This window comes from Salvelinus alpinus, chromosome 11 (assembly GCF_045679555.1).
Source record: "Salvelinus alpinus chromosome 11, SLU_Salpinus.1, whole genome shotgun sequence".
NCBI classification, from domain to species: domain Eukaryota; kingdom Metazoa; phylum Chordata; class Actinopteri; order Salmoniformes; family Salmonidae; genus Salvelinus; species Salvelinus alpinus.
In genome coordinates this window covers 49,813,503-49,885,591 of record NC_092096.1, presented here as the reverse complement: position 1 = coordinate 49,885,591, position 72,089 = coordinate 49,813,503, and the positions used below count along the sequence as shown (strand labels likewise).

At 43.7% G+C, this 72,089-nt stretch overlaps 1 protein-coding gene and 1 long non-coding RNA gene across 4 annotated transcripts in view; one reads left to right on the top strand and one right to left on the bottom strand.

The window, feature by feature from the left end:
- LOC139534305 (uncharacterized) overlaps positions 1-11,568 on the bottom strand; it is a 20,534-nt gene extending 8,966 nt beyond the window's left edge. For both annotated transcript variants that reach the window (XR_011666933.1, XR_011666934.1), the window contains exon 1: positions 11,305-11,568. This is a non-coding gene — a long non-coding RNA (uncharacterized lncRNA). The remainder of the gene's footprint in view (positions 1-11,304) is intronic.
- Positions 11,569-26,832: 15,264 nt separating this feature from the next.
- On the top strand, positions 26,833-66,317 carry LOC139534302 (acetylcholinesterase-like). 2 transcript variants are annotated; one of them, XM_071333349.1, is made up of 11 exons: positions 26,833-27,192; positions 44,832-45,266; positions 49,638-49,742; positions 50,063-50,276; positions 50,367-50,630; positions 50,859-51,041; positions 51,262-51,360; positions 51,721-51,916; positions 52,197-52,389; positions 52,560-52,738; positions 62,651-66,317. In XM_071333349.1, exons 2-11 carry the CDS (start codon positions 44,929-44,931, stop codon positions 62,770-62,772), a joined length of 1,893 nt encoding a protein of 630 aa, XP_071189450.1. In that variant the 5' UTR covers positions 26,833-27,192; positions 44,832-44,928; the 3' UTR covers positions 62,773-66,317. The 2 variants fall into 2 exon arrangements, with proteins under 2 accessions (XP_071189450.1, XP_071189451.1); XM_071333350.1 differs by lacking the exon at positions 26,833-27,192 and adding an exon at positions 27,261-27,446.
- Positions 66,318-72,089: the final 5,772 nt, after the last annotated feature.

The window sequence follows — 72,089 nt, the reverse complement described above, 5'->3', positions numbered from 1 at the left end:
GTTAGAATCACCTTTGGTCTTTCTGGGTAAGTCTCTAAGAGCTTTGCACACCTGGATTGTACAATATTTGCCCATTATTCTTTTACAAATTCTTTAAGCACTGTCAAATTGGTTGTTGATCATTGCTAGATAACCATTTTCAAGTCTTTCCATATATTTTCAAGTAGATTTAAGTAAAAACTGGAACTCTGCCACTCAGGATCATTCACAATCTTCTTGGAAGCAACTCCAGTGTAGATTTGGCCTTGTGTTTTAGGTTATTGTCCTGCTGAAAGGTAAATGTCAGTGTCTGGTGGAAAGCAGACTGAATAAGAGTTTCCTGTAGCATTTAGCCTGTGCTTAGCTCCATTCCATTTTCTTTTTTTAATCCTGAAAAAAATGTCCCAGTCCTTAACGATTACAAGCATACCCATAAAATGATGCGTCCACCACTATGCTTGAAAATATGGAGAGTGGTACTCAGTAATGTGTTGTATTGGATTTTCCCTAAACATAACACTTTGTATTCAGGACAAGAATTTATTATGCTTTGCCACATTTTTTGCAGTATTTCTTTAGTGCCTTGTTGCAAACAGGATGCATGTTTTGGAATATTTTCATTCTGTATAGGCTTCCTTCTTTTCACTCTGTCAATTAGGTTAGTGTTGTGGAGTAACTACAATGTTGTTGATCCATCCTCTGTTTTCTCCTATCACAGCAATTAAACTCTGTAACTGTTTTAAAAAGTCACCTGTGGCCTTATTGTGAAATCTTTAAAACTGTTTCCTTCCTCTCCGGCAACTCAGTTAAGAAGGACAGCTGTATTGATACACCATCCAAAGTGTAATTAATAACCTCACCATGCTCAAAGGGATATTCAATGTCTGCTTTTTTTGTACCCATCTACCAATAGGTGCCCTTCTTTGCATGGCATTGGAAAACCTGCCTGGTCTTTGTGGTTGAATCTGTGTTTTAAATTCACTGCTCGACTGAGGGACCTTACAGATAATTGTATGTGTGGGGTACAGAGATGGGTTATTAATTTTAAAAAATCATGTTATACACTATTATTGCACACAGGGTGAGTCCATGCAACTTATTATGTGACTTGTTAAGCAAATTTTGACTCTTGAACTTATTTAGGCTTGCCATACCAAAGGGGTTGAATACTGTACTTATTGACTCAAGATATTTCAGATTTAAATTTTAAATTATTAATTTGTAAACATTTTAAAAATCATAATTAAACTTTGACATGATGGGTTATTGTCTGTAGGCCAGTGACAAAAAATCTCAATTAAATAAATTTTAAATTCAGGCTGTAACACAACAAAATGTGGAACATGTCAAGGGGTGTGAATATTTTCTAAAGGCACTGTACATATTTAGCTTCTAGTCAATGTATTTATACCAAGTTGAGAGTCTCATCTTTCAGATACAATTACAAATGAGTTGGTTAGTTAATAGACCAATAAGAAAGAGAGTTCCAAATAGCAAATTTTCCCCTACCCACTCAGACCAACTCCCAGGCAGTCCTAGCAAAATTCTTGCTTGAGAAATTGCTCTTTGCAAAGAAGCTATTTTTGTTTCTTTTTCACCATTCTAATTGGGGGGGAAAACACAGTAATGTACTTAACTGTTACCCAAAAACGTCTGTATTGGACTTTTAAGCTCAAAATATGTTTGCACTTTTTGGGTTAAATGTCATTTAAAATCCCACGAAGCATAGAAAAGGTAAAGCATTTTCCATTCAAATGCATTCAGTATGGGATCTTACCTATAAAAGCCATCAATAGTAGAAAACACCATAGTATATCCATAGCATGGGTTCCCTTGAGACCCATGATTGCTCAGGGGCAACCGCTGTGTTAAAATGACATTCAACAAGAGCTGAGATGCATATTATGCTGTATATACAAGGACTTAGAAGTGACTAAAGGGAGGTGGTCTGTGTCAAACGAGCTGTTAAGTTGGTTCAATATATAACCGTCACCTCTCTTTGAGCTCTAAATAGGATTTATTATAACCTTGGTGTGAGGACAGGAGGGCACCGGAAGTGATGCGAAGGCACGGCAAGGCAAGAAATAAGAGATATGTAGCTCCAATGGAGCTGCCATTGTAGAAGATAACAAAGGGTTGTAAATTATAAAGCTTGTCATTTCACATGCGGCAATAAATATTCTTCATACTTTCTTAATTCTCTTTAACCAACCAACCAACACTCTAGATGCAAGGACTGACAATCCATGACAACCACATGATCGTTTTAACCATGCTTTGAAGCTATACCTTGTTTGTTTACACTGGAATGGATGGACAAACGTATTAATGAATGCGTGGATGAATGAATGAATGAACGGACGAATGTGTCTTGTTTTGGATTCAAGGTTTCCAGCGAGACAATGAACCCCAAGCACTAATCAAAATCCACCAAAAAAATTGTTAATTGACCACATAATCAACATTTTGCAATGGCCATCTCAGTTTCCAGGCTTGAAACCCATTGCAAACCTGTGGTTTGAATTGAAGAGGGCAGTCCATAAGGAATGGTGTAAGATCCATCCCAATGGGTTCTCCAATCTCATAAAACATTTGAAGAAAAGGCTCAGTGTTGTTATCCTCGCAAGGGGAGGTTGCTAGCGTATTGAACATTTTGACCCCTATCTTCCTGAGGCATTTTTTTTATTACTTGTTAAACATCTCTTTCTCTGAGCAATTGTATTAGTATAATTAGCATAGAATATAGCTCAGTATTTGTATTCTTTATTTTTATCAAGAGTGCCAATAAGTATGGACCTGACTGTATATGACTCTGCAACACTACAGAACAAGAGGGTTCCAATGCAATCCAACACATTTATACTCCCTTATAAATTAACTTAATTTTTATCAACGGTTTCCCAGTAATTGAGTGGAATCAGCTGTGAATTTGTTTAGTGTCCATGAGAAAGTTCACTGTGACTTCTGTTGATCCTGCAGTTACTGCAAGCCGTCCTTTGCCAGATCCATCTACATACACAGATCGGCTACATATTGTAGCTAGCTACACATCCATAGGCATACAGTTATTTTTATCCTCCACTACACAATACGCAAGTAACGTTAAGTTAAATAGTTAGCTAGCTATGTTACTTCAGCTGCATTGCACAGCAAGCTTACACAATTGTACATTCAATTTGCAGTAAATGCTTTAGCTAGCTAGATTCTTTACATCCACTGTTTCCCAGACGACAGCCTGATTTGCTGTTTTTTTTCAGGAGTCCCTAAAACATTAAACAACATGAATTACAATGTCATACTGTACTCATGTCAGCTAGTCAGTTAACTTGCTAAATCGCGATTTTCGTAAATTAACTTTATGACAAAAAAATACACAAACGTTTGTCTCTACATTAACTAACATATTCCTCTCAACTGTACATTTTTAGTTTGACTCGTTATGACGTTATAATTACTTATATTTGCTTCCCCCGTAATGTTTTGTCAGCCATCTTTGCTGAGGAAAGTCACCATGGACGGGTGGCTCACGTCAAATTCGTCATTGGAACCACTCGATTTGATTGGTCATATAAAAACCTTGGGACCCAAATGCATAATGAGTGCTCTAACTCCCCGTTGTGGTGGTCTAGAGCAATGAAGCCGTGACACTGGGTACCTCTAAGTCCTGTGATGTAAGCTCGCAACTTTTAAAGGAGGAACCACTGTACCTGCGAGATCAGGTGCACATGTGGTCTCAATTAAATAGTAGGCTATAGCCTATCCATGGGCGGAGAAGCACGGGGCAGTAATCTTTCCCAGGAAATGTACTTCCTAAATCGGCCTATGATTAGGCTATAGTTTCCTACATTGCCTAGAAATGGGCCTAAATCAGTGGTTCTTAACTTCTACTTGGTCACCATCCCGGATCCGGGAGCATCCTCATCAGTAAAAAAGCTGACTAGCATAGCCTAGCATAGCGCCACAAGTAAATACTAGCATATAAATATCATGAAATCACAAGTCCAAGACACCAAATGAAAGATACACATCTTGTGAATCCTGCCATCATTTCCGATTTTTTTAATGTTTTACAGCGAAAACACAATATGTATTTCTATTAGCTAACCACAATAGCAAAAGACTCAACCGCATATTTTCAAAAAAAAATTAACGCATAGGTAGCTATCACAAAACCGACCAAATAGAGATATAATTAGTCACTAACCAAGAAACAACTTCATCAGATGACAGTCTTATAACATGTTATACAATAAATCTATGTTTTGTTCGAAAATGTGCATAGTTGAGGTATAAATCATAGTTTTACATTGCAGCTACCATAAAAAAATATCAATAATTACAGAGAGCAACGTGAAATACCTAAATACTCATCATAAAACATTTTTGAAAAATACATGGTGTACAGCAAATGAAAGATAAACATCTTGTGAATCCAGCCAATATTTCAGATTTTTTAAGTGTTTTACAGCGAAAACACAATATAGCATTATATTAGCTTACCACAATAGCCAACCACACAACCGCATTCATTCACCGCAAAGGTAGCGATCGCAAAAAAACAGCAAAAGATATAAAATTATTCACTAACCTTGACAAACTTCATCAGATGACAGTCCTATAACATCATGTTACACAATACATATATGTTTTGTTCGAAAATGTGCATATTTAGCAGTACAAATCGTGGTTTTACAATGTGAATACGTAGTCAAAATGCACAAAATTGTCCGGAGATATTGTCACGTTCCTGACCTGTTTTCTGTTGTTTTTGTATGTGTTTAGTTGGTCAGGGCGTGAGTTGGGGTGGGCATTCTATGTTTTGTGTTTCTATGTTGGGTTTAAGGTGTTGCCTGATATGGTTCTCAATTAGAGGCAGGTGTTTGACGTTTCCTCTGATTGAGAACCATATTAAGGTAGGCTGTTCTCACTGTTTGTTTGTGGGTGATTGTTCCTGTGTCAGTGTTGGTGCTACACAGGACTGTGACGGTTAGTTTGTTTTATCCTTTTGTATAGTGTCTTGTTTTGTTTGATTAAATTCATTATGTCTAATTACCACGCTGCACATTGGTCCTCTGATCCTTCTCGCCTCTCCTCGTCTGAGGAGGAGGACGACGTAGACTGCCGTTACAGATATCTTGGACAGTCACCTAATCTAATCAAATAACTCATCATAAACTTTACAAAAAAAAAAATTTGTACAGCAAATGAAAGATACACTAGTTCTTAATGCAGCCGCTGTGTTAGATTTTTAAAAATAACTTTGGTACAACATACAGCTTACGTTATAGCGAGACAGCGCCCAAAATAAGGGCGGAAAATATGACTAAACATTTTCCACAGAAATACGAAATAACATCATAAATGGTTCCTACTTTTGCTGAGCTTCCATCAGAATCTTGTACAAGGAGTCCTTTGTCCAGAATAATCGTTGTTTGGTTTTAAAATGTCCTCTTCTCCTGTCGAATTAGCAATAGCTAGTGGCCAACTTCACATGATGTAAAGAAAATAAAATTCCAAAACTCGCAATAAACGTTCAATAAACTGATATAACTCGGTTTAAAAAAACTACTTTATGATGTTTTTAACACATATATCAAATAAAATCAGAGCCGGAGATATCTAACGTGTATACCGAAAGCTTTTCAGAACGCAATCTGGGGTTCCTTCTCGTGCCTTCCAAGACAATGAAATTTCCAGACACGTCATTCCAAAAGCTCTTGTTTGGCCTCAGATCAAGCTAGACACCCCATTCCACCTCTCACTGCCTGTTGACATCTAGTGGAAGGTGTATGCAGTGCATGTATATCCATAGGAAGGCCCTGGAACAGAGCCTCGATTTCAGATTTTTCACTTCCTGTTAGGAAGTTTGCTGCAAAATGAGTTCAGTTTTACTCACAGATATAATTCAAACGGTTTTAGAAACTAGAGAGTGTTTTCTATCCAATAGTAATAATAATATGCATATTGTACGAGCAAGAATTGAGTACGAGGCAGTTTAATTTGGGCACGATTTTTTACAAAGTGAAAACAGCGCCCCCCTATTGACAAAAGGTTAACCTTGTTGGAGGTACTGAACCCCACCAGTTTCATATGCGCATTCACCGAACCCTTCTTAATTGGAAAAATAAAATATGATTTTTTCAAATTCAAAACATAGGTATATATTTTACTGGTGCACAAAATGAACCGTGCATAAACATCAACACTGTGTGTTCAAAGAACAAAATCATCAAAACATGATTTTCACACAAAAACAAAAACATAATAATGAATATTTACTGCAAATCAGTGTGACTTCTGCTGTTGCCTTTCAGAGACCAGTTCAGAAATGCGCGGCTTCACCTTGGCAAGTGCCACTCTCATGTAATTTTCGCAACAAAGTCTGTTCCTTTTTTTTGTTTTTATGTCCAGCATCCTCAAAAAGGATTGCTCGCAAAGATATGTTGTAACAAACGGTATGAAAATCTCCAGAGCTTTCTTAGCAATAACAGGGTACGTTACCATTTGTTGACACCAAAACGTTGAAAGCGTTGTTGTTCTGAAGAGTTGCTGTTGAGCCTGGCTCTGCTGAATTTCAATGATTTCATCGAGGTATTCATCATTGACATCTGTTGTCTCAACACTAAACGTGAACGGCTGTCTCACCCATGCTGGATATGACTCTCTTGTAGGGAAGTATCCGTCGAGAAACTTTGCAAGCTCATCTAAGTGCGTGGCAATTGCTTGCTTCAGTTCCGCGGGTACAGAAATGTCTCCGATTCCAGATACATCTTCGATCTTACTTACACAGTCGTCCAGCAGGGGAAAGTTTGCGAAGTTATCGTTCTCTGTTCGTCGTTTCCATAACGGTAGCTTTTTTTGAAAAGCCTTCAGGTTTTCCTCCGCTTCGATGATGTTGACTCCACCGCCCTGCATCTTTTGATTGAGATGATTGAGAGCTGCGAAGGTACGCTAAAATGAGAATGAACTCAGAATTTTTGAAGCAATCTGCATGACAATGTTGGTGCTCTTGCAAAAACAGGGCTAATTCCACACGCACGGTAAAAACACGATTCAGCACCTGTCCCCGGGATAACCACCGAACATTAGAATGGTACAGAAGTACCTCAAATTCATTCTTTACACAGCTCACTGAAGATGCAGTGCCTCAGAGCACTAGTTCGCACATAGTTCACTCATTCCACTACAATTTTTAATACTTCTGCCAGTTTTGGAGGCAAGGTTTTTGTTGCCAACGCATGCCTGTGCAGAATACAATGCGTAACAATGATGTGTGGTGCATCGGCTTTCACTAGCGCACCAAAACAAGACTTTCTTCCCAGCATGACTGGAGCTCCGTCCGAACAAACTGCAGAAACCATATCCCACGAAAGATTGTTGTATTTGAAGAAGTCATCCACAAGTTTCTTCACATCGGCTGCCTTAGTTGTTGTTGTAAGAGGCTTACAAAATAAAAAATCTTCCTTTATCACGTCGTCTTTCACATAGCGCACGAATACAGCAAGCTGGCTTAGATTGGAAACATCTGTGGTCTCGTCGAGTTGAAGGCTGAATTTTGCCGGGCTTGAAATCAGATCTGCAACTACTTGAGCCAAGATGTCTTTGCTCATGTCCTCTATTCTGTCGCTGATGGTGTCATTTGGGATAACTTAACTTCAGCCTCTTTTCCCAGCATGATATTCGCCATCTTCAACACAGCTGGTTTTATGAGTGTTTCACCAATGGTGTGTGGTTTGCCCTGCTTTGCGATCAGGTAAGCAACTTCGTACGATGCTGTGAGGATCGGTTTGTTAATGGGTACAAAGCCGAGAACAGGCAGAGTAGCCTTTTCATCGAATCTGGCTCTCTTCACCTTGAATTCAGCGAGCGTTGTGTTCTTGTATTTTCCATCTCCATGCAGCTTAAGGAAGTGTTCTCTTAGTTTTGCCGGTGCTAGACTAGAATTGCTCAACTTGGCATTGCAAATCATGCAGTTAGGACGCTGACTCCCATCACGTTCCGTTATACATGTGAATCCATATTGTACATATTCGTCCGACCACTTTCTTTTTTTGCTCGACATAGTAAGTATGAAGGGATTAAAATATTAAGAAAGAAATCACAAGACGTACCATCACGACAGTCACAAGTCGACAACTGAGCGCACCAAATTCCCTGCAGCACAGATAGGCCATGCGATGTAGCGTGATCACCTGCAGCCAATGATGGCCAAGCGGGGCGTGTCATCACGAATCATATGAGTCGGATGTGTGTCTTGATCTCCGCCGAACCCCTGAGACTGACTCACCGAACCCCTGGGGTTCGATCGAACCCAGGTTAAGAACCACTGGCCTAAATATTGATCACCCATAATTCTCCGTCTGAAAATCTATAATCTATAAACTTAGATTTAGAGAAAGTGCAAGTCTCTCCAACTTTGCTCTCTTCAAACTACATCTAGCAAAATTGTTGGGACCATGGCTGGCAAGTGGGCTGCATCACACACGCCTACAATGACATTGCGGGACTGCAGTTGGGTTTGGGACCAGTTCTTGCTGTAGCAGGTAGGAGTCAAACAGAAAGCCAGCGGGTGTGACAGGAGCAGGATGAAGAAATCGGTCCTGTGCAGACCTCTACTATGCACCATGACAGTGAAACCTGTAAGGTTAGAGCTGTTTATTACTGTGTCTGTGAAAAGTAGGGAATTAGCTTGGGAAAGTGACAGATCGATAACTTTACATTGTCATATTGACTAATATAACTCAAATTGCACTGAGAAAACGTCAGAATAACAATCTTCAATGGTTTGGCTGATGGTTTCATCGTTTCATTCAGGTCTAGTGTGATTGAGGCAAAAAGAATAGCTAACGTTGCCTCCCGAGTGGCACAGCGTTCTGAGGCACTGCATCTCGTCACTACAGATCTGGGTTCGATGCTGTGTTGCAGCCGTCCGCTACTGGGGGACCCGTGAGGCAGCGCACAATTGTCCCAGCGTCGTCCGGCTTAGGGGAGAGTTTGGCCGGCTGGGATGTCCTTGTCCCATCACGCTCCAGTGGTTCCTTGTGGCGGCCGGGCGCCAGCTTCCTCCGACACATTGGTGCGGCTGGCTTCCGGGTTAAGCAAGCATGGGAGTTGCAGCGATGGGACGAGACTGTAACTACCAGTTGGATATCTACAAAATCGGGAGGTTAAAAGTTAGGTGAAAAAAATATGAAATGCCCTGGCGTTGATGACTTTTTGCAAATCTAATGAGTTTCCCACGTTGATTCAGCGTCATCACATAGATGTTTTGGTGGAAACCATGTTGATTCAACCAGTTTTTGCCCAGTGTGTACCGCCTTGCACACTTTTGACTGCATCTAGCTGATCTGGGGTGTAATCATTAGTACAAAAACTAGAGTTTTTATTGGACAAATTCAGGTAGGTACATCCCCGTTTGGTTCCGTTTGCTTCTGTTTAAGAAACGTTTTGCAACAGAATCGGCAGGATGAATACACCCCTGATCACCCTCACACAAAGTTCACTTTCATAGCAAACACATACACCATCATCACTGTGCTCGTTCCTTTTCTCATCTATATTCAGACCCCTTGACTTTTTCCACATTTTGTTAGGTTACAGCCAGCCTTATTCTAAAATTGATTAAATATTTATTTTTTCCCCTCATTAATCTACACACAATAACCCATAATAACGAAGCAAAAACAGGTAAAAATATTTTTTTGCAATTTTATTTCAAATAAAAACTGAAATATCACATTAAATTAATATTCAGACCCTTACTCAGTACTTAGTTGAACCTTTGGCAGCGATTACAGCCTCGAGTCTTGTTGGGTCTCTCCAGAGATGTTCGATTGGGTTCAAGTCCGGGCTCTGGCTGGGCCACTTAAGGACATTCAGAGACTTGTCCCAAAGCCACTCCTGCATTGTTTTGGCTATGTGCTCAGGGTCATTGTCCTGTTTGAAGGTGAACCTTCGCCCCAGTCTGAGGTCCTGAGCGTTCTGGAGCAGGTTTTCATCAAGGATCTCTCTACTTTGCGCCGGTCATCTTTGAATCGATCCTGACTAGTCTCCCAGTCCCTGCTGCTGAAAAACATCCCCACAGCATGATGCTGGCACCACCATGCTTCACTGTAGGGATATTGCCAGGTTTCCTCCAGACGTGACGCTTGGCATTCAGGCCAACAAGTTCAATCTTGGTTTCATCAGACCAGAGAATCTTGTTTCTCATGGTCTGAGAGTCTTTAAGTGCTTTTTGGCAAACTCCAAGGGGAATGTCATGTGCCTTTTACTGAGGAGTGGCTTCTGTCTGGCCACTCTATCATAAAGGCCTGATTAGTGGAGTGCTGCAGAGATGGTTGTCCTTCTGGAGGGTTCTCCCATCACCACAGAGGAACTCTAGAGCTCTGTCAGAGTGATCATCGGGTTCATGGTCACCTCCCTGATTGCTGATTTTGGCCGGGCGGCCAGCTCTAGGAAAAGTTTTGGTGGTTCCAAATTTCTTCCATTTAAGAATGATGAATGCCACTGTGTTCTTGGGGACCTTCAATGCTGCAGACATTTTTTGGTACCCTTACCCAGGTCTGTGCCTCGACACAATCCTGTCTCAGAGCTCTACTGACAATTCCTTCAACCTCATGGCTTGGTTTTTGCTCTGACATGCACTGTAAACTGTGGGACCTTATATAGACAGGTGTGTGCCTTTCCAAATCATGTCAAATCAATTGAATTTACCACAGGTGGACTCCAGTCAAGTTGTAGAATCATCTCAAGGATGATCAATGGAAACAGGATGTACCTGAGCTCAATTTCGGGTCTCATAGCAAAGGGTCTGAATACTTATGTAAATAAGGTATTTCTGTTAGAAATGGTTTATACATTTGCAAAAATGTCTAAAAACCTGTTTTTGATTTGTCATTATGGGGTATTGTGTGTAGATTGCTGAGGATTTTTTATTTATTTAATAAATTTTATAATAAGGCTGTAACGTAACAAATGTGGAAAAAGTAAAGGGGTCTGAATACTTTCCGAAGGCACTGTATGTGCTCTCCTCCTCTCATCTTTTCTCTCCGCTTGTGGACTTCAGTACACAACACAACAGCTGTCTGTGACCATGCGGAAAAAAAACTCTCAGAGCCAAACCTTCATACCATAACCGATACAGAGCCTACATCGTTGTCACCGTATTAGCTAACGTCATAGTCAACATAGCTACCAGAACTAACACTTTAGTAAACCCACAATCCAATCCATGTGTACAATCACGCAGTACAATGTACAGAAAGCAGTTTAGCAGTTACACCGGCAGTCCTCAGTGGCAATAAATTAATAAAAACAAAAGTTTACCTCGATTTGAGTTGCAGTGTCGGATAGCCTTGGCCAGCTAGCTAACATAAATAGCAGTCCTCTCTGAGTCAGGTTGTCGAGTAGGCTAAATTAGCTGCATTAGTTAGCATGAAAGGTATACAAAAATAAATAAAATACAACAAAATATATCTGCTGCTTCTCCTTAATTTCAGAAAAAAAAGATTTGTTTTAAAATGTTCAACTATTGTCTTTCTCTCTCTTTGAGTCAACTACTCACCACACTTTGTGCACTGCAGTGCTAGCTAGCTGTACCTTGTGCTTTCAGTACTAGATTAATTCTCTGATCCTGTGATTGGATGGACAACATGTCAGTTCATTCTGCAAGAGCTGATAGGTTGGTGGAAGTCCGCCAGAAGTAGTCATAATTACTGTGTAAGTCTATGGAAAGGGGTGAGAACAATAAGCCTCCTACGTTTTTGAAAATAGCTGTTGAGGCTACTGTAGACCTTCATTGCAAAACAGTGTGTTTTAATCAGTTATTTGGTGACGTGAATATATTTACTATAGTTGTATCTAAAAAATTTACTTTAATATTTCACTTTTTTAATTTTAATGAAATTCGCTGAGTAGGATGGTCCTCCTCTGAGGGGCCTCCACTGTGTGTGTGTGTCCTGAATTATAAATGAGGCCAACTCTGATGCCACCTACTTTTCGTTAATATTTTAGTGTGCACCTGGAAGCACCATCAGAAACACACACACAAAACGGAAGCACCATCAGCTGGGGTTTGAGAGTATGGTGGAAAAATTGCAAGATTATGCCATAATACTTTTATTGCATCAAATGGTTGTTTTATTCAACAGAATAGAGTATTCTGTTAACTATTGTGTGGGTGTTCTACTGAGGATGGGCCTCTGGGAAATAACACTGACAGGAGATGTACGATGTCTTTTGGGTGATAAAACCTAAAGAGCATTCCAGAGCATGAATTAATGTTTCTGTTCTATACTGTACCAGGCCGAGATGGTTCCAGTTTGGAGTCGGAGGGCCAGACACTGGTCTCTACACAATGAAAACTGTTGACACAGCAGATACTGTCTGCTAGGTATTATAGGTGTCACATGGAGGACACTGGAGAGACGAAGCAGGTACGGGGAGTAAAACATTTAATAAAGAACAGACATGGCACGAGACAGGAACAGTGTCAGCAAACTAATAACACAGACAAAAACAATGAATGCAGCAGCAGGGAACAGAGCTGGGGAACAGACAAATATAGGGTAGGAAATAAACAGGTGAATAGTGAGTCCAGGTGAGTCCAATATTGCTGATGCGCGTGACGAGGGAAGGCAGGTGTGCGTAATGGATGGCAGGAGTGCGTGATGCAGGGCAACCTGGCGCAATCCAACGCCAGGGGGAGGGAAGAGCGGGAGCAGATGTGACAGTACCCCCCCTTCTTGGGGCACCACCCGGCATCCCACCTGGGCGAACCGGCCGAGACATGGGCGCTGGGCAAGCCGGTTGGGGCATGGGAGCCCAACTATCCGGCTGAGGCAAGACGCCTGTCAATCCCGCTGCAGCGAGGGAGGAGTGATGCAGGGCAACCTGACGCCCTCGAGGCCAGGGGGGGAAGAGTGGGAGCAGATGTGACAGTACCCCCCCCTCTTGGGGCACCACCCGGCATCCCACCTGGGCGAACCGGCCGAGACATGGGCGCTGGGCAAGCCGGTTGGGGCGTGGAAGCCAGACGAACTGGCAGGAGGGTAAGAGCCTGGCGAGCCGGCTGAGGCATGGGAGCCTGACGATCCGGCTGAGGCAAGACGCCTGTCGATCCCACTGCAGAGAGTTATCCCGATGATCCGGTGGAGAGTGACGTGGAATGGGAAGCCGCCGAGCCACCCGAGGTAAGGAAACCTCTCGAGCCAGCCAGGGCGTGGAAGTCCGACCGGCTGGCTTAGGCACCCCCGGTTCCATCGGCGGCGGAATCCACCCCGACGTCACCAAACAAACAAAAAACTCCTGGGCAGGCTGGGCGAACAAGAACAGACGATCCGGCTGAGGCCCGACTTGGGATGGGCGCCATCCGAGCCAACTGGGGCAAGGAAACCTCTCGAGCCAGCTATTGCGTGGAAGCCCGACGAGCTGGCTAGGCACCCCCGGTTCCATCGGCGGCGACCCAGAGCCGACGTCACCATACCAACCGGAACGCCAGTACTCCCCGATGCTTCGTATGTTGGCTGCTGCATTCTGTCACATGGATGACGCTGGAGAGACGAAGCAGCTACGGGGAGTAAAACATTTAATAAAGAACGGACATGGCACGAGACAGGAACAGCGTCAGCAAACTAATAACACAGACAAAAACAATGAATGCAGCAGCAGGGAACAGAGCTGGGGAACTGACAAATATAGTGGAGGAAATAAACAGGTGATAAGTGAGTCCAGGTGAGTCCAATATCGCTGATGCGCGTGGCGAGGGAAGGCAGGTGTGCGTAATGAATGGCAGGAGTGCGTGATGCAGGGCAACCTGGCGCCCTCAAGCGCCAGGGGGGGGGAAGAGCGGGAGCAGACGTGACAATAGGTATCTTTCATACAGATCTTAACCTTGTGACCCGTTCTATATATCTGTTGTTCGTCATGTAGGTTGAAAGGCGTGTATCTTGGCTATAAAAGACCTTTGTACTTTTGTCTCGGGGCTCTCAACGAATCATCTGAGCATGAATCGTCGACCAGCCATGACCAGCCATCATTATCGTAGAGCACTCAAACAATTCACTTTATATGTGTGCGTTGTATTGACCTGCTCTCTTATTAATAAGTGATTAAAGATTTAGTTTAAGTATAACTTTGACTTGTGTGATAAGTTTGTCTCTCCTCATTTGATAGTAAAAAACTTAACCACCACAAGAGACACGAAGCCTGCATTCCAACCACTTAAAAGACACGCCCTATCCCCTCAGCCCTCAAATTAAGTGGACACTTCTGATGACGTATCATGACGTCTGACGAGTATACACTTGCAGGGCAAGGGGTGTGGGAGGAAGGAATGATTTTTAAATGGACCGCCCTTGCCCGGAAATTCATCACTCGTTCATCCCGCAATGATTGTGTTTTCAACCACCGGCAGGTGGGTGCTTTATATGCGCTACAGTCAATTATAATTGCATGTCTACTTATATTAACTATATAATTATCAATATACGCCTACTGTATGATAGCTAGCTAACTAGCTACTTCTGAAGAAGGAAAATGTTTTATTTTTACAATTTCCAAAAGCTAACCAAACAAAAACATAATTACTTTTATGAGACGTGTTTATGCATTAGTAGCACAATTTCTAACTTATTTACATTCGTTTTTACTTACACTTGTATGTTGATTTCGTATTGATGTTGAGGTTTTAAGTTTTGGTGGACTTTTCTTAGCGGATGTACAATCATTGCGAATTTAATTATGGGGCGTTTCAGGCCCCGAAGTGAACATAATTGTACACTCGCAAACTCCATTAAAAACGAGGGCTGAGGGGGTTACATGCAAACTTCCCTTGCTTGGCTAATCATTTGGACTGACGACAAATATGGCCGCAGGGATTCCCCAAGGGCTGAGGGCTGAGGGCTGTTTACTTTGAGTTTGAAACACAGCCAGAATAACAGCAGCTGTCCCCAGCTGATAACATCATACAGGCATCTGAATACAGGGTCAAAGCTGGTGTACTGAGCTTGCAAGTTTTCGTTCCAACCCTGCTCAAACACACCGGATGCTACTAATCGGCTGCTCTTCAGGGCCTTAGCCGATTGAGGGGTGGTGTGTGGTCACTAGTGATGCGTGGGTCAGCTGTTTGTTGTGGCCGCAATTGCTAATAACCCATAAAGTGAAAATCTAAGGCCCATGATTTTTTTAAAGCCTCATGTAGATAGGCCTATGTTTCTGCATATAATTTCAGACATTTTGGTAGGCTATTTATTTGTTAGTCAACTTGTCTATAATTACACTGAACAAAAATATAAACGCAACATGTAAAGTGTTGGTCCCATGTTTCATGAGCTGAAATAAATGATCCCAGAAATGATCCATACGCACAAAAAGCTTATTTCTCTCAAATTTTGTGCACAAATTTGTTTACATCCCTGTTAGTGAGCATTTCTACTTTACCAAGATAATCCATCCACCTGACAGGTGCAGCATATCAATAAGCTGATTATACAGAATGACCATTACACAGGTACACTTTGTGCTGGGGACAATAAAAGGCCACTCTAAAATGTTTTGTCACTCAAGACAATGCAACAGATGTCTCAAGTTGAGGGATTGTGCAATTGGCATGCTGTTGGCAGAGAATTTGATGTTCATTTCTCTACCATAAGCCGCCTCCAACGTCATTTTAGAGAATTTGGCAGTATGCCCAACTGGCCTCACAACTGCAGACTGTGTATGGCGTCGTGTGGGCGAGCGGTTTGCTGATGTCAACATTGTGAACAGAGTGCCCCATGGTGCCGGTGGGGTTATGGTATAATGGCATTTTATCGATTGTTAATTTGAATACACAAAAATACCGCGACAAGATCCTGAGGCCCATTGTGAGACCCATTTTTTTTAAGGTATCTGTATCCCCAGTCGTGAAATCTATAGATTAGGGCCTAATGAATTTAATTAAATTGACTGATTTTCTTATATGAACTGTAATTGTTGCATGTTGCGTTTATATTTTTGTTCGGTATAGATACATGCAGCTACTCTTCTGTCATTACTTGTTGCCCTAGAAGACTAAATAAACCCTTGCTCACCAGAATATATCTCATACATGTATAGAATGAACGCTTCAGTCTAGTTGACATAGGTAAAGATCTCTTTCATCTCTGCTTCTCTCCCGCAGCAAAGGTGTTTAGGGACCGGAGAGAAAATTCAATAACAAAAAAATAAATAAAAAATAGAAAGATTTTTCGATAAGATTTCAGTTCGGCTTGGATGCATATTTTGTGGTTGAAATACTATCAGCTTTTATGATGCTGATAAAGATAGCACCTTTACAGACGGTCCCTAACTGCACATTTATTCTCTCAAGATGCTGAAAGAAATAAATCATATTTCTCCACTCCTGTTCCCCGGTCAGAATTTACATTTGATTTGGTGTATCATTTTACAGCAAGAACTGCTTAATTCTGTAGGAGTTCGTATTATATTAGGCTATGTGAGAGGTTATAGACCTACAGACAGTGTCCAGATTTCAGTTACTATTCCAATTAACTCTGACAGTACAGTTCCCTTGACGTCCCGTGTTGTGACTGTCGAATTTGTATTGCGCCTCACAATAATCACACGTCTTTCCCAAACATTAGGCTACTGTTCTGGCCCTCCCTTCTCTTTCTTTTCAACTCTGCATTTCACAGCTTTTCTCTTAATGAATTAAACCTTTTTGACTCGGTGGATCAACATTAACTTTTTCTGCTGTAGTTCCCAAAAGCATTGGGCAATTTGGGTGCGTACAGTTAGGCTTATAATTCAAAAATATATATATTTAACCTTTATTTAACAAGGCAAGTCAGTTAAGAACAATTTCTTATTTACAATGACGGCCTACCCCGGCAAAACCCAGACGACGCTGGGCCAGTTGTGCGCCGCCCTATGGGACTCCCAATCACGGCCGGATGTGATGCAGCCTGGATTTATATGCTTAGGCTTATGCTCTAACGCCAGATAAAAATGATGAAATAAAAACCTCAATGTGGCAATAGCCTATAGATATGAATTGCACAAGAAATATACATCTATGCATTTGTATGCATTGTTTTCTCTATGTTCAACCCGCCCGTCCTTCATCCACACACTATTTCATGACCCTTAACACTATAACAGCTGCTGGTGACAGACAGGATTTGTCTGTTGGCTAGGAGCAATATGTGATGGAGGGAGGGATGGAAGGGTAGAGGGATGGAATGATATTGGTGGGGAATGATGTTGGATGGAGGAAGAGAGGGATGGAGAGAGAGGATAGGTCACGTGACATGGTTGGAAAAAACTCCTGACTTTACCTCTGGATGAAGGCTGCTGGGTGCACCATCAACTATTGGCCATAGGGTGGCAGTGTAACGCTGTTAATATTACAGTATTATACCACAGAGTGCAACATACAGTACAGTAGATTCCACTCCAGGCCCTATAGCCAGCCACAGATGTTCACTGCACGCACGGCTGCTGAGCTACAATATAAGATACCAATATAAAAGCTTGGAGTGTTAGAGGAAGGTGGAATGATGCTAAAAATGTCTGCCCGAATTGAAAGGCAGAGACGTTAAGTGAAGTCTATGTAGCGATGTATCAATTTCTGTAGACTATTGATGTGTTTATCTCTCATTATTTCTCTATGCCTCTATCTAAATCTTATTGGTCGCGTAGACATGTTTAGCAGATGTTATCGCGGGTGTAGCGAAAGGCTTATGTTCCTAGCTCCAAAAGTGTAGTAATACCTAACAATCCACTCAAATCCCCCCAAAAAAGAGAAAGGAATTAATAAATATTAGAAAGTCAGAGTCTGGAATATAAATATATATGTATATGATGGTGTGTATAGACATTATGGGCAGTAAAGGAATAGAAGAGGTAGAGTGACAAGAAAAGGTATGTGAACCCTTTGGAATAACCTGGATTTCTTCATACATTTGTCATAAAATTTGATCTGATCTTGATCTAAGTCACAACAATGGACAAACACAGTGTGCTTAAACTAATAACACACAACTTATTGTATTTTTCTTGTCTATTTTGAATACATCATTTAAACATTCACAGTGCAGGTTGGGAAAAGTATGTGAACCCCTAGGCTAATGACTTCTCCAAAAGCTAATTGGAGTCAGGAGTCAGCTAACCTGGAGTCCAATTAATGAGATGAGATTGGAGATGTTGGTTAGAGCTGCCCTGCCCCATTGTTTTTTAATCACAAAATTTGAGTTTGCTATTCACAAGAAGCATTGCCTGATGTGAACCATGCCTCGAACAAAAGAGATCTCAGAAGACCTAAGATTAAGAATTGTTGACTTGCATAAAGCTGGAAAGGGTTACAAAAGTATCTCTAAAAGCCTTGATGTTCATCAGTCCACGGTATGACAAATTGTCTATAAAATGGAGAAAGTTCAGCACTGTTGCTATTCTCCCTTGGAGTGGCCATCCTGCAAAGATGACTGCAAGAGCACAGCGCAGAATGCTCAATGAGGTTAAGAAGAATCCTAGAGAGTCAGCTAAAAACTTACGGAAATCTCTGGAACATGCTAACATCTCTGTTGACGAGTCTACGATACGAAAAACACTCAACAAGAATGGTGTTCATGGGAGGACACCACGGAAGAACCCATTGCTGTCCCCAAAAAACATCGCTGCACGTCAGAAGTTAGCAAAAGAGCACCTGGATGTTCCACAACGCTACTGGCTAAATATTCTGTGGACAGATTAAACTAAAGTTGACTTGTTTGGAAGGAACACAACACTATGTGTGGAGAAAAAAAAGGCACAGCACACCAACATCAAAACCTCATCCCAACTATAAAGTATGGTGAAGGGAGCATCATGGTTTGGGGCTGCTTTGCTGCCTCAGGGCCTGGACAGCTTGCTATCATCTACCGAAAAATGAATTCCCAAGTTTATCAAGACGTTTTGCAGGAGAATGTAAGGCTATCTGTCCGCCAATTGAAGCTCAACAGAAGTTGGGTGATGCAACAGGACAACGACCCAAAACACAGAAGTAAATCAACAACAGAATGGCTTCAACAGAAGAAAATATGCCTTCTGGAGTGGCTCAATCAGAGTCCTGACCTCAACCCGATTTGAGATGCTGTGGCATGACCTCAAGAGAACGGTTCACACCAGACATCCCAACAATATTGCTGAACTGAAACAGTTTTGTAAAGAGGAATGGTCCAAAATTCCTCCTGACCGTTGTGCAGGTCTGATCCACAACTACAGAAACGTTTGGTTGAGGTTATTGCTGCCAAAGGAGGGTCAACCAGTTATTAAATCCAAGGGTTCACATACTTTTTCCAACCTGCACTGTGAATGTTTAAACGGTGTGTTCAATAAAGACATGAAAAGTATAATTGTTTGTGTGTTATTAATTTAAGCAGACTGTGTTTGTCTATTGTTGTGACCTAGATGAAGATCAGAACAAATGTTATGACCAATTTATGCAGAAGTCCAGGTAATTCCAAAGGGTTCACATACTTTTTCTTGCCACTGTATGTACAGCAGTAGTTATATAGGATGAGCCTTGAATACCGTATATACACATATGAAGTGGGTAAAACAGCATGCAAACATTATTGAAGTGACCAGTGTTCAATGACTACATATGTAGGGCAACAGTCTAAGGTGCAGGGTTGAGTACCGGGTGGTAGCCGGATAGTAACAATGACTAAAGTTCAGGGCGGGGTACTGGGCGGAGGCCGGCTAGTGGTGACTGTTTAACAGTCTGATGGCCTGCAGATAGAAGCTGTTTTTCAGTCTCTCGGGTCCCAGTTTTGATGCACCTGTACTGTCTCCGGCCTTCTAGATGGTAGCGGGGTGAACAGGCCGTGGCTCAGATGGCTGAGTTCCTTGATGATCTTCTTGGCCTTCCTGTGACACCGGGTGCTGTTTATTTACCCACCTATCTCTCCTCCTTCTGACTCTAGAGTTTATAGTGATTTTATGCCATAAGATTCCCAGGTCCCCCATAACAAGGCAACATCATCATCCTTCATTTGCAGTAGTTTTGTCAAGAACGAACAAAGAGAAGACAGGAGGACAAGTGGTGCTGTAGCAGTGAGAAGGGGAGGGAGAGCAGGGTGGCCACGAAGACGCATATGTTCCTCAGATTACACAGACCCAGAAATAATTAAAAAACAAATCCAATTTCGATAAACTCCCATATCTTTTAGAGAGAGAGAGAGAGAGAGAGAGAGAGAGAGAGAGAGAGAGAGAGAAACATCGGGAGATGGGTGAGCCAGCCAGCAGGAGCCAGCGAGAGAGATTGATGTGTTCAGCCAATCAGCAATGCAGCAGCAATTAGATAATAGCTCTGAATCAGCACACTGATGCTTTTAACCGCCCCATTATAGATTAGCCTGAGAAAGCTCTTTCTCTCTCTCCCCCTCCTCTCCTTCCCACCCTCCATCCTTCCATCCCTTCCTCTCTCCCTGGCTCTGGTAAAGGCTCTTTCTCTCCTGGCCTTGTTCTCTCTTTCCCTCTTCAGCCTAAAGGAGCTCTTTTTCTGCCTCTTTCCCTCCTCCCTCCCTCCATCCCTCACTCTCTCGCTCCAGGCCACCACTCTAAGAGCTAGCTAAGGGCTGCAGATATATGGATCCCATGGTGCTGATGGGGCCATGGGGAAGCTCGCTTATTAGGACAGAACCACTCAACGTTCAGCCAGAGTAGTTCTCTCCCTGGGACACAGAGGGCAGAAATAGGGCCTCTTTATCCAAAGAATGCCTTCCCTTCCTCTTTCTAAGCCAGGGTATGTCTCTCCCTGGGAGAGAGAGAGCAGTAATAGGGCCTCCTTGTGGGTACATGTGGGGCTACAGAGCCTAACCTACTGATTCCATACATGGGTGAAATTGTCTTCGGGTATTATGTTTTTTTAGTAGACTTTTTGATGGTGTTTAAGGTGAGCGGTGGCCGAGGTGGTTCCATCTCCAGCTCTACTAATCGTAGAAAATGATTATTTGGCGGTCCGTTTTATTGTTGATTTCCCTTGGCTCGTTTGTCCTGTTACTGTATGTAGCCTGTCTTGTATGAGAGAGTATGCATGGAGTTTTGTTGGTGGTTTCTAAGGTCCATTTTCATTATTTAGTTTCTCGTCTCAGTTGCACTGTTACTGTAGCCAGGCAATGCAGCTAGTCACAATGACAATGACATTACAGACAGTGTAACAGGACCTTCTGTTGTGTGTTCTGTGGCGCTGAATACTAACAGCTGTGTGACATGGTCAGTGTGTCCTTCCGTGGGATACAAAACAGCCCGCCTATGTCAGCAGTACAAAGCCAGAAGGCTGGAGAGTGGGATGGAGGATGGTCATTTCCAAAATCACACACTCTCTCACACACACACACACACACACACACACACACACACACACACACACACACACACAATAGGATGTGAGGACACACACATGCATGCGCATGGACACTCATCTTATAATTTCTCTCACTTTTTCCCCTCTTTCCCTTTCTCTACCCTCATTTTCTCCATTTCTGTTTCCTACTCCTCTCCAACCTCTCCCTCCCGCTTTTCACTGCTCTCTTTTCCCTTCCCTCTTTCCCGCACTTTTCCCTCCCTCCTTTTATCCCTGCCCTCTCCACCTCTATTGCATTACGTATACTTCTCACCAACCTGCATCTCTTCTCTCTCTCTCTCTCTCTCCTCCCTTCCCTTCTGCCTCTCCCCCTTTCTTTATCTGTACAGACTCCATCTCTGTTGCCTATTCCTCTCCAACCTGAATGTCTCCTCCTCTCTGTCTGTGTTTGTGTAATGGGTAATAGTTGTGATTGAGTTAGGCTGAATTAATAGCTGGGCTGTGGGAGAGGCTGTATATTTCAGCCTCCAAGGAGACGGATAATCAATGACAACTGCATTAGAAAAACCCAGGAAGCATTGACGGTCGTTCACCTTGCACGGCTTCCCTTTTGCTCTACCGCTTACACGCATATACATACACACCGGCCAGTTTATTAAGTACACCCATCTAGTACTGGGCCAGACACCTTTGCCTCCAGAACAGCCCGAATTCTCTGGGGTATGGATTCTACAAGGTGTCGGAAACATTCATTGTTCAATTGGTATCAAGGGACCTAACGTGTGCCAGGAAAGCATTCCCCACACCAGTACACCACCGCTACCAGTCTGTAACAGGCAGGATGGGTCCATGGACTCATGCTGTTTACGCCAACTCCTGACTCTGCCATCAGCATGACACAACAGGAACCGGGATTCGTTGGACCAGGTGATGTTTTTCCAATCTTCAATTGTCCAGTGTTGGTGATCGAGTGCACACTGGAGCCACTTTTTAGCTGATAGGAGTGGAACCCGGTGTGGTCGTCTGCTGCAACAGGCCATCCGTGACAAGGATCAACGAGTTGCGCGTTCCGAGATGCACTTCTACACACCACTGTTGTACTGCACCGTTATTTGCCTGTTTGTGAACCCACCTGTTAGCTTGCACGGTTCTTGCCATTCTCCTTCGACTTCTCTCATCAACGAGCTGTTTTCGCCCACAGGACTGCCGCTGACTGGATGTTTTTTGTTTGTCGCACCATTCTCGGTAAACCCTAGACACTGTTGTGTGTGAAAAGCCCAGGAGGGCAGCCGTTTCTGGGATACTGGATGCAGCGCGTCTGGCACTGACAACCACACCATGCTCAAAGTCGCTTAGGTCACTCGTTTTGCCCTTCTAACATTTAACCGAACAGTAACCGAATGCCTCGATCCATTTTTGTGAACAGGGTGGTGTACCTAATCAACTGGTCAGTGAGTGTACACACACACACACACACACACACACACACACACACACACACACACACACACGCAGTCATCCACCTTGCGCTGTTATCCTTCTGCACACACACACACACACACACACACACACACACACACACACACACACACACACACACACACACACACACACACACACACACACACACACACACACACACACACACACACACACACACACACACACACACACACACGCAGTCATCCACCTTGCGCTGTTATCCTTCTGCACAACCTCTACGTCTCTATCATTGCCAGCAGCCACATCAAACCTTCAATGTCCCAACAGAACCTTCCAGATTACAAAGTTCTGGAATGTGGATTACCAAGTGTTAAAAAAAATATATACATATATATATTAATATTATTATTATTTGTCACATGCGCCAAATACAACAAGTGTAAAGCCTTTGTCCAGAGGAGTTTTTCCTGTTCAGGTCACAACATTGTCAGGTAAAACTCCTGGCCCTAGTAGCAGTAGCATATCTGCAGTATGAGAGGAAAGGCAGGGTTTAATTTCCCCTCTTGTCCATTAAACAGACAAACAGCCAGTAATGTTTTATTACACAATTGATCCGACCGGGAATAAATTATCTCCACTGGTGCCGCCGCTGGCATTTATAGGTTACCTCCCAAATGGCACCCTATTCCCTTTTAGTGCACTGCTTTTGACCAGAGCCCTATGCGGGATAGGGTACCATTGAGGATTCAGCCTTGGTGCAGGCTCAGTCCCATACTGATGATGTCATACAATACTGTACAGTAAGGGCAGAGCAAAGCAGTGTGAAATAAGAGAGAGCGCAGAGTCAGTAAAATAAAATAATGATATTAAAATGTAGCCTTTTAAGTTGGTGATTTGGCTGAAAGGAAATGTATTGAGGACCAGTTATAGCCCTCTCTTGTCATGTTTATAATATGTATCTAGCCAGTTGGTGTGAGATGTGTGTTTGTGCTTGTGTGTGTGTGTCTGAGCCCGTGCAAGGGTGTGTGTGCATGTGTGTGTGTCTCTGAAGGACAAGAATGTCAAAGTGTTTTAGCGACGTGTTTCACGACGTGCCCTCAGGAGAAAGGAGAGGCTGGGCAGGCGAGAATGTGTGTGTGTGTGTGTGTGTGTGTGTGTGTGTGTGTGTGTGTGTGTGTGTGTGTGTGTGTGTGTGTGTGTGTGTGTGTGTGTGTGTGTGTGTGTGTGTGTGTGTGTGTGTGTGTGTGTGTGTGGCTGACCAGATGAGTCTAGGCACTCTCCTTAATTAGCAAATACTTCTCTGCCCTCCCTGAACTCAGCAGTATTGACCAACCTAGTCCATCTCTCTCACACACCCATTTCTCATCAACGGTGTGCCCCACCCTCTCTTGTCCAGTCTCAAGATTGACAGGAGGAAATTCATTGTGTGCACACAGAGAGAGAGAGAGAGAGAGAGCGTGAGTGCGGGAAGAGATTGTGAGAGATACTACTCCTATTCTTACTGACAGTAACAATCAGTAACAGTCTAGTGCAGGCCACAGAGGGCGGAGAGGAAAACATGCATGAGCAAGGAGCCATTCTGAACAAAAGTAATGGACCACACTTACACATGCTTGGCCCTCCTCTGGCTGCAGGTCACCAGGCTGGGTGTGCCGTGGTCCTGGTGATGGCATTCCTCCTCCAGTAGCCAGCCCAGAGTTCTTCTTCTCTGAGGTTTATTGGCAGACTACACTCATAAGGTGCAGGGTAGTAAAAAATAACCCCCCCCCCCCACACACAAAAAAATGGTTTGGATGAAAAAAATCTATTAAAACATAAATAAAATTCATGCCACTACCCTGAATTTCAAACCTGGGAGGGAGGGGACCTCTTCATTCAGTACTCCCTGTAACATTTCAGCTGTAAAGTTCTGGAGATCCAGAAATGTATTTGCCGCCTTCACAATGATGTCTAGCTTCTTTTATTTTTTATTCGTTTGACTAGTGGAATGTAATCACTTGCACTATAAACGCCACCTTCTTCACTATCAGTATGTCAGGGTACTTCTCCCGCGTGTCATTCACTGCAGACTGTGGGGACATCCACTACCAGCTCATTTCTACTCACTCCTTCAGCTATTTTCACTGTCTCCACATAGGAGACCTGCTGGATAGCCCTGCTCCTAGCTACCGCGACCTCCTTCATCCATACAGAGCACTCCGGGAACTTGGGAACGTGATTCCCGTCACAATTACAACAACATGCTTCATCTGACTCATCAACTACTACATATTTATTCCTTCGACAAACACTTGCCTCGTGTCCCAAACTTTTTACAATTGTAACAATGCAACGGGTTCTGTACATACGATCTCACCGCTTATATCACCTACCCAAGTTTTACATAAGTTGGGAGAACCGCGTCACCTAACGACAGTAAAAAAATGAATCCTTCTGTCTATCATTCGATTCGATCGATGTGCGTCTACCACTCCTGGAATGTTATCCCTAAGCCACACAGTCATAATGTCCAACGAAACGCCAGAGATAACACCTTTAACCGGTGCCCTACTCTGAAAGTCATAGCTTTCCACCTCATATGTCGAAATCTTGCTGGGCCAAAGAGCTTTCTCCTTTTGCGCTGTTGACACACACGAAATCAGCATCATACCACTCCTGGTGACTTTGATTTGTTTAACACTTTTTTGGTTATTAAATGATTCCATATGTGTTTTTTCATCGTTTTGATGTCTTCACTATTATTCTAGAATGTAGAAAACAGTCAAAATAAAGAAAAGCCCTTGAATGAGTAGGTGTGTCCAAACTTTTGACTGGTACTGTATAGTATGACTCAATGCAGTTGTAGGCCTACAGTACCATTGATACTTTGACAATATTTCAATCAAATCTAATTTTATTCGTCACATGCTTCGTAAACAACAGGTGTAGACTAACAGTGACACGCTTACTCACGGGCCCTTCCCAACAATGCTGAGAGAAAGAAAATAGAGAAATAATAGAAAAGTAAAACACGTAATAATAAATACACAATGAGTAACGGTACCAGAACCAAGTTGATATGCAGGGGTATGAGGTAATTGAGGTAGCTATGTACATATAACTAGGAATAAAGTAACAGATAATAAACAGTAGCAGCAGCGTATGTGATGAAGTCAAAACAGTGCAAAATGGGTCAATGCAGATAGTCCGGGTAGTTATTTTGCTAACTATTTAGCAGTCTTATGGCTTGGTGGTAGAAGTTGTTCAGGGCCCTGTTGTTTCCAAAGTTGGTGCAAAGGTACCGCTTGCCTTGCGGTGGCAGAAAGAACAGTCTATGACTTGGGTGGCTGGAGTCTGACAATTTTTAGAGCATTCCTCTGACACCGCCTGGTGTAGAGGTCCTGAATGGCAAGCAGCTCGGCCCCAGTGATGTACTGGGGCTGTACGCACTATCCTCTGTAGGGCTTTCCGGTCGGATGCCAAGCAGTTGCCATGCCAAGCGGTGATGCAGCCAGTCAAGATGTGCACAATGGTGCAGCTGTAGAACTTTTTGAGCATCTGAGGGCACGTGCCAAATCTTTTCAGCCTTCTGAGGGGGAAGAGGCGTTGTTGTGCCCTCTTCGCGACTGTGTTGGTGTGTGTTGACCATGATAGATCCTTAGTGATGTGGACACCGAGGAACTTTGAAGCTCCCGACCCGCTCCACTACAGCCCTGTTGATGTGTATCGGGGCGTACTCGGGCCCTCTGTTTCCTGTAGTCCATGATCAGCTCCTCTGTCTTGCTGACATTGAGGGAGAGGTTGTTGTCTCTGAACTCCTCCCTATAGGCTGTTTCATCATCATCAGTTATCAGGCCTACTGCCCCCTTATTACTACTAATAGTATGTCATGTGAATAAAGCAATTCGATTTTGAAAGAGAGACAGATTAAAAAAATGAAATACAAATATCAGAACATCATATCAGCCTACATACCAAGTGTGGTCAGTGTACTGGCAAGTGTATTGGCAAGCAAACCCTTGTTGATCCATGAAGAATAGATGCGTATGGGATAGCTGCGTTTCTTCTCGCGAGAGTTTCTTTGAGTAGCCCACCCCTTTTCCTTTTTTCCCCCATTCGTGGAAGAGCTTTATCAGTGGCAGTCTCCCCCTGTCGTCATAACAGCATAATACGGCTCTGACACTACCTCCACTCAATACCGAGAGAGAGAGGGGCACAATAAACAGAAGGCATCTGTGTCTGACATCGAGGCAGCGAAGACCGTAATTGAAACCGCGCGTCTTCGCTCCCCAACTAGAAACCCTCCTCACCCCATGAACGGTGCCGGTGACACGGGGTTTAACGTCCTCTAAAGACGGTGACAGGGCGAGGAGGGAAGGTTGCCTTCCGGGGGATTCAGCGAAGCAGCAGCTGAAGCAGGGTTGATTTGGTTTTGACCACTGGAGGACCCACCACTAACTAGCTGGGTAAGGTAAAACGCACAGCATGAACCCAGCCACGCGCTCCGCTCCTCTCGAGCTCCGTCCGTGCGTGCATCAGCAGGCTGCTGTGTCTGTCCTTTTATAGAAATTTTGCTCGAAATCTCTCGATCTAGTCTCGCGCCTCTGTCAGTCCCGTCAGTGAGTGAAATTGAATTGGAACATTCGAATCGGGATATGAATTAAATTCACCCAGGCATCATGACCATGCAATTGGACATGGTGAGGTATAGTGGTTGACGGTGCGTATATCTGTGGTGGTGGGGTGTAGACTACTGTGCTGATGCTGTTGAGTGTGTGACGCGCCTTCCATGGCGAGACCACTGAGCGAGACGCATGTGTGTTTGTTGGTGTTCCTCGCCTCGCGCACATCTGTTTGGTTGGGGACCGCAGAAGGTAGCCGATGTCTCGTATATCGTGTTTTTAATAGATTTCATATACAGTACAGTGGACGACGTGGTGTTTACACGAACATCGACGCTGCATTGGAAACGCAACAAATTATGAGCCAGCGTTATTATTATGGTCCAAATGCCAATTGTTGCAAATCGGATGAAACCAGTTTGATGAGAAACATGGCATTTGTAGGCCTAATCAGTGTTTATTATAGGTCTATTATTATTGTTAATTATAATGTATTATTGTTATTGTTATTATTATTATTGTACTTGCATTATTACGCGACTATGGCAGCCAATTTCATATCCTAGACCTAGTAGCTTAATCGCTGTGATCTTGTGCCATGTTGGACATATCAACACTCACAGATAGCGAGAGAGAGATTTCCTGAACTGGCCATGTCACAAATGTCTGAGGTCTGTTTACTTCAGCTGGCTGGTTGGGTTAGCTTGATAACCGTTACCAGAGCCATCCTGTGTGTGTGTGTGTGTGTGTGTGTGTGTGTGTGTGTGCTTGTGTGTGTGTGTGTGTGAGAGAGAGATGCTCCTTGATGTTGCATAACGACTGTCTGTGGCACTGCTGTCAAAATAAGATGACATGGTTTCCTGCCACAATGCCATATCATCTTCAGACTAGACTATACATCTAGTCTACCTATGTGCCGGAATCATGTTATAGCCTTATTACCAGATAATGTATAGGGCAATTCCACGGTAACAGAATTACGCTTTGACTCAGTTTTTTCACTTTAAAATGTATGCCAAACAAAAACCATTGATTTCAAAGTAGAACAAACCATACAACTCTATGCACACGGACTACTTTCAAACATTTCCACAGAAACATTTGCACAAACAAATTTAGTGGAAGAACTGTGCAGATGCAAACTTCGGTAACGGAATTACGGTGAAATCTCCCTCAGGATTCTATGCGACCACATTTTTCAAAAACTCTGTTAAATATCTGCTCCGAATTAAGATTCAAATATGTTTTTTTAAATTATTTTATTTAACTAGGCAAGTCAGTTAATTAAGAACAAATTCTTATTTACAATGACGGTCTAGGAATTGTGGGTTAACTGCCTTGTTCAGGGGTAGAACGACAGATTTTTACCTTGTCAGCTCAGGGATTTGATCTAGCAACCTTTCGGTTACTGGCCCAACACTCAAACCACTAGGCTACCTGTCGCCCCAATTCAAAGATGTCTGCAGAAAGAATGGGATGTCAGCTATGACACGGCACCTTGAGTTTGAAAAAATATTATTTGGTTACTGAACTATAGTAAGTGAAGTGGCTCTACACCCGGTGACAGAATTATGGAAATGGTTTACATCATGGGTCCCGGATCTGTACTATACAGAAATGCATAATCATGTTTCACACGTTTGGACATCACAGTGCAGTACAATACAGCACAGCAGAGTACAGTGCAGTACAATACAGCAGAGTGCAGTACAATACAGCACAGCAGAGTAGGGTAGAGTTCAGTACAGTGCAGTAGAAGAGTACAGTATAGTAGAGTATAGCAGTATAAGTAGAGTACAATACAATATACTGTACTCTACTGTACTTTGCTACATTTTCTTTACTCTACTTTATTGTACTGTTACTGTACCACTGTATTGTCTTGTACTGTTCTTGACTGAGCTCTACTCACTGTACTGTACTGTACTGTGCTATCCAAACTTGTGAAACATACAGTACCAGTCAAAAGTTTGGACACACCTACTCATTCAAGGATTTTTCTTTATTTTTAATATTTTCTACATTGTATAATAATAGTTAAGACATCAAAACGATGAAATAACACATGGAATAATGTTGTAACCAAAAAAGTGTTTAACAAATCAAAATCTATTTTATATTTGAGATTCTTCAAAGTAGCCACCCTTTGCCTTGATGACAGCTTTGCACACTCTTGGCATTCTCTCAACCAGCTTCATGAGGAATGCTTTTCCAACAGTCTTGAAGGAGTTCGCACATATGCTAAGTACTTGTTGGCTGCTTTTCCTTCACTCTGTGGTCCAACTCAACCCAAACCAGGCCAGGTCATCTGATGCAGCACCATCACTCTCCTTCTTGGTCAAATAGCCCTTACACAGCCTGGAGGTGTGTTTTGGGTCATTCTCCTGTTGAAAAACAAATGATAGTCCCACTAAGCACAAACCAGATGGGATGGCGTATCGCTGCAGAATGCTGTGGTAGCCATGCTGGTTAAGTGTGCCTTGAATTCTAAATAAATCACAGACAGTGTCACCAGCAAAGCACCCCCACACCATCACACCTCCTCCTCCATGCTTCACGGTGGGAACCACACATGCAGAGGTCATCCATTCACCTACTATGCATCTCACAAAGATACGTTGGTTGGAAACAAAAATCTCAAATTTGAACTCATCAGACCAAAGGACAGATTTCCACCGGTCTAATGTCCATTGCTCGTGTTTCTTGGCCCAAGCAAGTCTCTTTATCTTATTGGTGTCCTTTAGTAGTGGTTTCTTTGCAGCAATTCAACCACGAAGGCCTTATTCACGCAGTCTCCTCTGAACAGTTGATGTTGAGATGTGTCTGTAACTTGAACTCTGTGAAGAATTTATTTGGGCTGCCGTCTGAGGTGCAGTTAACTCCAATGAACTTGTACTCTGTAGCAGAGGTAACTCTGGGTCTTCCATTCCTGTGGCGGTCCTCATGAGAGCCAGTTTCATCAGCGCTTGATGGTTTTTGCGACTGCACTTGAAGAAACGTTCAACGTTTTAGAAGTTTTCCGGATTGACTGACCTTCATGTCTTCAAGTAATGATGGACTGTTGTTTCTCTTTGCTTATTTGAGCTGCCATAATATGGAGTTGGTCTTTTACCAAATAGGGATATCTTCTGTATACCACCCCTACCTTGTCACAACACAACTGATTGGCTCATATGCATTAAGGAAAGGAATTCCACAAATTCATTTTTAACAAGGCACACCTGTTAATTGAAATGTATTCCAAGTGACTACCTCATGAAGCTGGTTGAGAAAATGCCTCATGAAGCTGGTTGAGAGTGTGTAAAGCTGTCATCAAGGCAAATGGTGGCTACTTTGAAGAATCTAAAATCTAATTTTCTATTTGCTTTACACTTTTCTCGTTACTACATGATTCCATATGTGTTATTCCATAGTTTTGATGCCTTCACTATTTGTCTACAATGTAGAAAATAGTAAAGTAAAGAAAAACCCTTGAATTAGTATAGTGATTTGCGGAAGTATTCACGCCCCTTGGCATTTTTCCTATTTTGTTGCCTTACAACCTGGAATTAAAATAGATTTGTATAATTTGATTTACACAACATGCCTACCACTTTGAAGATGCAAAATCTTTTTTATTGTGAAACAAACAAGAAGTAAGACAAAAAACTGAAACTTGAGCGTACGTAACTATTCACCCCCCCAAAGTTAATACTTTGTAGAGCCACCTTTTGCAGCAACTACAGCTGCAAGTCTCTTGGGGTATGTCTCTATAAGCTTAGCACATCTAGCCATGGGGATTTTTGCCCATTCTTCAAGGCAAAACTGCTCCAGCTCCTTCAAGTTGGATGGGTTCCACTGGTGAACAGCCACTGCCTGTTCAACCCGCTATCATCCAGAAGGCGAGGTCAGTACAGGTGCATCAAAGCTGGGACCGAGAGACTGAAAAACAGCTTCTATCTCAAGGCCATCAGACTGTTAAACAGCCATCACTAACATTGAGTGGCTGCTGCCAACATACTGACTCAAATCTCTAGCCACTTTAATAATAAAAAATTGGATGTAATAAATGTATTACTAGTCACTTTAAACAATGCCACTTTATACACTGCTCAAAAAAATAAAGGGAACACTTAAACAACACAATGTAACTCCAAGTCAATCACACTTCTGTGAAATCAAACTGTCCACTTAGGAAGCAACACTGATTGACAATACATTTCACATGCTGTTGTGCAAATGGAATAGACAACAGGTGGAAATTATAGGCAATTAGCAAGACACCCCCAATAAAGGAGTGGTTCTGCAGGTGGTTACCACAGACCACTTCTCAGTTCCTATGCTTCCTGGCTGATGTTTGGTCACTTTTGAATGCTGGCGGTGCTTTCACTCTAGTGGTAGCATGAGACGGAGTCTACAACCCACACAAGTGGCTCAGGTAGTGCAGCTCATCCAGGATGGCACATCAATGCGAGCTGTGGCAAGAAGGTTTGCTGTGTCTGTCAGCGTAGTGTCCAGAGCATGGAGGCGCTACCAGGAGACAGGCCAGTACATCAGGAGACGTGGAGGAGGCCGTAGGAGGGCAACAACCCAGCAGCAGGACCGCTACCTCCGCCTTTGTGCAAGGAGGAGCACTGCCAGAGCCCTGCAAAATGACCTCCAGCAGGCCACAAATGTGCATGTGTCTGCTCAAACGGTCAGAAACAGACTCCATGAGGGTGGTATGAGGGCCCGACGTCCACAGGTGGGGGTTGTGCTTACAGCCCAACACCGTGCAGGACGTTTGGCATTTGCCAGAGAACACCAAGACTGGCAAATTTGCCACTGGCGCCCTGTGCTCGTCACAGATGAAAGCAGGTTCACACTGAGCACGTGACAGACGTGACAGAGTCTGGAGACGCCGTGGAGAACGTCTGCTGCCTGCAACATCCTCCAGCATGACCGGTTTGGCGGTGGGTCAGTCATGGTGTGGGGTGGCATTTCTTTGGGGGGCCGCACAGCCCTCCATGTGCTCGCCAGAGGTAGCCTGACTGCCATTAGGTACCGAGATGAGATCCTCAGACCCCTTGTGAGACCATATGCTGGTGCGGTTGGCCCTGGGTTCCTCCTAATGCAAGACAATGCTAGACCTCATGTGGCTGGAGTGTGTCAGCAGTTCCTGCAAGAGGAAGGCATTGATGCTATGGACTGGCCCGCCCGTTCCCCAGACCTGAATCCAATTGAGCACATCTGGGACATCATGTCTCGCTCCATCCACCAACGCCACGTTGCACCACAGACTGTCCAGGAGTTTGCGGATGCTTTAGTCCAGGTCTGGGAGGAGATCCCTCAGGAGACCATCCGCCACCTCATCAGGAGCATGCCCAGGCGTTGTAGGGAGGTCATACAGGCACGTGGAGGCCACACACACTACTGAGCCTCATTTTGACTTGTTTTAAGGACATTACATCAAAGTTGGATCAGCCTGTAGTGTGGTTTTCCACTTTAATTTTGAGTGTGACTCCAAATCCAGACCTCCATGGGTTGATAAATTTGATTTCCATTGATCATTTTTGTGTGATTTTGTTGTCAGCACATTCAACTATGTAAAGAAAAAAGTATTTAATAAGAATATTTCATTCATTCAGATCTAGGATGTGTTATTTTAGTGTTCCCTTTATTTTTTTGAGCAGTGTATAATGTTTACATACCCTAAAAGACTTATCTCAGATGTATATACTCTACTCTATACCATCTACTGCATCTTGCCTATGCCGCACAGCCATCACTCATCCATATACAGTGGGGAGAACAAGTATTTGATACACTGCCGATTTTGCAGGTTTTCCTACTTACAAAGCATGTAGAGGTCTGTAATTTTTATCATAGGTAAACTTCAACTGTGAGAGACGGAATCTAAAACAAAAATCCAGAAAATCACATTGTATGATTTTTAAGTAATTCCTTTGCATTTTATTGCATGACATAAGTATTTGATCACCTACCAACCAGTAAGAATTCCGGCTCTCACAGACCTGTTAGTTTTTCTTTAAGAAGCCCTCCTGTTCTCCACTCATTACCTGTATTAATTGCACCTGTTTGAACTCGTTACCTGTATAAAAGACACCTGTCCACACGCTCAATCAAACAGACTCCAACCTCTCCACAATGGCCAAGACCAGAGAGCTGTGTAAGGACATCAGGGATAAAATTGTAGACCTGCACAAGGCTGGGATGGGCTACAGGACAATAGGCAAGCAGCTTGGTGAGAAGGCAACAACTGTTGGCGCAATTATAAGAAAATGGAAGAAGTTCAAGATGACGGTCAATCACCCTCGGACTGGGGCTCCATGCAAGATATCACCTTGTGGGGCATCAATGATCATGAGGAAGGTGAGGGATCAGCCCAGAACTACACGGCAGGACCTGGTCAATGACCTGAAGAGAGCTGGGACCACAGTCTCAAAGAAAACCATTAGTAACACACTACGCCGTCATGGATTAAAATCCTGCAGCGCACGCAAGGTCCCCCTGCTCAAGCCAGCGCATGTCCAGGCCCGTCTGAAGTTTGCCAATGACCATCTGGATGATCCAGAGGAGGAATGGGAGAAGGTCATGTGGTCTGATGAGACAAAAATATTACTTTTTGGTCTAAACTCCACTCGCTGTGTTTGGAGGAAGAAGAAGGATGAGTACAACCCCAAGAACCCATCCCAACCGTGAAGCATGGAGGTGGAAACATCATTCTTTGGGGCTGCTTTTCTGCAAAGGGGACAGGACGACTGCACCGTATTGAGGGGAGGATGGATGGGGCCATGTATCGCGAGATCTTGGCCAACAACCTCCTTCCCTCAGTAAGAGCATTGAAGATGGGTCGTGGCTGGGTCTTCCAGCATGACAACGACCCGAAACACACAGCCAGGGCAACTAAGGAGTGGCTCCGTAAGAAGCATCTCAAGGTCCTGGAGTGGTCTAGCCAGTCTCCAGACCTGAACCCAATAGAAAATCTTTGGAGGGAGCTGAAATTCCGTATTGCCCAGCGACAGCCCCGAAACCTGAAGGATCTGGAGAAGGTCTGTATGGAGGAGTGGGCCAAAATCCCTGCTGCAGTGTGTGCAAACCTGGTCAAGAACTACAGGAAATGTATGATCTCTGTAATTGCAAACAAAGGTTTCTGTACCAAATATTAAGTTCTGCTTTTCTGATGTATCAAATACTTATGTCATGCAATAAAATGCAAAGGAATTACTTAAAAATCATACAATGTGATTTTCTGGATTTTTGTTTTAGATTCCGTCTCTCACAGTTGAAGTGTACCTATGATAAAAATTACAGACCTCTACATGCTTTGTAAGTAGGAAAACCTGCAAAATCGGCAGTGTATCAAATACTTGTTCTCCCCACTGTATTTATATGTACATATTATTATTCATTCCTTTACACTTGTGTGTATAAGGTAGCTATTGTGAAATTGTTAGATTACTTGTTAGATATTCCTGCACGGTCGGAACTAGAAGCACAAGCATTTACACTCGCATTAACATCTGCTAACCTTGTGTATGTGACCAATAAAATTTGATTTGATCTGGTGTACAGCAATCTTTAAGTCATACCACAGATTCTCAATTGGATTGAGGTCTGGGCTTTGACTAGGCCATTCCAAGACATTTAAATGTTTCCCCTTAAACCACTCGATTGTTGCTTTAGCAGTATGCTTAGGGTCATTGTCCTGCTGGAAGGTGAACCTCCGTCCCAGTTTCAAATCTCTGGAAGACTGAAACAGGTTTCCCTCAAGAATTTCTCTGTATTTAGCGCCCTCCATCATTACTTCAATTCTGACCAGTTTCCCAGTCCCTGCCGATGAAAAACATCCCCACAGCATGATGCTGCCAACACCATGCTTCACTGGGCATGGTGTTCTCAGGGTGATGAGAGGTGTTGGGTTTGCGCCAGACATAGCATTTTCCTTGATGGCCAAAAAGCTACATTTTAGTCTCATCTGACCAGAGTACCATCTTCCATATGTTTGGGGAGTCTCCCACATGCCTTTTGGCAAACACCACACGTGTTTGCTTATTTTTGTCTTTAAGCAATGGCTTTTTCTGGCCACTCTCCCGTAAAGCCCAGCTCTGTGGAGTGGACGGCTTAAAGTGGTCCTATGGACAGATACTCCAATCTCCGCTGTGGAGCTTTGCAGCCTCTTTGTTTGTTGTCTTTCCTTGCCTGGTCTATGAGTTTTAGTGTGCGGCCCTCTCTTGGCAGGTTTGTTGTGGTGTCATATTCTTTACATTTTTTAATAATGGATTTAATGGTGCTCCGTGGGATGTTCAAAGTTTCGGATATTTTTTTATAACCCAACCCTGATCTGTACTTCTCTGCAACTTTGTCCCTGACCTGTTTAGAGAGCTGCTTGGTCTTCATAGTGCCGCTTGCTTGGTGGTGCCCCTTGCTTAGTGGTGTTGCAGACTCTTTGGCCTTTCAGAACAGGTGTATATATACTGAGATCATATGACAGATCATGTGACACTTAGATTGCACACAGGTGGACTTTATTTAACTAATTATGTGACTTCTGAAGGTAATTGGTTGCACCAGATCTTATTTAGGGGCTTCATAACAAAGGGGGTGAATACATATGCACGCACCACTTTTCCGTTTTAAATTGTTTCGAATTTTTTGAAACAAGTTATTTTTTTCATTTCACTTCACCAATTTGGACTATTTTGTTTATGTCCGTTACATGAAATCCCCCCAAAAAATCAGTTTAAATTACAGGTTGTAATGCAACAAAATAGGAAAAACACCAAGGGAAATTAATACTTTTGCAAGGCACTGTATGTGTGTCCAAACTTTTGACTGGTTCTGTACGTCTATGATAGGTTCAGATTTGGTCCAGTCCGGTTTGTCTGTGGACGTTAACATCAAGGCCAGGGTTGACTGACCAAATTTCCACAAATTTTCAATGTCCGTGGACGTCTGGCGTCGGTCGGTGCTCGGTGGGTGAGGATGCTGGTTACAGTAAATGGAAAGAGAGGGGGTTCATGGGTAGGTGGCAGTAAGAGCTGGGAGAGGTGACCTTCACTGGAGAATGAGAGAGAAAGGCAGAGAGAGAGAGGGAGGGGTTGTCCAGACTCAGACTGTTTTAACACTCTTGGTTTAACCACAAGACGACAGAAACAGAAAGAAAACAGTTATGTGCTGAACATAACAGTATGCCAGTGGAACGGAGGACAGTAGCAGGTGACCCAACTTGTGGTTTGTGACTATTAAGATTTCCCATTGTAGCCAAATTCAGCTGCAGTAATTCCGTTACTGATTTTTACGTAATTCCATTACCAATTTTGTAACATAATTACAAGTTTTAATTACTTAATAATTTATAAACAAAATTTATATAAGTAAAATCACTATAATTAATTGTTAGGTCTACCATTACTTGTTACTTCTCTAAACTTTCATTATCCTCCCTCCACATAAAGATACATGGGTTTTTGGTAACAGAATTACAAGCCAATATTTCTTAGACTTACAGAAGGTAAACAATTTCTCCCAAACTAAATATGCGTTGATATTAGTTGGCAGGGGTCTTTACATTTAACGTGATTGTTTTGATGTATTTCTGATACGTTTGAAGACTTTTTCTAGTAGATGTTTCCGAAGACCCCTTTTCTATCTGTTTATCCAGAAATCAAAGCCTTTACTTATGCCGCACTTTTAAGATGGAAAAAGGTTGAAAAATGTATCTATGCCCAAAACATAGACTCTTATCTTTCATTTGACACCCAATTTGACATGCTCATATGAACTTCACATGTTGGTGCTCATGGGTCCTTTTACATGGAAATGCCCGTAGGCTACTCCATAGAGAACGACAGACAGATTGATCAATAGATAGGCCTAGATTGATTGATAGATATATCTATACTTTTGATTAAAAGCGTGAGGGGGTCACGCGCAACAACTGTCCATGTATTGCCCCTAGAATCGCTAAAAGACACACCCCAGAAAACATCACAGACTCACGTGAACACTTAAAATATTCCAATGTTAGTTAGCGCGGTTGGCTGTGGTATAGACTATTCAACTTTACTGGCCGTAATTTTTTTTAACTAAACTTGAATAGTCTTTACATTGTTTAATCGCTTACAGGCCTACAGTTTCATATTGGAAATTATGTCATCAAAAGATGACATCATCCATTGGGCTAAAACTGAACTATTTTATAGCCCCCAGGGTCAACAGTTGTCGTTAGTTTGTTTTGGGAAGCATGCTTATTTGTAGAACATCACGCTGGTTCTGTTCCCCAGGCCCCCACAGACCCAAATCTATCTTCAATCATTCTACTACATGTTGATACAATCTAGATAAGCCCACTCTGTCATTTGCTGTAGCAACCACTGTACTCCCTGGAGAGGTGGTTGGGCCTAATGGTATTTTCCTGATTGCACGCCGCCCAGGACCCTGCCTGCCCATGTCTAGTAGTCTAGTATTGTTGTGATGAGTAGGCAAGTTCATATTCAGATTCTATTTTATTCTAATCTACTCTACTCTGATCCATCTGATCCCGTAACCAGTTTTATCTTCAACGAAATAGGCCTATATTGGATAGCCAATAGACTCTTTGTACAGTATAATGCATGGTTGCCTACCTCCAATACCGGTTTGTGTGTGTGTGTGTGTGTGTGTGTGTGTGTGTGTGTGTGTGTGTGTGTGTGTGTGTGTGTGTGTGTGTGTGTGTGTGTGTGTGTGTGTGTGTGTGTGTGTGTGTGTGTGTGTGTGTGTGTGTGTGTGTGTAAAGAGTCTGGTGGGTGAAACATTAGCCGTGCGAATCACGAAATGGAAAATTCCAGCGATTCCTGTGCCGCTCATCTTCCATGTCACCCAGAGTGACAGATTGGGGCGTGTTCCTCACGAAAGGCAAAGATGACTGTTTGTGTGTGTGTGAGTGTGAGTACGCAGACCCGCGAGCAATTGCGGCCCATCATGTGGAGTTCAGATTTTAGTGGCCCCCGTCAAAGTTACCCATCCCTGATATAGATCAACATCAGCATGGTCATTCATTACAAATGAACAAAGCTGAAATTATCCTAGATCTACATTACAGTACAGAAGTACTAGGCCACTGTCTCTCGCTATAAGGCTTATACAGTAGCTCTATTGCCTAACTTGTACTTTACAGGATAGTATACTAGTAGGCCAATATGGGCCTATCCACCGTCTCTCAAAAGCAAGACAGTGGAACTACTAGACCGATGACTGTACGGTGATGTCACCAGTGCCATTGCTGCTAGTGGCACTTGATCTCTCGTGCACTGTGTGTGTGTGTGTGTGTGTGTGTGTGTGTGTGTGTGTGTGTGTGTGTGTGTGTGTGTGTGTGTGTGTGTGTGTGTGTGTGTGTGTGTGTGTGTGTGTGTGTGTGTGTGTGTGTGTGTGTGTGTGTGTGTGTGTCGGGAGGATGGGTGGATGGAATTGGAATGTATTCTGTCCCTTAGGGATATATACTGTGACAGTGTGTGTGTGGAGTTGAATTAAGATCGCATGAAGGAAGACATACAGGAAAAGCTCTAAGAACACATAATGGAGCAGAAAGAGATGGATAGAGATAAAGGAGAGACGGGGGAAGGAAAGAGAAAGACGGAGAGACAGAAGTGTGGGTATAGAATGGAGAGAGGATTCATAGGTCGAACAGGGAGTTTGCATTAGCAGAAAGAGCGATGGACGGCGAGAAAAATAAGAAGAGAGTAAGGAAGAGAGAGTGCTAGTGGGAGATGAAGAGAGAATCAGAGATGAGAGATAGAGTGAGAGATGGACATGGTGAGGGAAGAGAGAAAGAGAGAGAGGGAGGAGGTGAAGAGATGGTGAGTGAAAAGAGAAAGAGGCCGCGGCAGAGGAGGGCGAGAGAGAGAAAAAGGGAGGAAGAGAGGAGGAGGATGTAAAGAGATGGACAGAGAGGATGCAGTAGGTGGTGTGGGCCCAGCGTTTCCACAGCAACCAAGCCAGAGTTCACACTGAGGCTCAGGCAGAGAACGAGAGGGAGAGAGATGGAGAGAGCGAGAGAAAGGGAGTGACGGAGAGACGGAAGGAGAGAAAGAGATAGACAGACGCCTGAGAGAGAAGAGCGCGTACGCATAACGTATATATGACGGCGGTGTAAACCCCCACACTGAAACATATCCCCCTGTGAACTTCATACACAGATTCCAGGAGCTAATTCTAGAACGGACACCCCTCTCCCCCTTCACTCCCCCCTCCTCCTCCTCACCCCTCCCTCCCCCACTTCCGCCCCTCAGCTGTCCTTTCAGATATTAATAACTCAATTGAGACACCCAGGTTGTATCCCAAATAGCACCCTATTCCCCTACTTTTCACTGGAGCCCTATTGAGTTCTGATGAAACATAGTGTACTAAATAGAAGGGCTGGGAATTGCCAGGGACCTCACGATATTATCATGATACTTAGGTGCCGATACGATAATTAATGCGAGTCTCACGATTCTATATGTATTGCGATTCGATACTGGGTTTTTATCGCGATTCGATGTTCCAAACATATTGCTCAACATTTGTCTGCTGCAGAGAAAAGTAGGAGCCATGAGAAAATTAGTTTTGATCAGTCGTGGAAATAAAAGTGCTGGGGAAAAAATGGGCTCCCTATTTTAAAAAAAAAGATGGAGAACAAGCTATGAAGGAAACGTTTTGGTGCAGGTACAACTAGCGCAAAAATAGGGAATACGATGCAATTGGGGAAGCAGCCCCAGACTAGCCAACCTGCATCCTGTAGTCTTTCTTTGGCGCTCCCTAGTATCTACCCAGACACAGATGCATTCTCAAACACACACACAGTCTTACACACACATAAATCAAACACACACACACACTCTCTCTCACTCCTTCACCCCCCCCTTAAGTCAGTCCTCACTTAGCTCATCCTACATTTGAGAAGAGTATAGGGTGTCCAGTCTACTGACTAGACATCATGAGCGTACTGTAGCCTGACCAGTGACCACACACACACACACACACACACACTAGGGAGGGACACGGTTCACCTAATATCCGAACGGACGTTGGCATTTGATTACTTGAGTCGGTGTCTATTTTGACGATGAAAAAGCGCTGTTTATAAATTGAATTAGATGATCCTTGTGACATTGTTACCTACAAGGACACACCATGACATTTAAAACACCATGACATTTAAAATATATCACTGTTGCTTTTAGCCAAAACTACCGATTGGTCAAGAGTCAAGATTTCTTAAATATTTTAACTATCTGGATATCACATTTTTTTCATGATATTAATGTCAAATGCCCATCCCTGACACACACACACACACGCACGCACGCACGCACGCACACACACACACAGTCACTAAGGCCTGTATTGTTTGCTGTGTGTGGTCTCATTCTAATGTCAATATCATGAAATGGTTACGTGGGTAACAATGGATTGCCTCAACGTGGTTCTCCTATGGCCTACTACAGTATTATACACTGAGTATACAAAACATTAAGAACACTTGCCCTTTCAATGACAGACTGACCAGGTGAAAGCTATGATCCCTGATTGATGTCTCTTGTTAAATCCAATTCAATCAGTGTAGTTGAAGGGGAGGAGACAAGGTTAAGGAAGGATTTTTAAGCCTCGAGTCAATTGAGACATGCAAGACAAAATATTTAAGTGTCTTTGAACGGGGTATGGTACCAGGTGCCAGGAGCACCGGTTTGTGTCAAGAACTGCAACGGTGCTGGGTTTTCATGCTCAACAGTTTCCCGTATGTATCAAGAATGGTCCACTTACCAAAGGACATCCAGCCAACTTGACACATCTGTGGGAAGCATTGGAGTCGACATGGGCCAGCATGCCTGAGGACCGCCTGCAGAGACTATGCCCCGATGAATTGAGGCTGTTCTGAGGTCAACAGGAGAAGGGAAGGTGTTCCTAATGTTTGGTATACTCAGTGTACTGTATATACTGTAATGTATATATTGAGGTAGTTGAGTTTCCTTCAAGACTGAACATGGGCTATGTCCCAATTATCTCTCCTTCCTCCCAAAATGTGCAGTTGTTCCACTTAACTTCCTATCTGAAATCTATCTACTGAAGTACACACAGATTTACACACTCAAACCAAGCATTGATTCTAGGGATGAAAAAGACAACAGTGAATGCAGCTTATGTAAATTCTGCAGTGGCTCCGGGTCGAGGTCCTAAAATGTCCTTTCGTGCACTAATAATATTCAATAATCCACAAGGGAATATCAGTGTCACGCCCTGACCTTAGTTATCTTTGTTTTCATTATTATTTTGGTTAGGTCAGGGTGTGACATGGGGGATGTATGTGTTTTGTCTTGTCTAGGGGTTTTGTATGTTTATGGGGTGTTTACTAGTCTAGGTGTTTGTATGTCTATGGTTGCCTAGATTGGTTCTCAATTAGAAGCAGCTGTTTATCGTTGTCTCTGATTGGGAACCATATTTAGGCAGCCATATTCCGTTGGGTATTTCGTGGGTTATTGTCTATATGTAAGTTGCCTGTGTCTGCACTTGTTTAATATATAGCTTCACGTTCGTTTGTTGTTTTGCATTTCGTTTCGTTAAATAAATAGAAGAATGTATTCTTATCACGCTGCGCCTTGGTCCTCCTCTCTTCATCCAAACGACGAACGTGACAATCAGTTTTCATCCACTGAGATCAATGGATACACGCATCACTTAAACATTTCTACAACACAATAAGCATAGCATCAGTCCAAGTTCTCGCCTTCCACACTAGATACTCATGTAATGAATATACTTCCGAAAAGTGTTCTCGTAAGTCATAAAGTCCCAGCTCTGTTCGTTGCAGGTTGGCGGGAGTCCCTTGAAATTGATTATTTCCAATGTCCCGCCGTTTAGTGGCGATAGGAGTGTCATTTTTAAATTCCTGAACGTGGTGGGGAAGGGGAGTGGGTCCTTTCCTGTCTTTTCATCTCTGCCATTGGCAGGCAGTTGCAGACAGGTCGTTTGATAAACTGCATTGGGCGTTGGATTGTAACCAGTGATATGGTCATATGACATGAAAATAGAGCTTTTTGGCCATGCACACTAGTGGTGGGTTTGGCGTTTGAAAACAAAAGCATAAGCCGAAAAGTACCTCATACCTACCGTAAAATATAGTGGTGGATCTTTGATGTTATGGGGCTAATTTGCTTCCACTGATCCTGGGGTCCTTGTTAAAGTACCTGGACATTTTAGAGAAAGAACCAAGTACTAATAAAAATTCACAAAGAAATGGTTAATTGATCACAAAAATCTACATTTTGCAATGGCCATCTCAGTCTCCAGACTTGAACCCCATTGAAAACCTGTGGTTTGGAAAGATTCTGTATGGAGGAATGGTCTAGGATCCCTCCCAACGTGTTCTCCAACCTCATAAAAGTCTTAGAAAAAGTCGTTATCCTCACAATGAAAGGGTGCTAGATTATTGAAAGCAGGGGTGGCAATAATTTTGACTGCTATTTTTGTAATATACACTACTGTTCAAAAGTTTGGGGTGACTTAGAAATGTCCTTGTTTTTTAAAGAAAAGCACATTTTTCGTCCATTAAATAACATAAAATTGTCAACAGTGAAGAGGCGACTCCGGGATGCTGTCCTTCTAGGCAGAGTTGCAAAGAAAAAGCCATATCTCAGACTGGCCAATAAAAAGAAAAGATTAAGATGGGCAAAAGAACACTGACACAGGACAGAGGAACTTTGCCTAGAAGGCCAGCATCCCGGGGTCGCCTCTTCACTGTTGACGTTGAGACTGGTGTTTTGCGGGTACTATTTATTGAAGCTGCCAGTTGAGGACTTGTGAGGCGTCTGTTTCTCAAACTAGACACTTTAATGTACTTGTCCTCTTGCTCAGTTGTGCACCGGGGCCTCCCACTCCTCTTTCTATTCTGGTTAGAGCCCGTTTGCGCTGTTCTGTGAAAGGAGTAGTACACAGCGTTGTACGAGATCTTCAGTTTCTTGGCAATTTCTCGCATGGAATAGCCTTCATTTCTCAGAACAAGAATAGACTGACGAGTTTCAGAAGAAAATGATTTGTTTCTGTCCATTTTGAGCCTGTAATCAAACCCACAAATGCTGATGCTCCAGATACTCAACTAGTCTAAAGAAGGCCAGTTTTATTGCTTCTTTAATCAGAACAACATTTTTCAGCTGTGCTAACATAATTGCAAAAGTGTTTTCTAATGATCAATTAGCCTTTTAAAAGAATAAACTTGGGTTAGCTAACACAACGTGCCATTGGAACACAGGAGTGATGGTTGCTGATAATGGGCGTCCATACGCCTATGTAGATATTCCATTAAAAATCTGCCATTTCCAGCTGCAATAGTCATTTACAACATTAACAATGTCTACACTGTATTTCTGATCAATTTGATGTTATTTTAATGGACAAAAAAATGTGCCTGTCTTTCAAAAAACAAGGACATTTCTAAGTGACCCCAAACTTTTGAACGGTAGTGTATATAATTTTTACTTAATTAAACAAAATCTATTTCTCTGATTAAATGTATTAGTGAAAAAGTATACCATTTCCCAATGTTTTGAGCGCAAAATATAGCTCAGTACTTGTATTATTTACTTTATACAGTCTTTTTTTGCTCGTCTTTATCAAGGGTGCCAATCATTTTGGACCTGACTGTATCTGATGATGCCATATAAGCGTACAGTTGGCCTGCATGAGAAGAGGATGCAGTGTGTGTGTCTGTGACTGTTTGTGTGTGTGTGTGTGTGTGTGTGTGTGTGTGTGTGTGTGTGATCGGGAGAGATGTGACACCACCAAAAATAGAACAACATACAGCGAAGAGAAAGAGAACCGAAATAGTACACACACACACACACACACACACACACACACACACACACACACACACACACACACACACACACACACACACACACACACACACACACACACAGCTGCAGTGAAAGTCATGTACCCCCTATCCCCAACTGTGACTCCCAAACTAATCCCGTCGCTATGGCAACCACGCATCGGCAAAACAAAAACAACAACTTACAACCTCACAGGTTTGTGTGTGCGTGATTGCATGTTAGCGCTTGCATGGCTGCGTGTGTGCGTTTTAGAGATCCTTACAGTCATATCAACACAGTTGGTTTGATTAATTAGATTCCTCCGACTATAGGCTGCCTTGTGGTGTAGAGTTTCCTTCAATATTTAATATTGCTTATGTTCTTTCCTTTCCTTCGCCTCTTGTCCTCTTTCTCTAAACCCGACCTCGCGCCGTTGCTTAGTAAATACCTGCTTAGTAAATACCTGCTTAGTAAATACTATCAAGCCCCACTGTTTTTTTCCCAAGCTCTCCCTCTTTCCAACACGCAACTCCCTTTCTCCATATATATCTGCTTGTATTTATATCCCTTTTCCTCTCTCTCGATCTTCCTCTCTCCTTTGTGTCATCTGTTCTCTGTCACTCTCTTTCTCCTAATCACGTTTCCTCTCTCTCCCCCTGCTCCTCTCTCCTACAGATCTGAGGGACTCCAGACAGAACAGAGACCACACACCTCCGACTACCTAACGTCAGAACCAAGAAGTAAACAATCAGCAAACAACAACAACAGCGCCATGCATACCTCCATCGTCTTCCTCCTCCCCTTCTTCCTCCTCTCTCTCCTCGCCTCCTCTTCTTCTTCCCAGAGTGACTCTCCGGAACTCATTGTCTCCATGCGGGCAGGACGTGTCCGCGGTGTCCGCCTACCGACGCCGGACCGGAGTCACGTGACCGCTTTCCTCGGAATCCCATTCGCGGAGCCCCCACTGGGCAAGAAGCGCTTCCGAAAGGCGGAGCCCAAGAAGCCATGGTCGGACCTGTTCGAAGCAAGCTCCTACCCCAACGCCTGCTACCAGTTCGTTGACACCTCTTTCCCCGGGTTCCAGGGAACCGAGATGTGGAACCCCAACAGGTTTACATTTCTTTTACGTTTACATTTTCCAGGTTTCCGAGATGCGAAACTCTTAAGAGATCTATTGTTTTAGACATCCTTTGTTTGGGTTCCAAATTGCGCTCTATTCCCTATTTAGTGCACTACTTTTGACCAGAGGAGTATACTACAAATCAGGTTTGAGGAGTTAGCAAGGTAACTTTAGTCAACTCTGAGTTTAATTTAGGATAACCCGTACCACGAAAGTGACTCACCTTTTAGCGAGGTCATTTTCAATGGCAACAAATCCTTCTGAACTAACCTGCTCCAGGGCAGGCTAACTCAGGGCTAACTTAATTTATCCCGAATGAAGTAACTGAGCCACGAATTGAGGACCAATGAAATCAGGTTTCCTCCCTCTCGCAAAGATTGCATCATCATCCCCTTCATTTGAGAAAGATTACTAATTCAATATTGTATTCATCAAAGGTTTTTTTGTGTGTAAAAAATTGGCATGAATCACATTGCACGTTTAGTAATGACAGAATGCTTTTGAAACGTCACGCATGACTTAATACAGTAAATGTATAATAGGTGGGGGGGAAAAGATGCTTGTGTATTGAGAAGCACACCAAATACGGCCTTAACAATAGGTAATAACAGAAAGACAGCACTTATAAAAGTCTATTTCACACCGTAGCCTGCAAAATAACTTTTCTTTCATTTTGATTTTGGCACAAATTAATGTGTCCCTCTCTCGCCCGTGGATTGATGTTTCAGCATTTTCTCAATTGAAGAGTTGGGCTTTCGATTAGCCAACTGCGACATGAACGCACAGTTACAAACCTAGCTCGAGCAGGCTCAAGTAAGCAGTGGGTTGCGCCATCAATATCCACCTTCGTCGTACGGATATAGCCTGATCTTTAATTTGACGCTAACGGAAGCTGGCTAGCTTCATAAAAACCTGACTAGATCTAGCTTGCTTCATAGTGTCCCCCTCATTTGGACTTGAAAGTAGTGCACCTTGTAGGGAATAGGGTGCCATTTAGGATGCATTTTATTTAAATGTTGCATTATTAATCTATTTTATTGCTACTTGTTTGCTTTTACTTAATTTCCTTATTTTACTTTAAAGTATGTTTGCGATTTTAAATGCACTTTAACCCTTGTGTGGTGTTCATGTTTTTGTTATTCACCCAATGTTCGTGGGTCTGATGGACCCACAACATTATAGGGTTTTTAAAACAATACAGCCATAACTATTTACGTAAAAAATACTTAGATGTTGACTTATATCAATTACAAGCAATATAGAGAGCATACATGGTTAATATTTGCCATTTACCTCTGCTAGATCACAGTTATCAATAAAAGCGTTATGGGTGGAATAAATCATGTTTATCTTGAACAAATATAAATGAAACAAGGTTTTCATAACTATTGATGTTTATTGCTTTGAACTGAACAAATTGAAAAGACACATTTTGGAATGATAAATGAGCCCCATTGAACACAAATTAAGGCCGGTCTACACACCAAATGAGGGGCAGAGTTTTACTGTGTGCGTGTTGCAAATGTATCTCTTGCACTTGATGCATGTGTACTGCGTCTTCCTGTCCTTCTTGGGTCCACACACATTGCAGCGCTTCTTCTTGTTGCTACCGGCTGCAATCTATGAGGAAAACAGTTAGTTCAAGAATTTTGCTAACATCTCACTCACTCACATGTATAGTTACAGCAGGCCAGGTAGGAGAGTCAGACACACACACATGCAATAACATCACTCACACTTACTTCCGGTATTGGAGTTGTTAGTACTGTGGGTCGGGCGGATGGGGCACCAGCATCCTCCTCCTGAATCCTCACAGTGGCTGCAGAAGCTGGGGTCCTTGGGATATGTTGCCCCCTCTGGATTTGAGGTCTTACCAATTCCTTCCTCGAGAAAGAGCCGTCTCCTCTGGAGCTTCCCTCTGTTCCAATCTGGGTTCAACGCCATCCAGATGACAAACGCGTTGTACGCCAAGATGTACAAGATGTTGAATAATATCATAAGTGGCCAGCATAGGGTTCTTCTTTTGCAGCTGAAGCCAGTCACCAGCTTGTCTAAATTCTCCACCCCCGAGAGCCTCCTGGGTGGTGCAGTGTTCTAAGGTTTGAGCCCAGGCTCTGCCGCAGCCGGCCATGACCAGGAGGCGCATGGGGTGGCGCACAATTGGCCCAGCGTCGTCCGGGTTAGGGAGGGTTTGGCCGGCAGGGATATCCTTGTCTCATCGCGCACTAGCGACTCCTGTGGTGGGCCGGGTGCAGTGCACGCTGACCAGGTCGCTAGAAGTACGGTGTTTCCTCTGACACATTGGTGCGGCTGGCTTCCGGGCAGGATGTGCGTTGTGTCAAGAAGCAGTGCAGCTAGGTTGGGTTGTGTTTCGGAGGACGCATGGCTCTCGACCTTCGCCTCTCCTGAGTCCGTACGGAGTTGCAGCGATGAGACAAGACAGTAGACACTACCAATTGGATACCACGAAAAAGGGAAAAATAAATCAATTTAAAAAAAGAATTCTCCACCCCTCCTTTTGTGGCATTGTAATCCATTATGATTTTTGGTTTTTGATGTTCCTGGCCACAGATTCTCCCACCCCTATGCAGCGTACTCACGAGTACCACATTTTTGTATTTCTTTGGCACATAGGACACTAGGGACATGTCGGCCGTGAACACAAACTTAGAGGAATTGATAGGCCTGTTCAGTGTATTCAACAGCTGAGGTGGGAGCTCTGGCTTGTTTTTTTGTACTGTTCCTACCATCGTCAGCTTCCTCTTGAGGAGCTCCTGTCCCAGTTTGTGCCAAGTAAAAAAGTTATTGCATTTGATGTTGTGGCCACGGAGTCCCTGTGTTACGTCCAGGACAACCCGCATCCCTTGGTTCTTCTCAGGGGCTCCTCCATCTGGCTTCCCCGTATACACTTGCAAGTTCCACGCATATGATGAAGCAGCATCACAGGCAGCCCAGATCTTGATTCCATATTTTGCGGGTTTAGATGGTATGTACTGCCTGAATGGGCAACGGCCCCTAAATGGCATAAGCTGCTCATCAACAGAAATGTTGGGCCCAGGATTGTAAAACAGGGGAAGGTGGTCCACCCACTTGTCCCACACTGACCTGATTGCACCTAGCTTGTCTCTCTGCCGCCGAGCTGGTTTGGTGTCACGGTTATCGAAGCGGATAATACCGGAAATAATTTGGAAGTTTTCCAGAGACATTGTTGCCAGGAAAAGTTCTCTGCCAGTTTCTGCATCCCACGGGGATTCTGTGGATTCCCCATTGGATCTGAAAATACCAGCAAGGATAAGAACCCCAAACTATACATGTAAATGACTTTGGTCCATCTCTTTCCAAAAACACGACTTCCCTCCAAATTAGTGCAGCCCAGAATTAGTTTCTGGATGGTGTCTGAGATGAACAGTTCAAAAGAAGACTTTACGTCCTGCACATGAGTAACCGCCATCTGCGTCGGCCCTGGTTGCATCCTTATCACATTGGCAGCCATGCGGGGTGGCTCATTCCTTGGGCAAGATTTTTTTGAACATCCATATTTCTCCTCCTGCAGGCTGCTGATGAGCTGGCTGCTGACGGGCTGGTCCTGGGGCTGGCTGAGGGTCAATCTCATCCTCTTCTTCCAACTCACTGTCAGACTCCGAATTGACAGAGACATGATCCTCATATTCTGAAAATTCTTCATCTTCCAAAGTGGAAGACGCTCCTTCCACACTAGTTGAGCAGAGATCTTTTTTGTCATACTGATTGATTGTGGCAATGAGCCACACATGCAAAGTTATTTATTTGTTGTGTCCCTCCCCCAATTTGCACCTGGCTGGGGTAGAGTGTGGGATAATACAGATTTTTTTTTTTTTTTTTTTACAATGTATTGAAATAATGTATTGTAATAACATTGTGCAGGTTCCCGCAAGATATTGTGTAATTTCACACACTACAAAGGGTAATGAGTCCAAGAAAAGCAGGAGACAGACAGGTTCTTGGTGCTATGTTGAAACAGCATTCCCAGGGAGGAGGAAGACAGAGTGAAGGCACACAGCAAACCTTTTTGTTTCCTTTTTACTTCCTTTTTACTTGTTTTCACCTACACACACACACTTTTATTACCCTCGGGTCCAGTGGACCCGAACCCCACATATGTATTATAAATGTGTAGGGGGCTGCACAGTGTGCACTCAATGAAAATGTGTTAATAAGCCAAGGCCAATGAGTCTCAGGTTTAGTAAACATTGAAAATGGGTCCCACAGACCCGAACACCACAGAGGGGTTAAATAAAGTTTGATTTCATTTGAAATAAAGTTTTGTTATACCAGGTGGTAGCTAGATGTTTACTAAATAAAGTTTGATTTCATTCCAACAGGGAGATGAGCGAGGACTGCCTCTACCTCAATATCTGGGTCCCCACCTCCCCCAGACCTCACAACCTCACCGTGATGGTATGGATCTACGGAGGAGGGTTCTACAGGTAGGTAGTCCAGTGGGCTAAGGAGCTTGACCTGTAGCCGGAAGGTTACCAGTTCGAAATGAGGGCAGGGCGCTGGAAGAAAGGAGGGAATTGATCTGAAAAGTGAAAGGCTTTCACATCCCAGCAGCATTTCATAAGCACTTAACCGTACAACATGCTCTCCGTCCAGGGATGCTGCACTGCGGCTAGGACCCTGTGCTCCTTTCAAGTTCGTGTGTACGCATGAAGGTGCTATCTGGGGGTATTGAGCAGGAAACGCATTTTCATTGTCTCTGTAACATATGGACAATACAGTTGTATTGTATTCTATTGTTCTTCAGCGGATCATCGTCCCTGGACGTGTACGACGGGCGCTACCTGGCTCACTCGGAGAAGGTGGTGGTGGTCTCCATGAACTACCGTATCGGGGCCTTTGGGTTCCTGGCTCTCCACGGCTCCTCAGAGGCCCCTGGGAACGTGGGGCTCTTAGACCAACGCATGGCCCTCCAGTGGGTCCAGGATAACATACACCTCTTCGGGGGCAACCCCAAACAGGTAATGATAATAAAGAGGAAATGTGTTTGTCAGCAAGCTTGTGCGCTCTATAAGTTCAATATTATTGTTATTAACTACTACTACTCGTAGGTGACCATCTTTGGGGAGAGTGCCGGAGCAGTCTCTGTTGGGATGCACCTCCTGTCTCCCGACAGTCGACCCACCTTCACCCGAGCCATCCTCCAGAGTGGAGCCCCCAACTGCCCCTGGGCCACTGTTACGCCAACTGAAGCCCACCGGAGGGCCGTCATGTTGGGGAAGCTCGTCGGCTGCCCCTCTGGGGGTAACGATACGGAGCTGGTGGACTGTCTTCGCAACAAGCCCCCGCAGGAGCTCATTGACCAGGAGTGGCAGGTACATTAATTTATTACATTTATGTTTAGGTTTAAGTTTTACATTTATGTTTACTTTTATAGTTACGTTTGACATTTAAATGTGCATTTCCATAGCATTTCCGTTTACATTTGTGTTTTACGTTCACATTTAACGTACGCCATCTACATGTAATGTAAGGAATGTGTTTTCAATTATTTACCTAGTTAAATGAAGGTGAAATAAATACATTTTGTTTTGTCTTCTCAGGTCATGCCGTGGTCTGCCATCTTCCGTTTCTCCTTTGTGCCCGTCATCGACGGCGTGGTCCTTCCAGACAACCCCGAGGCCATGCTCAGCTCAGGCAACTTCAAGGACACCCAAATCCTGCTGGGGGTCAACCAGGACGAGGGGTCCTTCTTCCTCCTCTATGGAGCCCCCGGCTTCAGCAAGGTACGTGAGGAGAGAGAGGGGATGGAGTGTTTTGGGGGGGGGTGCGGGGAGGAGCGGCTACATATGTGCATTTGTGTGTGTGTGCCTGGTGTGTGTTTCTCTGTGTGTGCATTTGTAGCATGGGTGTGTGTGTTTGTACGTTCATGCCTGTGTGTGTGTGTGTGTGTGTTCCACTGTCACTGATACAATTTCACACAAACCTTCCATTGACTCCCCATAGGACAATGAGTCACTGATCTCGCGCGAGGACTTCCTGGAAAGCGTGAAACTGAGCGTTCCGCATGCCAATGAGATCGGCCAGGAGGCTGTCGTTCTGCAGGTAAGTAGCCCAGCCGGTTAAGGAGGTGGACCTGTAGCCGAAAGGTGGCCAGTTCGAATCCCGGTTGGGCCATGTGCTGGAAAGAAAAGGGGAATTGATATGGCAAGCCAGAAGACAGATTTTAGTTGTTCGCTGTGACATAGACTAAAAAAGTTGTATCAATCAGGGCAACCACAGCACAGAGCACACTCCACTTGCATGGCAGTTCAGTTTACATGCCCTCTTGAGGGCAATCGGGTAACCGCTAATGTCTGACCATGTATTGTGTTACAGTACTTTGTGACAACCGTGGATGTACAAGTGATTGTATATAATAAATATGATTGATTGATTGATTAATACAGTTGTATTGTGTTGCAGTATACTGACTGGTTTGATGAGAACAACGGGGTAAAGAACCGTGATGCCCTGGACGATGTGGTCGGAGACCATAATGTCATCTGCCCCCTGCAGCACTTCGCCAGGAGCTATGCCCAGTTTCACTCTAACCAGGGTGCCAACAATGGGCAACAAGCGGGCAACGCAGGGGCCATGACGAAGGATGGGAACTCACAAGGTAAGAATGGTTCACGAATGTTTTTCAAAGATGTTATTTCATGTCATACAATGGTTGGTTCTTAAGGCCCTTTGCTCCACTAGGTGCTCAAAGGAATAACTCAAGTTTGAAGTAGTTCAAACAAAAAGTCTAACTCAAAGTCCTGTGTCAATATTCCATGTCAATGTCTCTCCTATCCTACTGTTGTTCCCAGGTGGAGTGTACCTGTTTGAGATATATACAACACTAGAGTGGGGATATATCTTCTATTTCATTCTATGCTCTATTCCAAACTCTCTAGGTGGAGTGTACCTGTACCTGTTTGACCACCGTGCGTCTAACCTGGCGTGGCCTGAGTGGATGGGCGTTATCCATGGTTACGAGATAGAGTTTGTGTTCGGCATGCCGCTTGAGAAGAGACTGAACTACACAGCCGAGGAGGAGAAACTGAGCCGACGCATGATGAGATACTGGGCCAACTTCGCACGCACCGGGTAAGACAGAGGGGCAGAGAGGGGAGTGAGGGAGATAGAGAAATGGGGAGTTGTGAAAGGGTATGGGTTGGTGTGTGTGTCTATCGAAGCACACTGAAATCTGTCCTACCCTAATTAAATCTATTCTCTCTCTTTCTGTCTCCCACCCTCTCCCACCTCTCTCTCTCCAGTAACCCCAATATCAACTTTGATGGCAGTGTGGACAGCAGGCGGAAGTGGCCCCAGTTCACCAACAGTGAACAAAAACACGTGGGTCTGAACACGGAATCCCTGAAGATCCACAAGGGCCTGCGGAATCAGCTGTGTGCATTCTGGAACCGCTTCCTGCCACGCCTCCTCAACATCACCGGTAATAGTGTTACACACACACACACACTACAATGACACAATCTGGACCTTTAACAGCACATGAAGGAAATCAAAGCAATGCTCATGACAGTAAAAACATACTGTCAACATCATTTCCTCATATTCTTCCCTCCGCTTAGATTTTACAACCAAATATGGTTATTGTAATCACAATTATTTCTAAGGGAGATTCATTATTAAACTCATTATTTGGACATTAAATGATTTATACAGAGGGTTAATGGCTGGAAATATTCAGAGAGAGCTAGCTGCGGCTTACAGTCTTTTACAGGGAAAAAGGCTCAATCAACCGACTGAACTTTAAAAAATAACAGAGAGAGAGAGAGAGATGGTGTGGTTTGTTTGGTTTTGCAATGGAAAGTTGTGCATGGTCAGTAAAGCGTATAGCACACACTACAGTAGCTACAACACGTCCCTGCTAAACTGACCCAGGGTCAGATTGGACGGAGAAGGATAGGACTGTTGCTTCCCAAATGGCACCCTATTCCTTATATAGTGCTTTACTTTTGACCATAGCCCATGGGCCCGTAGCCATGGCGCCGTAATGGCGGAGTTATCTGAGAGCTTCTGGAAAAATATTGTGCATATTTAGTTGATTTACGTGTTGTTTTTATTTGGGGTGTGTTTGATAGCGCGTTACATTTTTATCTAATATACAGTATCTAGTTGCCTTGACCAACAGAGTGGCAGAATTGATGCCAGATCGATTTGTTTAGTTTGCTAAACTAGCTAGCTAGCTAGCTAGTTAGCTATAGCTAACTGTCTACTGCATTCAAAAGATGCTTTCAAGTTTCAACGTTTATTTACCACGTGCACATGATACAACAGGTGTAAAACAGCACAGTGAAATTCTTACCTTGAGAGCTCATTCCCAACAATGCAGTGATAATAATAATATAGATAATAATAGAAAATAGAATAAAAAATTTAAATAAAACCACACAAGAACTACGATGTGAGTTAAAGAAACAAGAGAATGCAAGTACAGTGCATTCGGAATGTATTCAGACCCCTTGACTTTTTCCACATTTTGTTACGTTAGCCTTATTCTAAATTGTATGAAATAGTTTTTTTATTCATCAATCTACACACAATACCCCATAATGACAAAGCAAAAACAGGTTTTTAGTAAATGTAGCAATTTTATTTCAAATAAAAACTGATATCACATTTAAATAAGTATTCAGACCCTTTACTCAGTACTTTGTTGAAACACCTTTGGCAGTGAATACAGCCTTGAGTCTTCTTGGGTATGACGCTACAAGCTTGACACACCTGTATTTGGGGAGTTTTTCCCATTCTTCTCTGCAGATCCTCTCAAGCTCTGTCAGGTTGGATGGGGAGTGTCGCTGTAAAGCTATTTTCAGGTCTCTCCAGAGATGTTTGATCGGGTTCAAGTCCAGGCTCTGGCTGAGCCACTCAAGGACATTCATAGACTTGTCCCGAAGCCACTCCTGCATTATCTTGGCTGTGTGCTTAGAGTCATTGTCCTGTTGGAAGGTGAACCTTCGCCCCAGTCTGATGTCCTGAGCGCTCTGGAGCAGGTTTTCATCAAGGATCTCTCTGTAATTTGCTCCGTTCACCCTGCCTCTGAAAAACATTTCCACAGCATAATGCTGGCACCACCATGCTTTCACCGTAGGGATGGTGCCAGGTTTCCTCCAGATGTGACGCTTGACATTCAGGCCAAAGAGTTCAATCTTGGTTTCATCAGACTAGAGAATATTGTTTCTCATGGTCTGAGAGTTCTTTAGGTGCCTTTTGGCAAACTCCAAGCAGGTTGTCATGTGTCTTTTACTGAGGAGTGGCTTTCGTCTGGCCACTCTACCATCAAGGCCTGATTGGTGGAGTGCTGCAGAGATGGTTGTCCTTCTGGAAGGTTCTCCCATCTCCACAGAGGAACTCTGGAGCTCTGTCAGAGTGACCATCAAGTTCTTGATCACCTCCCTGACCAAGGCCCTTCTCCTCTGATTGCTCAGTTTGGCCGGGCGGCCAGCTCTAGAAAGAGTCTTGGTGGTTCCAAACTTCTTCCATTTAAGAATGATGGAGGCCACTATGTTCTTGGGGACCTTCGATGCTGCATACATTTTTTGGTACCCTTCACTAAATCACGGACAAATCCTTCGACTTCATGGCTTGGTTTTTGCTGACATGCACTGTCAACTTTGGGACCTTACACAAACAGGTGTGTGCCTTTCCAAATCATGTCCGATCAATTGAATTTACCACAGGTGGACTCCAATAAGGTTGTAGGAACATCTCAAGGATAACCAATTGAAACAGGATGCACCTGAGCTCAATGTCAAGTCTCATAGCAAAGCGTCTGAATACTTATGTACATAGGGTAGTTCAGTTATTTATTTATTTATAAAACCTGTTTTCGCTTTGTCATTATGGGGTATTGTGTGTAGATTGATGAGGGGATTTTTTTTTAAATCAATATTAGAATAAGGCTGTAGCGTAACAAAATGTGGAAAAATGGAATGGGTCTGAATACTTTCAGAATGCACTGTATATACAGGTCAGTGTCAGTACCTTATTCAATGTGAGTAGTTGAGGTGGGTTTATACATAAAAAGTCCTGACTGGGAGTAGGATATACATGTATCAGAGTTGAAAAGTGTCTGGTGGCAGGAATATATAAATACCTATGGTAATATACTAAGGGTAATATATGCTTGTAAACAGGAGTAATAGTGACCAGTGGTCAGCCCGTCAGGAAGTCCAGGGTCCAGTTGCAGAGGGAGGTGTCCTGAGCTTGGAGGGCACTATGGTGTTGAACTCTGATCTGTAGTCGATGAACAGCATTCTCACATAGGTATTCCTCTTGTGCAGGTGGTAGAGGGCAGTGTGAAGTTCAATTATAGATATAGAATCCAAGATGGCGTAGAAGTCGGACGTGTGTTTGTATTGTCCTGTCGCGTGTAAATAGTAAATAGTAAATAGTCTTCGTATTTTTCGGATACATTTTAATTTCACTTTCCATCTAGGAACTGAATATACATTCCTACATTCCGCCTCACCCAATGTGGTACGGACCTGCTATTTTTTTTATACTTTAGAACCGTAACCCCAATCAGAAGCTAGCCAGATAACTAGCTAGTAGTCAGTTAGCCACTGCTGCGGTCTTCACCCTCAACTCGGACACAGCCAGCTTCAATACCGGGCCAATACCTGCCAGTCTGCAAGCGCGATATCAACCCAGAGCATATAGGACTGCTTTTTCTCTACCACATCACCGGATTCCTGACGCAAGCTCTGGACAATTACACCGTATCATCACAGCTAGCTAGCTGCAACCGAGTGGCTACTACTGGCTAACACCTCTGTCCCGAAGCAAGCACCAGTTAGCCTTGAGCTAGCCTCGAGCTAGGCCCATCTGCCGGCTAGCTGAAGAGGTCTACCAGCGAATTCTTGGGCTACAATACCAGCTACAAGCTAATTTAGCCATTTTTTTTTTTGCCGCTGCTAGTAGCTTTTACCTTCTGCACAGACACCAGCCCTGTTATTAGCCTGGATATTACTCACCAATTTACCAGCATCGGACTGTCTCTCGACAACAACGCCGGATTCCTGCCGTAATCCCTGAGCCACTGCTTCTGATCCTCACAGCTAGCTTGCGGCTAGCGCAGCTAGCGCCACTGCCACGAAGCTAGCACCAGTTAGCAAACACAATTCTACAATTCACAACCTCTCTTTCGCCATCGCCATCTGGCTTGGATTCTCTGTCGACACGACCACGTCTGAGCAGACCCCCTCCGTCTGAGCAGACCACCCCCCGGGCTACTAACTTTAAACGCCGCGTGCTAGCTTAGTGGAGGCCTCCCTGCTCCATCTACGGCTGCCCCCTGGACACTATGATCACTTGGCTACATAGCTGATGCATGCTTGACTGTCCATTAATTCACGGTACTCCATTCTGTTTATTTGTGTTTTATCTGTCGGCTCTGTGCTTTAACTCAGGATCTGTGTGTAGTTAATCCGACCCTCTCTGCCTAGTCGTCGCCATTTTTACCTGTTGTTGCTGTGTTAGACTAGCACCCTGTTATTGCTGCTGTTATCTTACCTGTTGTTTTAGCTAGCTCTCCCAATCAAGACCTGCAATCACTTTATGCCTTATTGTATGTCTCTCTCAAATATCAATATGCCTTGCATACTGTTGTTCAGGCTAGTTTTCATTATCATTGTTTTGGTTTGCAATGGACCCTGTAGTTCCACTCTCCGTACCTCTGATACCCCCTTTGTCCCACCCCCCACACATGCGGTGACCTCACCCATTGAGACCAGCATGTCCAGAGATACAACCTCTCTTATCATCACCCAGTGCCTGGGCTTGCCTCCGCTGTACCCGCGCCCCTCCATACCCCTGTCTGCACATTATGCCCAGAATCTATTCTACCACGCCCATAAATCTGCTCCTTTTATTCTTTGTCCCCAACGCTCTAGGCGACCAGTTTTGATAGCCTTTAGCCGCACCCTCATCCTACTACTCCTCTGTTCCTCGGGTGATGTGGAGGTAAACCCAGGCCCTGCATGTCCCCAGTCACCCTCATTTGTTGACTTCTGCGATCGAAAAAGCCTTGGCCTCATGCATGTCAACATCAGAAGCCTCCTCCCTAAGTTTGCCTTACTCACCGCTTTAGCACACTCTGCCAATCCTGATGTCCTTGCCGTGTCCGAATCCTGGCTTAGGAAGGCCACCAAAAATTCTGAGATTTCCATACCCAACTATAACACTTTCCGTCAAGATAGAACTGCCAAAGGGGGAGGAGTTGCAATCTACTGCAGAGATAGCCTGCAAAGTTCTGTCATACTTTCCAGGTCTATGCCCAAACAGATCGAACTTCTAATTTTAAAAATTAATCTCTCCAGAAATAAGTCTCTCACTGTTGCCGCCTGCTACCGACCCCCCTCAGCTCCCAGCTGTGCCCTGGACACCATCTGTGAATTGATCGCTCCCCATCTAGCTTCAGAGTTTGTTCTGTTAGGTGACCTAAACTGGGATATGCTTAACACCCCGGCAGTCCTACAATCCAAGCTTGATGCCCTCAATCTCACACAAATCATCAAGGAACCCACCAGGTACAACCCTAAATCCGTAAACATGGGCACCCTAATAGACATTATCCTGACCAACCTGCCCTCCAAATACACCTCTGCTGTCTTCAATCAAGATCTCAGCGATCACTGCCTCATTGCCTGTATCCGCCACGGGTCCGCGGTCAAACGACCACCCCTCATCACTGTCAAACGCTCCCTAAAACACTTCTGCGAGCAGGCCTTTCTAATCGACCTGGCCCGGGTACCCTGGAAGGATATTGACCTCATCCCGTCAGTTGAGGATGCCTGGTCATTCTTTAAATGTTACTACCTCACCATATTAGACAAGCATGCTCCGTTCAAAAAATGCAGAACCAAGAACAGATATAGCCCTTGGTTCACTCCAGACCTGACTGCCCTCGACCAGCACAAAAACATCCTGTGGCGAACTGCAATAGCATCGAAGAGCCCCCGCGATATGCAACTGTTCAGGGAAGTCAGGAACCAATACACGCAGTCAGTCAGGAAAGCAAAGGCCAGCTTTTTCAAGCAGAAATTCGCATCCTGTAGCTCTAACTCCAAAAAGTTCTGGGATACTGTAAAGTCCATGGAGAACAAGAGCACCTCCTCCCAGCTGCCCACTGCACTGAGGCTAGGTAACACGGTCACCACCGATAAATCCGTGATAATCGAAGACTTCAACAAGCATTTCTCAATGGCTGGCCATGCCTTCCTCCTGGCGACTCCAACCTTGGCCAACAGCCCCGCCCCCCCCGCTGCTACTCGCCCAAGCCTCCCCAGCTTCTCCTTTACCCAAATCCAGATAGCAGATGTTCTGAAAGAGCTGGAAAACCTGGACCCATACAAATCAGCTGGGCTTGACAATCTGGACCCCCTATTTCTGAAACTGTCCGCCGCCATTGTCGCACCCCCTATTACCAGCCTGTTCAACCTCTCCTTCGTATCATCTGAGATCCCCAAGGATTGGAAAGCTGCCGCGGTCATCCCCCTCTTCAAAGGGGGAGACACCCTGGACCCAAACTGTTACAGACCTATATCCATCCTGCCCTGCCTATCTAAGGTCTTCGAAAGCCAAGTCAACAAACAGATCACTGACCATCTCGAATCCCACCGTACCTTCTCCGCTGTGCAATCCGGTTTCCGAGCCGGTCACGGGTGCACCTCAGCCACGCTCAAGGTACTAAACGACATCATAACCGCCATCGATAAAAGACATTACTGTGCAGCCGTCTTCATCGACCTGGCCAAGGCTTTCGACTCTGTCAATCACCATATTCTTATCGGCAGACTCAGTAGCCTCGGTTTTTCTAATGACTGCCTTGCCTGGTTCACCAACTACTTTGCAGACAGAGTTCAGTGTGTCAAATCGGAGGGCATGTTGTCCGGTCCTCTGGCAGTCTCTATGGGGGTACCACAGGGTTCAATTCTCGGGCCGACTCTTTTCTCTGTATACATCAATGATGTTGCTCTTGCTGCGGGCGATTCCCTGATCCACCTCTACGCAGACGACACCATTCTATATACTTCCGGCCCTTCCTTGGACACTGTGCTATCTAACCTCCAAACGAGCTTCAATGCCATACAACACTCCTTCCGTGGCCTCCAACTGCTCTTAAACGCTAGTAAAACCAAATGCATGCTTTTCAACCGTTCGCTGCCTGCACCCGCACGCCCGACTAGCATCACCACCCTGGACGGTTCCGACCTAGAATATGTGGACATCTATAAGTACCTAGGTGTCTGGCTAGACTGCAAACTCTCCTTCCAGACTCATATCAAACATCTCCAATCCAAAATCAAATCAAGAATCGGCTTTCTATTCCGCAACAAAGCCTCCTTCACTCACGCCGCCAAACTTACCCTAGTAAAACTGACTATCCTACCGATCCTCGACTTCGGCGATGTCATCTACAAAATAGCTTCCAACACTCTACTCAGCAAACTGGATGCAGTTTATCACAGTGCCATTCGTTTTGTTACTAAAGCACCTTATACGACCCACCACTGCGACCTGTATGCCCTAGTCGGCTGGCCCTCGCTACATGTTCGTCGTCAGACCCACTGGCTCCAGGTCATCTACAAGGCTATGCTAGGTAAAGTGCCGCCTTATCTCAGTTCACTGGTCACGATGGCTACACCCACCCGCAGCACGCGCTCCAGCAGGTGTATCTCACTGATCATCCCTAAAGCTAAAACCTCATTTGGACGCCTTTCCTTCCAGTTCTCTGCTGCCTGCGACTGGAACGAATTGCAAAAATCTCTGAAGTTGGAGACTTTTATCTCCCTCAACAACTTTAAAAATCTGCTATCCGAGCAGCTAACCGATCGCTGCAGCTGTACATAGTCCATCTGTAAACTACCCACCCAATTTACCTACCTCACCCCCCATACTGCTTTTATTTATTTACTTTTCTGCTCTTTTGCACACCAGTATCTCTTCTTGCACATGATCATCTGATGATTTATCACTCCAGTGTTAATCTGCTAAATTGTAATTATTCGATTTATTGCCTACCTCATGCCTTTTGCACACATTGTATATAGATTCTCTTTTTTTCTACCATGTTATTGACTTGTTTATTGTTTACTCCATGTGTAACTCTGTGTTGTCTGTTCACACTGCTATGCTTTATCTTGGCCAGGTCGCAGTTGCAAATGAGAACTTGTTCTCAACTAGCCTACCTGGTTAAATAAAGGTGAAATAAAATAAAAATAAAAAATTGAGATTGCATCGTCTGTAGATCTGTTGGGGTGGTATGCAAATTGGCAGGTAGCCTTAGAGTTCTTGGGAACAGGAATGATGGTGGTCAGCTTGAGACGTGGGGATTACAGGCTGGGACAAGAAGAGGTCGAAAATAAACGTGAAGGTGCCTACCAGGTGGTCTGCGCATGCTCTGAGAATTCGTCCTGGAATCTCTTTCGGCCCTGCAGCCTTGCAAGTGTTGATCAGAATCAGAAACCTTACTCACGTCAGCCTCGGAGAGCGAAATCGCCCAGTCCTCTGGGACGGCGGGGACCCTCGTGCACGGATCGGTGTTGTTTTTGTCAATGCGTGCATAAAATGCATTGAGTTCACGTGCATAAAATGCATTGACGTGGAATAAAAATCGCTGGCAACAAGAAAAGCAGCCTCCGGGTGCATTGTTTCCTGCTTGTTTATAGCCTCGTACAATTTATTAAGTGCCAGCTTGTTGTTGTTGTTGTCCTGAGGTGGAATATGTACATTAGTCACGATAACAGATAACTCTCTTACGAGGTAGAATGGTCGGCATTTGACCATCAGGTATACCAAGATGGGTGAACAATAGGTAGAGACTTCCACTGCACTAGAGTCTGCACACCATCTGTTGTTGATGAAGAGACATACCCCTCCACCTCTGGATTTCCCTGAATCCAATGACCTGGCTGCTCGAAGAATGGAGAATCCATCGAGTTGGATAGCCATGCGGGGTATCTTGTCCGAAAGCCATGTTTCAGAAAAACAGAGAACATTGCAGTTACGAGAGTCCCGTTGATAGCAAATCCACGATCGGATGTCATCTTATTATTAAGTGGCCAATAGAATAGAGGGAAGTGGTGGCCGGTTTTCCCTTTGCCTTAGTCTCAACAGGACGCCCGATCTCTTGCCTCTTTTTCGCTGGTGTTTCCTCTTGGGTAGCCCGAAGATTGGATCGGAGGGACATAAAGAGCCCAGGGCGGATGAGTCAAAAGCCGAAATTGAGTAATTAGTAACTTCCGATCTGATGTTCAAAAGTTTTTGTCGATCATATGAAATGATAGCAGATCCATTTAGTGCAAGACGATAACGATAAACGCCAAAATAGTCACAAAATAGCAAAGTTGGGTCGGAGCTCTCAAGGCGGCAGCCAGACAGTAAGCTTCACCTTGCATAAAATCATTCAGCACCGGCTTCTAGTTTCAACCACCCAAAGTGAGAGGACTGAAGTGTGGAGATGGCAGAAGGCTCCCTCTTAGTGAGGGTGACTTTATACACTGGACTGATGTGTGGTGAGCCCTTTCGGCAGCAGAAGAAGCATCACCCAAGTGGGTGCTACACATTGCTAGTGGAGGAGTCGTCCAGTTTCCACAGAGAGCTGAGGATTGAGAACGTCAGGACCGTCTAGTCAACTCCAGCACCACGATCACCATTATCAAACCTGTCCCTCCCTAGTACCATTCAACTCGACTACAAGAATAGAGGCCTTCAGCAAGAAGAGCAGGTGTAACAGTATAGCTTTCGTCCCTCTCCTCGCCCCAACCTGGGCTCGAACCAGGGACCCTCTGCACACATCAACCACAGTCACTCACTTCTATTTCATCCCTCCTTCTTTCCCTCCTCCTTTGTCAGTATTCCCAGAAGGCCTTTGCTGTGAGAAACTGAACATATGTCAATAGCCACTTGACACTGTGTGTGTGTGTGTGTGTGTGTGTGTGTGTGTGTGTGTGTGTGTGTGTGTGTGTGTGTGTGTGTGTGTGTGTGTGTGTGTGTGTGTGTGTGTGTGTGTGTGTGTGTGTGTGTGTGTGTGTGTGATCCATCTTTGTATACCAAAAACCCAAACATGAGTATAATGCCAACTTTTCATTGGAAATGTTCCAAACCCCAAAAGCCACTGTGTTTTACTGTTAGAGGTCTGTGTGAAACATGTCTGGTTAGTTTCCTGACCTATGACCCCTGGTCAGATAAACAGGGATAATGTCGCTTCCTGGGTCTTCCCCACTGTCTCTCGGGTTCTTTTCGGATTTTGTGTGATTCCATCTGTAGGTGACAGTGGTGACCCTGTCTTTCACTTGTGGTAATCTCGCTCTCTTTCTCTCTCTCTCCTCCTCCCCAGATAACATAGATGAGGCGGAGCGTCAGTGGAAGGTGGAGTTCCATCGTTGGTCCTCCTACATGATGCACTGGAAGAGCCAGTTCGACCATTACAGCAAGCAGGAGCGCTGCACTGACCTCTGAGGAGAGAGAGAAAGAGATGATGAACACCTTGTCCTTCCATAGTTTCCTACATTTCTTCATGTGATATGATTTGTTAAAGGCTTGCAATTTAACTCAATGAAGGCCAAACAGTGGATTCCTTTCCCCCACAAAATCACATTTACTGTATCACAAATCATATTTTCTGTGTGGTTTTTTGTTGTTTCCATTGCAGATGTTTGGCTGCCTAAAACACATCCATAAGCTGACAATTTATCAGCATCAAATGTATTATGGAAGGAGGTGGTCATTGATGAAGGCTGTGAAAAGGTGAACATTTCAAAGGTGTGTCATTACAGTACCTCTGAAGACTGTGTGAATGTGTGTGTGTGTGAGTGTGTGTATGCATGCATGCATCCGTGGGCATGCGTGTATGTGTGTGCGCGGAAGTGTGGTACGACTGAACATCTGTGTTCCACATCACTCTTATTTTTTTTTACTTCACTTTATTATTTTCCAGTTGATACAAATCTCGCTATCTGCTTATTTTGAATGATCTTTATTTAAAACAGCTATTATGACCACTGTTCCACTGTCTAACCATGTATCCGTTCACTTGTCGTTTGTCTATCTCGTATATCGGTCCTTCCCCCCCGTTCTTCTATCCTTTTTTCTTTCTCTCTGACTGTATTGGTTAGGTGATCTGTTGTTGTATCTGTGTAGTGTCTTCTCCTGTGTCTCAAATGACACCCTATTCCCTGTATAGTGCACTACTAAGCTCTGGTTGAAAGTAGTGCACTCCATGTGGAAAAGGGTGGGATTCAGAAATACAATCTGTGTCTGTGTAGCGTCTTCTTTTGCATGTCAAATTACACCCTATTCCCTACATAGTGCACTACTAAGCTCTGGTCGAAAGTAGTACATGGAATAGGGTGGGATTTGGGATGTATTCTGGGTGGGTCCAAACCTAAAACCTCAGATCATTTATTATAGGAATCTGGAGCCATGTAAATCCCTGTGTGCTGGGTTAGAAAAGAACTACACTGAAAAAAAACTATTAGACTGTGTGTGTGTGTGTGTGTGTGTGTGTGTGTGTTACACTACATGGATATAAACAGACAAGTGCATACAAAGTTCATACAAACACACTATCGCTCTCTCACACACCAAAACACACACACACACACACACCGAAACACACACACCCACCGAAACACACAGAGTGGATTGAAAAACGTGCACGGAGGACCAATACTCACAAGTCCAGCGATCAACAAGATAGACATGTAGTCATGTTATATGTCACACATGTCTATCTTGTTCATCGCTGAACTTCATCGCTGAACTCTGTGCACGTTTCTCAATCCACTCTGTGTGTTTCAGTGTGTGTGTGTGTGTGAGAGAGCGATAGTGTTTGTATGCACTTGTCAGTATATATCCACATACCTCTGTCAATCACCTATATGTAGCCAAGCACTTGTGAATGTCAGTCACACCCACTGTTGTTTGTTCTAGCGTCAGAATGCAGTAAAGTATTATATTTTGTGGGCGTGAGGGTGTGTGTGTGTGCATACTACTAATATTATCTCCGTGCCAACGGGTCGATGTGTCTCGCTCCCCTCCATCTCTCTCTTTTGTCCTATCCATCTCTCTCTCTCCACCTTCTCCTCCATCTCTCTCTCCTCCATCTCTCCATGTCCCCAGAGGACGAACAGTTCTCGTTAGTCTAATGGAGACTGAAGTAATTCACTCAGTGTGTGTCTGTCGGTGTGTGTGTAATTCAGTGCTCCAGTGAAACGACAGGATGCTGCGTCAGCCATTCGCTGGCTATGAGACTGACAGGCCTGGCTGGGCTGTACTGCACTGCTGCAGTGGCTGATGGAGAGAGAGGGAGGAGGGTGAGAGAGGGGCGAGAGATGGAGAGCATGGGTAGGAGAGATGGAGAGGGAGGGGAATGAGAGATGGAGCAAGGGTGAGTGGGAAATGGAGAGAGAGGGTAAAGATAAAAAGAGAGGGGAAGATGGAGGGAAAAAAGAAAACAGGGTTATGTACTCCACTCGTCTATACTAAGGTTATTTATCATTAATGTGACATATACGTACAATATGTGTGGGTATCTATTACTCTTTTTCAGTGTTTTATTTTGCAGTTGCATTCTTCAGGTTTAAACCAACTACAGATGTCAGAGTATAAGTGTTTGGAGTTTGGAGTGTTTATCGATCACTTCCGTATCTGTTGAGATTGTTCCGAGTTTGGCTGCTCTCGTAGGGACTTTGACATGATAAATCCGTCCGTCTGTCTATCTGTCTTTGTGTGTTCTCTGTATGTGTGTCTAATTGTCTGTCACTGTGAGTCTACCGTCTGTTGGCTTGTTTGTCCATCGGTGTCCACCTCTGTCTCTCTGTGTCTGCTTGTGTTTGTCTACTTGTCTGTGTGTCCATCCGCCCATCTCTATACAGTTTTTGCATGATGTCATACTTTTGTGATGTCATATGTGTAATGTCATATTTATTTGAACTTGCGTTTGTTGACATTGTGGAAGGGATCAGGATCAGCCTTGTGATTGATCAGTGGGTCTTTCAGCGAATCATTATGGTTGGTTTATTCACCGGCATGTACAACTCCTATTTGACGACTGGAGTAGAGTAGTCTAGCTTTAAAAAAATATATATATAAAATAAAAAAGTCAAAGACTATCTGTAATTATTTAGATACTGGGTAAGTCCCAAATGGCACACTATTCCCTACATAGTGCATTACTTTTGATCAGGGCCCAAAGGGCTCTGGTCAAAAGTTGTGCACTATATAGGGAATGGGTTGCCATTTGGGACGCATCCACTTTGTTTGACTGAACAGAATGCATGTGTGTATGTATGGATTGGCTGCGTGAGTGTTCCGATGATGACTGAGTGACAGCTGCTCAAGCACCTCTTTTCCAATAAGAGGGCCTGCTTACCCTCGCTCCTCCAATGATATCCCTTTATGCATGTCCAGAGCAACAACCCCCCCCCCTCTCTGTATTCTACTCAAAATTTATGACAGTTATTTTCCGTAACAATATAATACCCCTGATGTCCTGATATGTATTTTGATTATTATTACAATTATTATAGCTTTTAAATTGCAGTTGATGTTAGCAATAATATAACACATTGATAACTAAATATATGACATTTATTGTATGATGATGACAACAATGATGATGATTATGACGATGAAGATTGACAAAGCAATATAATATATATAAAGAGTGCCATATTTTTATTTGAATTGTTATATTATTATTTTTATTTTTCCTTTTTCAATCCAACAGTATTACTACAGTATACTAGTCTAAACAGTATATAGAGTATGTACAGTATTATGGGTATATACAGCATAGTATCTACTGTATATAGTATATACAGTTTATACTAGTAACACTACTGTACTATTACAGTACTACTACTTCTGCATCATTTGTTACAGTCGCTAGTACTTTAAATAATACATTAGAATGGCTTTTGTAGAAGTATGTATTCATGAATGCCAGCTTGTTGTTTGTCAAATTGCAACAAAATAAAGACACCTTGCTTGCTTACCTCTAATACCGAGTCTATTGCTCTCTCTCTTCCTTTCCTTACTGAAAGAGCGCAACACGGGTTACGTGTTTGTTGGTCTGTGACCCACTGACACCGCCCACGGTTAGAGGTGAATAAGGCAGCCCAAGAGTCAACGCACAGGGAACTATATTCACACACACAGGAACAGTGCATGGAGATGTATGTGGAAAGGACGTGAAATGCTAGTGATTCTTAATGAACAGAAAACGGGTAATAGAATACACTGTACACAATACAATAACTGATGGCACAAGTAGAGCAACAAGGCTATTAACAAGGGAAGGACTGTATGAATGTATATGCTACCTGCACATTACACAACACCGCAAACACAGAGGCAACATACAATAGGCAATAGTAACAAAGTACGAAGAACAATATACACATTTCAATCGGAAAAGCAAATGGGCAAATGGTAAATCAATAGCATGTTTGCAATTCCTTTTCCTAAATGGGTATGCATTTTTGTGACAACATTTGAATTGAAATGCAAAAAAAGATATTGCATTATGATTTTCATGATTGAGTATGCATAATGTCTGGCACTTTGAAAAATAAATAGTAAAGTGTATAATTAAAAGTAAATGCTTAAATGACAAATCACTTCTCATGTTTGCCATATCCTTTCCTTGTTCTGATGGCATGAATTGTGACAAAAATAAAGATAATTCTCAATTAGCAATTGACAATGCTTTTACATACTTAAGACTGGCGAAATTCCAATTTTTCAGTAAAATTAGATAAATCAATCGCAATGCTTCATTTTGCTATTTAAAAAAAAATGTATTGTTCCTTTGCATTTTCGATATGCTAGACCTGTCAATCAAACACGGTGGACCGGGTTTTGGTAACATGAGGCGGAAGAGGTTGCCTGGGCTTGCTAGCTATGCTCAGACAGAAATATCAGTACTCTTAATTTCTTTAAGTATATCTGGATCAGAGAGAAAGAGGCGAAGCTGTACTACAGTGCCTTCAGAAAGTATTCATACCCCTTGACTTATTCCACATTTTGTTGTGTTACAGCCTGAATTTAAAATTGATCAAATAGATTTTATCCTCTCACAAATCTACACATAATACCCCATAATGACATATTTTTGCAAATGTATTGAAAATGAAATACAAAAATATATATTTTACAAGTCACCATTGGCCTCACTTTCTTAATATTGAGTTGCACCCCCTTTTGCCCTCAGAACAGTCTCAATTCGTTGGGGCATGGACTCTACAAGGTGTCTAAAGCGTTCCACAGGGATGCTGGCCCATGTTTACTCCAATGCTTCCCACAGTTGTGTCAAGTTGGCTGGATGTCCTCTGAGTGGTGGACCATTCTTGATAAACGGGAAACTGTTGTGCGTGAAAAATACAGCAGCTTCGAAGTTTTTGACACACACAACCCGGTGTGCCTGACGCCTACTACCATACCCTGTTCAAAAGCACATACATCTTTTGTCTTGCCCATTCACCCTCTGAATGGCACACAGTACCAGTCAAAAGTTTGGACACACCTACTCATTCAAGGATTTTTCTTTATTTTTTACTATTTTCTACATTGTAGAATAATAGTGAAGACATCAAAACTATGAAATAACACATATGGAATCATGTTGTAACCAAAAAAGTGTTCAACAAATGAAAATACATTTTAGATTTGAGATTCTTCAAAGTAGCCACCGTTTGCCTTGATGACCGCATTGCACACTCTCGGGATTCTCTCAACCAGCTTCACCTGGAATGCTTTTCCAACAGTCTTGAAGGAGTTCCCACATATGCTGAGCACTTGTTTTCTTCTTTTCATTCACTCTGCGGTCTAACTCATCACAAACCATCTCAATTGGGTTAAGGTCGGGTGAATGTGGAGGCCAGGTCATCTGATGCAGCACTCCATGTTATTGAAGTGTTGTGGTTGCAAGTTCACTTGGCACAACTAAAGCCTTTTCTTTTGGGGTGCTGCTATAGGCCACCAAATGCTAACAGTCAGTATCTAAATAATAGGTGCAAAATGCTTGATAGTGTATGTGATGTAAACAGAGAGTTCTACTTTCTTGGGGACCTGAATATTGACTGGTTTGCATCAAGCTGTTTGCTCAAAATGAATCTTCTTACTGTAACCAGTGCCTGTAATCTGGTTCAGGTTATTATTCAACCTACCAGGGTGTTTACAAACACTACAGGAGCAAGATCATCCACATGTATCGATCACATTTTTACTAATACTGTAGAACTTTGTTTTAAAGCTGTATCCGTACCCATTGGATGCAGTGATCACAACATAGTGGCTATATCCAGGAAAGCCAAAGTTCCAACAGCTGGGCCTAAAATAGCTTATAAGAGATCATACAAAAGATTTTGATGTGACTTATGTGGATGATGTTAAAAATATTTGTTGGTCGGGTGTGATTAATGAGGAGCATCCAGACGCTGCACTTGATGCATTTATGAAATTACTTCTTCCAATTATTGATAAACATGCACCTGTTAAGAAACTGACTGTTAGAACTGTTAAGGCTCCATGGATTTATGAGGAATTGAAAAACTGTATGGTTGAAAGAGATGGGGCAAAAGGAGTGGCTAATAAGTCTGGCTGCACATCTGACTGGCTCTAGTTTTGTCTAATCTTGATTATTGTCCAGTCGTGTGGTCCAGTGCTGCAAGGAAAGACCTAGTTAAGCTGCAGCTAGCCCAGAACAGAGTGGCACGTTTTGCTCTTAATTGTAAGCAGAGGGCAGTTTTCTCTGCTACCGCACGGCAAGCGGTACCGGAGCGCCAAAACCTTTTGAGGATCTGGGGACCCATGCCAAATCTTTTCAGTCTTCTGAGGGAATAAAGGTTTTGTCGTGCCCTCTTCACGACTGTCTTGGTATGTTTGTACCATGAGAGTTCGTTGGTGATGTGGACACCAAGGGACTTGAAACTCTTGACCCACTCCACTACAGCCCCATCGATGTTAATGGGGGCCTGTTCGGCCCGCCTTTTCCTGTAGTCCACAATCAGCTCCTTTGTCTTGCTCACATTGAGGGAGAGGTTGTTGTCCTGGCACCACACTGCCAGTTCTCTGACCTCCTCCCTATAGGCTGTCTCATCGTTCTCGGTGATCAGGCCTACCACTGTTGTGTCGTCAGCAAACAATGATGGTGTTGGAGTCGTGTTTGGCCACGCAGTCGTGGGTGAACAGAGAATAAAGGAGGGGACTAAGTACACACCCCTGAGGGGCCCCAGTGTTAAGGATCAGCGTGGCAGACGTGTTGTTGCCTACTCTTACCACCTGGGGGTGGCCCGTCAGGAAGTCCAGGATCCAGTTGCAGAGGGAGGTGTTTATTCCCAGAGTCCTTAGGTTAGTGATGAGCTTCGTGGGCACTATGGTGTTGAACGCTGAGCTGTAGTCAATGAACAGCATTCTCACATAGGTGTTCCTTTAGTCCAGGTGGGAAAGGGCAGTGTGGAGTGCGATTGAGATTGCGTCATCTGTGGATTTATTGGGGAGGTATGCAAATTGGAGTGGGTCTAGGGTGTCCAGGAGGATGCTGTTGATGTGTGCCATGACTGGTCTTTCAAAGAACTTCATGGCTACCGACATGAGTGCCACGGGACGGTAATCATTTAGGCAGGTTACCTTCGCCTCCTTGGGCACAGGGACTATGGTGGTCTGCTTGAAACATGTAGGTATTACAGACTCGGTCAGGGAGAGGTTGAAAATGTCAGTGAAGACACTTGACAGTTGGTCTGTGCATGCTTTGAGTAGACGTCCTGGTAATCATTCTGGCCCAGTGTATGCATTGATATGTAGGCTATGTGTTCCTTTTTAAAACATTTATGTAGTTCTGTCCTTGAGCTGTTCTTGTCTATTGATGTTCTGTATTATGTCATTCTGTATTATGTTTAATGTTTTGCGTGGACCCCAGGAAGATTAGTTGCTGCTTTTGCAACAGCTAATGGGGATCCTAATAAAATTACCATCACTCTCCTTCTTGGTCAAATAGCCCGTACACAGCCTGGAGATGTGTTGGGTCATTGTCCGTCCTGTTGAAAACAAATGATAGTCCCACTAAGCGCAAACCAGATAGGAATGCGTATTGCTGCAGAATGCTGTGGTAGCCATGCTGGTTACGTGTGCCTTGAATTCTAAATAAATCATCAACAGTGTCACCAGAAAAGCACCCCCACTCCATCACACCTCCTCTTCCATGCTTCACGGTGGGAACTACACATGTGGAGATCATCCGTTCAACTACTTTGCATCTCACAAAGACACGGCGGTTGGAACCAAAAATCTCAAATTTGGACTCATCAGACTAAAGGACAAATTTCCACTGGTCTAATCTCCATTGCTTGTGTTTCTTGGCCCAATCAAGTCCCTTGTTATTATTGGTGTCCTTTAATAGTGGTTTATTTGCAGCAATTCAACCATGAAAGCCTGATTCACACAGTCTCCTCTGAACAGTGGATGTTGAGATGTCTCTGTTACTTGAACACTGTGAAGCATTTATTTGGGCTGCAATTTCTAAGGCTGGTAACTCTAATGCACTTATCCTCTGCAGCAGAGGTAACTATTGGTCTTCCTTTCCTGTGGCGGTCCTCGTGAGAGCCATTTTCATCATAGCACTTGATGGTTTTTGCGACTGCACTTGAAGAAGCTTTCAAAGTTCTTTAAATTTTCCAGATTGACTGACCTTCATGTCTTAAAGTAACAATGGACTGTCGTTTCTCTTTGCTTATTTGAGCTGTATTTGACATAGCCCGATTTGGTGAAAGACCAAGTCGATATTATCTTCTGTATACCACCCCTACCTTGTCACATCACAACTGATTGGCTCAAACGCATTAAGGAAAGAAATTACACAAATGAACTTCTAACAAGGCACACCTTTTAATTGAAATGCATTCCAGGTGACTACCTCATGAAACTGGTTGAGAGAATGCCAAGAGTGTGCAAAGCTGTCATCAAGGCAAACGGTGGCTACTTTGAAGAATCTCAAATACAACATTTATTTTGATTTGTTTAACACTTTTGTTTGGTTACTACATGATTCCATATGTGTTATTTCATAGTTTTGATGTCTACACTATTATTCTAAAGTGTAGAAAATAGTTTAAAAAAAACATAATTCTGGAATGAGTAGGTGTGTCCAAACTTTTGACTGGTACTGTATATAATATAATAATTAACCTGTCTCCTCCCCTCCAGCTACACTGTTTGAAGTGGATTTAATAGGTGACATCGATACAGGATCATAGTTTTCACCTGGATTCACCTGGTCAGTCTATGTCATAGAAAGAGCAGGTGTCCCTAAAGTTTTATACACTCAGTGTAGGGCTGGGCGATATGGCAAATAAAATTTCACGATATATATATATTTTTTCATTCGATAACGATAATTATCACGATATTAATCAAATGTTTAAAAGGTAAAGCCTTACAAGTCATGGGCAAGAAATTTAAAAAAAATAAGTAGTGCAAGTCAATATGCATTATAAATGTTAGCCTAATGGCACATCACAGTTTATGTTGGGGTAGTTGTTGTCTTACAAGTTACAAGCAAGAAAGACAAGTCTGTCTACGGTCTCTGGCTTTAAAGCTGCCCCATGGCAGGTCACTATGTTGCCACCTGTGCTAAAAACACGCTCTGAGGGGGAGCTGGTCGCAGGAATGCACAGGTAGCGCTTTGCCAGGTGGCTGACTTCGGGAAAGTTTTTTTGGTGGCTCTTCCACCAGTCCAGTGGATTGGTTTCACTGTCAGCATCAGGAGACTGAAGGTA

Excerpts from the sequence above, each read along its gene's own strand:
- LOC139534302 (XM_071333349.1), top strand. The coding sequence starts at position 44,929 with ATGCATACCTCCATCGTCTTCCTCCTCCCCTTCTTCCTCCTCTCTCTC. Across the intron at positions 51,361-51,720 it reads AGGAGGCTGTCGTTCTGCAG|TATACTGACTGGTTTGATGA; the intron begins GTAAGTAGCCCA and ends ATTGTGTTGCAG. Across the intron at positions 52,390-52,559 it reads GCCAACTTCGCACGCACCGG|TAACCCCAATATCAACTTTG; the intron begins GTAAGACAGAGG and ends CTCTCTCTCCAG.